Source organism: Populus trichocarpa, chromosome 10 (assembly GCF_000002775.5).
Source record: "Populus trichocarpa isolate Nisqually-1 chromosome 10, P.trichocarpa_v4.1, whole genome shotgun sequence".
NCBI lineage: Eukaryota > Viridiplantae > Streptophyta > Magnoliopsida > Malpighiales > Salicaceae > Populus > Populus trichocarpa.
Window position 1 is genome coordinate 1,563,526 of NC_037294.2, and position 61,547 is coordinate 1,625,072.

At 37.2% G+C, this 61,547-nt stretch overlaps 1 protein-coding gene and 2 long non-coding RNA genes across 3 annotated transcripts; all 3 read right to left on the reverse strand.

Annotated features, from left to right (window-relative positions):
• Nucleotides 1-27,031: 27,031 nt before the first annotated feature.
• LOC112325567 (uncharacterized) lies at nt 27,032-29,477 on the reverse strand. Its single transcript, XR_008060374.1, has 3 exons — nt 29,235-29,477; nt 28,283-28,342; nt 27,032-27,249 (listed from the first exon to the last, which is right to left on the reverse strand). It is a non-coding gene; the product is annotated as an uncharacterized LOC112325567 (long non-coding RNA).
• A 5,583-nt stretch (nt 29,478-35,060) lies between these two features.
• Nucleotides 35,061-37,502, reverse strand: LOC127905882 (uncharacterized). Its single transcript, XR_008060373.1, has 3 exons — nt 37,260-37,502; nt 36,308-36,367; nt 35,061-35,278 (listed from the first exon to the last, which is right to left on the reverse strand). It is a non-coding gene; the product is annotated as an uncharacterized LOC127905882 (long non-coding RNA).
• Nucleotides 37,503-47,737: 10,235 nt separating this feature from the next.
• On the reverse strand, nt 47,738-48,236 carry LOC127905880 (uncharacterized). Its single transcript, XM_052456579.1, has one exon. The coding sequence runs from the start codon at nt 48,143-48,145 to the stop codon at nt 47,921-47,923; it is 225 nt and encodes a 74-aa protein (XP_052312539.1). The 5' UTR covers nt 48,146-48,236; the 3' UTR covers nt 47,738-47,920.
• Between the last annotated feature and the right edge of the window lie 13,311 nt (nt 48,237-61,547).

Below are 61,547 nucleotides of genomic sequence, written 5' to 3' on the forward strand. Positions count from 1 at the left end.
ATACATCACCACTTTTCCGTATTGAACTTTTTTTATTACAAATAATAGAGATTGTATGGGAACTTGAAGAATGGGATATGGTATCAATCTAATCAATGATCATTTATTCATTAAATCGAAATTGAAAACCAAGTTCTGCTCATCACATGCTACCAGTTGTTGACGTCATTTTCTGCCACGCATTGTCGCAGCTGAGCAACTCGTCACAACTATCCCAATAGCTTCTCCATGTAACCAAAAACCCCACCATGAACACCAGGTCTCTTCAGAATGTTTAGAAATGGTAAAGAGAGCTGAAAGAGAGAAGAATAAAAGAGAAGAGGACTGGCCTTTGATCGAGCAGATCTCTACCTTTAGACATCCGTTTGTCTCATCGTCAGTCTAAGAGCAAAGAGAAGACTTGTTTCAGATCCGACAGCACACGCTCTTCCACCGGTAGTGGCGCGTGAATCCACGTGCCGGAAGTGGTGGTGTCATGTGGTACACACGCTGCCACTTATTCTAGTGATCTTCTAGTGTCTATTGCAATATACCTTGACATGTTAAACACCAAGAAATGTCGATTCATAACCTTAAAATATTTTTTTGGACAAATTGCTATAATGTTGTGAAATTTTGGGAAAAAATGCTTATTATTGTGTTTTTTTTTCGGATTGTTGGACACTTTTAATTTGGATTGATGTGTGTTATTGTTTTGAAATAATTTGAATATTTGTAGTGAATTATAAGTTTATTTTTAGATTTTTATTGTTTTTTGGACATTAAATATATATTGATGCATGAATTATGTTTGGGTTTATGTTGATTTGTTTGGATTAATATGCAATTTGAACAAAGTTTGTGAAATTAATAAGATTCATGTAGATTTTTGTTGTTGCTCGACTTCAAGTTAATGAATGATATTTTGTTTTGAATTAATATTATGGTAAAAATAGCCATGATAAAAATAATTTATTTGTGTTTAATTAAACAATGTCTTCGTCCATTTTCCAAATCCTTGAAAGATCATCTTGTAATTAATTTTGAGTTCGCCATATTTTCCTACCATTTTAATATTTGGAATTGTGACCTATATGCGAGGCGTTTTGAGTGTTTCAAACGAATCGTTTTACCTTTTACAAAAACAAAAAAAAATCTCTTCTTTCAAAAATACAATCTTATTTTAAATAGCATATAGCCAAATAAATAATCATATCTAGCTTAAAAAATAGAATACATGGTGTGTTTTAGTATTTTTATACAGAATTCAAAAAAAAATATTTGCATTCATTTTGGATTTAATAACTGGTTTATTGAATCCATGAGAACTATGTCAATATTTCAATAATCCATAAAAAATTTTAATTCATGAGAATTGATGGTCAATATTCTGGTATAAATGTTGGACCTACAAATAGGCTGGTATTTAAATATCAAGAGTTGACCAGAAAATTCTTATAACTATTTTAAATATTCAACAATTTTAATTGGAAGTATTTTTCATCACAATACACGAGTTGTGAAAAAACCCTTCTACCTTCGAAGATAGGTGAACCTTGTTAGGACACCTATATGGATATTTTTCATAAGAATTCATTTAGGCATATGAGCCCATAATAAATTAAAAAAAAAACTGATTTATTTACATGAATAAATCTTCATCTTAAGCCCTAGACATACCACTATTTAGGAACTTATCAAAGCCTTTAAACCACACAATGCAGCTTACCTCAGGTTTCGATTCCTGCAATCTATTTAAGCACAAGGCAATAGCAAAGCAAATATGCTTTTTATTGTAAACCCCGAGAAAAAATAATAAATAAATAAAAGTGTAGAAATTCATGTATATGATTAAATAAAAACAGAAATTCAGAAATTTTTTAATATAAATTTCCGGGCGAAATAATTCAAGACATTATAATAAACCCGGTACTGTTGAGGGTTAGATTTAATTGAAGAGAATAATGCACTTAAAGGAAAAAGGGGGTCTAAATATTAATAAGGGAAAATATAGAGTATAAATACTCTATCCTCACCAAAAAAAATCTGTAAGAACCATAAGGAGAGAAAATAGGAGTTTTATACCCATTCTCGAGAAATCAAGAGAGAAACACTAAAATTTTAAGAACCCATCCAAGATTAAGAGCTTAAAGATGGGATAAACACTTGAGAGCAAGGAATTACCAAGAAGAAAAGACAGGAGGGGAATTGAACAAGAAGAAAAGAAAAGAGGGAGTTGAGAATCTTCAACTGGTTGAAGATCAAAATCTTAATTTGTACCGGGTAAGGTATTCTAAACATGATCTTAAAAAAAAATTCATTTTTAAATTCGATAAAGAATTGATGCCTTGATATTGAATCATAGGTTAGGGTTCTTAGACATAAATTGGGGAAAAAGTACTTATTATTGAGATTAAGTTAATTCATGTGTGTGGTATGTAACTTATGAAAGTAATGTGTGAAGGGAAGGGGGAGACGAGTCTGGACAGACTGGTCTCCTAACTTTCGATGAGATGTCGGGTAGGAGGATGAGGGGATTAGGATCGGGTTCCTCATAGAAATTGTAGATTTGAATGTTAGCTAACCAAGGAAACTGGTCTTGCTCAATTTGGAAATGTAGAACTCCAGTTATGGGTTACCAACTGAGACTAAGTTGTGACTGATTTTGTAGGGCAGTAGGACTAATTAGTAAATGAAAAATTTTGACTATCTTGGAGGCAAAACTGGGTTCTCCTCCCTCAGAGAACTAGTAGCCTCGTGTCTTAGCTTTCCAACGAGATCAATCTCAGTTAAAATGGAGTTTTAGAACTTTAGATATAGTTAAAAATCTGATGAGTGTTCAGACAATAACAGTTGGAAATTGGACAGTAACAGTTCAAAGTTACACAGTAATAGTTGGAAATTGGACAGTAACAGTTCAAAGTCAGACAATAATGGTTGGAAAAGTCAGATAGTAACAGTTGGAAAAGTCAGACAGTAACGGTTGGAAAAGTCAGACAGTAACGGTTGGAAAAGTCAAATAGTAACAGTTTAAAGTCAAACAGTAACAGTTCAAAGTCAGACAGTAACAGTTCAAAATTGGACAGTAACAATTCAAAATTCGACAGTAACAGTTGGAAATTGGACAGTAAACAGTTCAAAGTTAGACAGTAACAGTAGACTTTCATGTGAATACTATAAATAAGAATATATAAGAATTGAGTCATACGAACACTTGTGTATTGAGATATTAACTCTGAAAATATACGTGATATATGTATGTATGTTATTATGAGGAAATGAACATGCATAGAAAGTAACATATGAGTAATGGATGAATATAAATTTTCTATAATATCGGCTTGAAAGAATCATAACAAAAAAAAAAACTTCCTTGTGATTTAGGAGGAGCAACCAGGATCGGATCTTCTGTTAGGGGAGGTCGTGAGACAGGCGAAGCAGGTGCGTGATTTTCCCTCCTATTTGCTCTTATACAATTTAGAATCCTTCTGGTGAATGCAATTATAATAAATATCGTGTCCAATGTAAATAAAGCCTAGTGTATTTACAAGATTAGCTTTGGCTAATGGCATCCATGATAGGATTGCCGGGAAATGATTTACACGATTAGCTTCGGCTAATGGCATCCGTGATGGGATTGCCGGGATATGATTTACACGATTAGCTTCGGCTAATGGCATCCGTGATGGGATTGCCGGGATATGATTTACACGATTAGCTTGCAAGGTCACATAGTTTATGCAAGTAAATAAGATTATTCAATTAAGAATATACAAATGGGTGTTAATTGGGTTTAAAAGATTTACAAGCAAAATATAAGTTCTTTGTTAGAATTCTCATGGATTCGATAGAAAGTTAATACTTCATTCGTATTCATTACATGAGCATACATATATTCTTTATCAACATAATGGTATGTTTATTTATGTAACAGGTCAATCAAACATCCAGGAAGATCATTAGTTTAGGACTCTACTTTGCGAAACTTATGTAAATATTTAACTTAAAACAAAAGGGAATTAACGTGTTTATTTAGTATACTTTTGTGCAAACCTTGGTGTATTTATAAAGGTTCAGCTTAGCATGTAGTATTTTAGTTATCTTGTAATTAACCCTTTTGAAATATTTAAGAACACTTCTTATATTGTAAATACTTTCTTTGCATGTTAGTATTCCTTTTCCTTTAAATTTTATGATATAATGTGTTGGACTATGTTCATATTGAACTTACTCGTAGGATATATATATATATTGTGTGGATTGTATGAGGTTTGATATAAGGTCCGGAATTAAGGGACCTTGTGATGATGGGTCGTTTGAGTAAACTGATAGTAGTCGATAACTTGGGATGTCCTAAATGAAAACAAAACTCTGCCGAATTTTTGGAAAAAAAAAATAATTACCCTCAAATAAAGAGGATATGTTGGAATCTTTTAACATTAATTGTGTCGGGACTATTACAGTTGGTATCAGAGCCCTGGTATAGGTTCTGGGAAGAAATCAAAAAAGGTTGTTGATGTTCATTAATTTATTGCAGGATGGTACGTACCCGTCAAGAGATTAGAACAGATCTATCCTCTGCAGGGAGGGGGAATAGAAATATAGACTTTTCCGAGGGGCAAGAAGAGAGCCCTTTGGAAGATACTGCTTCACATGCACCGGTAGTATCGACTCAAGCAAGGCATGAAGAATCGTCGGGGCCTCAAATTAGAGAGGCACCAAGGCAAACTGGGGATGTTCGGCCGACCATGTCAGCCCCGCGGGAAAGAGTAGAGGAGGCCCCTCAGACTACACCTGCAGGGCCATCTGTTTCTTATGTTGATCCAATGCTCTTGGCCCAGCTAGTCAAAGCAGTAATGGAAGGTATGGCTAATGCTGCCACTTCTATGCCAGCACCCCCACCTGCACCCATCATACCAACCATTTCAGAAGCAGCTACAGCTACTAATAACGTGGTACAACTAGTTCGTTTGGTGAAAAGTATGAGAGAAATGGGTTGTGAACCCTACTCAGGTGAACAGAATGCTGAAGTGGCGGGAAGGTGAATTAGAAAGGTGGAGAAAACCATGATTCAAATTAAGATACCACATGATCTGCGGGTAGATTGTGTTACTCAATTACTATCAGACGGTGCTATGACTTGGTGGGAGACAGTTCAGTTGAGGAGGGCTACAGAAACCCTATCCTGGGATGACTTCAAGATAGAGTTTGAGAATCAATATTACTCCAAATATCATCGGAAGATGAAGGAATAGGAATTCCTAGCTTTGAGACAGGAGGGAATGTCAGTACTTGAGTATGAGAGACGATTTCATCATCTCTCACTATTCGCACCACATTTTGTCCCATCAGAACAACACATGATAGAAAAGTTAAGGGATGGCTTCAGACAAGAATTGAAGCAGGGGTTGATTGCTTTGCAATTTAAGACAGTAAGGGAACTGATTGAAGCAACACAGGCCTTGGAGGCTTATATGGAAGAAGGCCAATAGAGTCATGGGGGTGCATGAAAACGAAAGGATATGGAATTTTTAGGTAGGCCACGACTTCCAAAGAAAGGTAGAGGCGAACAGTTCCTTCAATTCAAAAAGAAAGGGGGGACGTCAACTAGCTTCCGACAGGATATCGATGGGAGGTCGGGAAGTGGTCAGACCCGCTCCAGGGCTATAGCTGCAAGGGGGCATAATGATCAGAAGGAAATTGGCTACCCTCGATGTGCTCAGTGTGAACAAAGACACCCCGGGAGTTGTATGGTTTCTCCAGGACGATGCTATATATGTCGAGGAGAAGGTCATAAGTGGAAAACCTGTCAGTACTTAGGAAAAGGATGTCATCACTGTGGTGAGAAGGGTCACTTTAAAAGGGAATGCCCCCAGTTAAACACTGAACAGCCTCAGAGACATAGGCAGCAAAGTCAGAGTCATCAGCAGTCTATCACAGTAAACAGACCGGGAAGGTCAACTCAGTCAGGAGCTAACTCAAATAGGGGACGACCCAGAGTGCAAAATGAAAGGGGTCAAGGAAGGGTTTTCCATATAACCCAGGAGGATGTCAAAGCAGCATCAGATGTGGTGGCAGGTATGCTGCAAATGAATGACTATCAAATGCATGTTTTGTTTGATTCTGGTGCCACTCACTCCTTTATAACAAATAAAAATGTAACCAAATTGAGTAAGGAAACAAAAAGGGTAGAAAAAGGATTTATTATTGGGACACCTTTGGGTGAAACTGTGGAAACAAATGTTGTATTGAAAAGGGTGGGAATTAACATTAATGGGTGTGAACTAAAAGCAGATTTAATACCCCTAGAATTAAGTGATTTTGATATAATTCTAGGTATGAATTAGTTGGGAAAAAATAAGGCTCGTCTAGACTGCTTTACAAAAACAGTAACCTTCCAGGTGGCTAAGGGTGAAATAATGGTCTTTAAAGGGGAGATAACTTCCAACTTTTCAAATATGATCTCGGGCATGGTTGCGAGAAAACTACTAAAGAAAGGTTGTACAACATACCTTGCCTATGTGATAAATTTAGAAAAGGGTAAAATAGGACTGTCCGACATTCCAATTGTGAGGGAATTTCCGGATGTATTTCCGGAAGAATTGCCAGGACTACCCCCAGAAAGAGAAGTTGAAGTCACTCTAGATATATTGCCTGGGGTGTCTCCTATAGCCCAACCACCGTATAGAATGGCCCCAAAAGAATTGGATGAGTTGAAAATTCAATTGCAGGAGCTTTTAGACAAAGGGTTCATACGACCAAGCAACTCACCTTGGGGGGCACCTGTATTATTTGTGAAGAAGAAGGATGGAACGTTGAGGCTTTGCATAGATTACCGTCAGCTGAATAAAGTGACGGTAAAGAACAAATATCCACTTCCACGAATAGATGATTTGTTCGATTAGTTGAAGGGTGCCAAAGTATTCTCAAAGATTGATTTAAGATCAGGATACTACCAAATGCGAATCAAGGGGCAAGATGTGCCGAAAACTGCCTTCAGAACTCGCTACGAACACTTTGAGTTCTTAGTGCTACCCTTTGGATTAACTAATGCTCCAACACTTTTTATGGATTTAATGAACCGAGTATTCCAACCATACCTTGATAAGTTTGTTGTCGTATTCATCGATGACATCTTGGTTTATTCCAAATCCTATAAGGAGCATGAACAACACCTGAGACAGACACTACAGACTCCGAGGAGCCGCCAGTTGTATGCCAAGTTGGATAAATGTGACTTCTGGTTAAAAGAAGTTACCTTTTTGGGGCATGTAGTGTCTTCAAAAGGCATTTTTGTGGACCCTTAGAAGGTGGAAGCAGTTTTGAGATGGGAAAGGCCTACTACGGTAACTGAAATACGTAGTTTTCTCGGATTGGCAGGGTATTATAGAAGATTTATCGAAGGGTTTTCAACGATAGCAACTCCATTAACACGACTCACCAGGAAGAACATAAGATGGGAGTGGTCAAAGGAGTGCGATGAGAGCTTTCAAGAATTGAAGAGAAGGCTTACTACTGCCCCCGTACTAATCCTTCCATCCGGAATAGAAGGCTTTGTAGTCTACAGTGATGCCTCAAGAAAAGGACTGGGTTGTGTTCTAATGCAGCATGGAAAAGTAGTTGCCTATGCATCGAGACAACTGAAGACTCATGAAGTCAACTATCCAGTTCACGACTTAGAATTGGCAGCAGTAGTTTTTGCTTTACGAGTATAGAGGCACTACCTATACGGATCCCAGGTCCAAATTTTCACGGATCATAAGAGCCTTAAATATCTGATGTCGTAGAAGGAGTTGAATATGCGACAACGGAGATGGGTAGAATTAATTAAAGACTACGACTGTATTATAGATTATCATCCAGGAAAAGCGAATGTCGTCACGGATGCTTTCAGCCGTAAAGACAAAGTGATTAGGAGTGGACCAACGACTTGGAATGAGGAAACCATGATTGAGCTAAAGAGATTGGGGGCAATATTAGGTGTGAGTCCGGAAGGATCCTTAATGGCTCAACTAAGGGTGAAGTCAGGATATCAAGAGCAAATATTAGAGGCATAGCAACATGATGATGAGGTGTCAAAAGTGAGAATCAAACTGGAATCGGGGGGTGAAACTCTTTTTCCAATGGGTGATGATGGAATAGTGATGTTGGGGCGACGTATGTATGTGCCTGACAACCAAGCCCTTAAACAAAAGTTACTACGAGAAGCTCATGAGTCTAAGTTCACTATACATCCAGGTAGTACTAAGATGTACCAGGATATGAAGCAGCACTACTGGTGGCCAAATATAAGAAAAGAAGTGGTTGGTTACATGGCAAAGTGTAGAATTTGCCAACAAGTAAAAGTAGAACACCGAAAACCAGCAAGGCTGTTACAACCATTACCAATCCCTGAGTGGAAGTGGGAGATGATCACAATGGACTTTGTGTCGGGGCTACCCAGAGGAAAGAGGGGAAATGATGCAATCTGGGTCATTGTGGATCGACTAACTAAGTCTGCCCTTTTCCTACCAGTAAAGATGACAGATCCAGTCAACAAGTTGGCTAAGATTTATGTGAACGAAGTTGTAAGGCTTCATGGAGTCCCAATATCAATTGTTTCAGACCGAGACCCAAGATTTACTTCACGTCTCTGGCCGAGCATACAATGTGCCTTGGGGACAAATTTGAGTATCAGTACTGCCTTTCATCCGCAGACTGATGGCCAATCTGAGAGAGTTATTCAGATCTTAGAAGATTTACTTAGGGTATGTGCTTTGGAATTTGGTGGAAACTAGGAGGAGCACCTGTCACTAGTAGAATTCACGTATAACAACAGTTATCAGAAAACAATTGGAATGGCCCCATTTGAAGCTCTTTATGGCAGAAAGTGTAGGACACCCTTGTGTTGGGAAGAAGTTGGGGACAGAAAGCTGTATGGAGCGGAATTAATACAAATCACTACTGAAAAAGTGAGGATCATTAAGGATCGAATGAAAGTGGCTCATGATAGACAGAAGAAGTATGCAGATATTCGAAGAAGACCACTTGAATTTTGTCCTGGAGATAAAGTATTTCTGAAGGTAGCTCCATGGAAGCACATGCTGAGATTCGGCATGAAGGGGAAGTTAGCTCCGAGGTTCATTGGACCATTCGAAATCCAAAAACGTATCGAACCTATAGCTTATGAAATAAACTTGCCCTCACAGTTGGCCAAGGTTCACAATGTATTCCATGTTTCTTTGCTGCGAAAAGCCGATGTAGACCCTTCGAGAGTGTTACCTCAAGTGCCAGTGGAGGTAAAAGAAGACTTAACACTTGAGGTAAGACCGATAAAGATACTCGATTGGGGCGAGAAAGAACTTCGTAATAAGAAAGTTCCCATCATCAGAGTCTTATGGTGAAGCTCACAAATCGAGGAAGAAACATGGGAGAGAGAATCAGAAATGAGATGAAAATTCCCCGACTTGTTTATAAACTCAGGTACATCACTTAAATTTTGAGGATAAAATTTCTATTAGGAGGGGAGAATGTAAACCCCGGGAAAAAATAATAAATAAATAAAAGTGAAGAAATTCATGTATATGATTAAATAAAAATAGAAATTCAGAAATTTTTAAATATAAATTTCTGGGCGAAATAATTCGAGACATTATAATAAACCCGGTACTGTTGAGGTTTAGATTTAATTGAAGAGAATAATGCACTTAAAGGAAAAAGGGGGTCTAAATGTAAATAAAGGAAAATATAGAGTATAAATACTCTCTCCTAACCAAAAAAATCTGTAGGAACCATAAGGAGAGAAAATAGGGAGTTTTATACCCTTTCTCAAGAAATCAAGAGAGAAACACTAAAATTTTAAGAACTCATCCAAGATTAAGAGCTTAAAGATGGGATAAACACTTGAAGCAAAGGATTACCAAGAAATTGAACAAGAAGAAAAGACAGGAGGGGAATTGAACAAGAAGAAAAGAAAAGAGGGAGTTGAGAATCTTCAACTGGTTGAAGTTCAAAATCTTAATTTGTACCGAGTAAGGTATTCTAAACATGATCTTAAAAAAAATTCATTTTTAAATTCGATAAAGAATTAATGCCTTGATATTGAATCATAGGTTAGGGTTCTTAGACATAAATTGGGGAAAAAGTACTTATTATTGAGATTAAGTTAATTCATGTGTGTGGTATGTAGTTTATGAAAGTATTGTGTGAAGGGAAGGGGGAGACGAGTCTGGACAGACTTGTCTCCTAACTTTCGATGAGATGTCGTGTAGAAGGATGAGGGGATTAGGATCGGGTTCCTCATAGAAATTGTAGATTTGAATGTTAGCTAACAAGGAAACTGGTCTTGCTCAATTTGGAAAAGTAGAACTCCAGTTATGGGTTACCAACTAAGACTGAGTTGTGACTGATTTTGTAGGGCAGTAGGACTAATTAGTAAATGAACAATTTTGACTATCTTGGAGGCAAAATTGGGTTCTCCTCCCTCAGAGAACTAGTAGCCTCATGTCTTAGCTTTCCAACGAGATCAATCTCAGTTAAAATGGAGTTTTAGAACTTTAGATATAGTTAAAAATCTGATGAGTGTTCAGACAGTAACAGTTGGAAATTGGACAGTAACAGTTCAAAGTTATACAGTAACAGTTGGAAATTGGACAGTAACAGTTCAAAGTCAGACAGTAACAGTTCAAAGTCAAACAGTAACAGTTCAAAGTCAGACAGTAACGGTTGGAAAAGTCAGACAGTAACGGTTGGAAAAGTTAAACAGTAACAGTTCAAAGTCAGACAGTAATTGTTGGAAAAGTCAAACAGTAACAGTTCAAAGTCAAACAGTAACAGTTCAAAGTCAAACAGTAACAATTCAAAGTCAGACAATAACAGTTGAAAATTGGACAGTAACAGTTCAAAGTTAGACAGTAACAGTTGAAAATTGGACAGTAAACAGTTCAAAGTTAGACAGTAACAGTAGACTTTCATGTGAATACTATAAATAAGAATATAAAAGAATTGAGTCATACGAACACTTGTGTATTGAGATATTAACTCTGAAAATATACATGATATATGTATGTATGTTATTATGAGGAAATGAACATGCATAGAAAGTAACATATGTGTAATGGATGAATATAAATTTTCTATAATATCGGCTTGAAAGAATCATAACAAAAAAAAAAACTTCCTTGTGATTCAGGAGGAGCAACCAGGATCGGATCTTCTGTTAGGGGAGGTCGCGAGACAGGCGAAGCAGGTGCATGATTTTCCCTCCTATTTGCTCTTATACAATTTAGAATCCTTCTGGTGAATGCAATTATAATAAATATCGTGTTCAATGTAAATAAAGCCTAGTGTATTTACAAGATTAGCTTCGGCTAATGGCATCCATGATAGGATTGCCGGGAAATGATTTACACGATTAGCTTCGGCTAATGGCATCCGTGATGGGATTGCCGGGATATGATTTACACGATTAGCTTGCAAGGTCACCCAGTTTATGCAAGTAAATAAGATTATTCAATTAAGAATATACAAATGGGTGTTAATTGGGTTTAAAAGATTTACAAGCAAAATATAAGTTCTTTGTTAGAATTCTCATGGATTCGATAGAAAGTTAATACTTCATTCGTATTCATTACATGAGCATACATATATTCTTTATCAACATAATGGTATGTTTATTTATGTAACAGGTCAATCAAACATCCAGGAAGATCATTAGTTTAGGACTCTACTTTGCGAAACTTATGTAAATATTTAACTTAAAACAAAAGGGAATTAACGTGTTTATTTAGTATACTTTTGTGCAAACCTTGGTGTATTTATAAAGGTTCAGCTTAGCATGTAGTATTTTAGTTATCTTGTAATTAACCCTTTTGAAATATTTGAAATATTTAAGAACACTTCTTATATTGTAAATACTTTCTTTGCATGTTAGTATTCCTTTTCCTTTAAATTTTATGATATAATGTGTTGGACTATGTTCATATTGAACTTACTCGTAGGATATATATATATATATATATATATATATATGTATTGTGTGGATTGTATGAGGTTTGATATAAGGTCTGGAATTAAGGGACCTTGTGATGATGGGTCGTTTGAGTAAACTGATAGTAGTCGATAACTTGGGATGTCCTAAATGCAAACGAAACTCTGCCGAATTTTTGGAAAAAAAAAATAATAATTTACCCTCAAATAAAGAGGATATGTTGGAATCTTTTAACATTGATTGTGTCAGGACTATTACATTTACAGTCAAGTCATATACTCTTGCTTGCAGGACAACAACCTGAGAAGCTCCTAACGACTCATCATTTTATCCTTATGGCTTAGGACAATTTCAAAATGAGAAGATAATTCTAAACTCAAAATTATTTAGTGAAATCACACCTTAAAGAGCTTCAGAGCATTTGAACAACAAATTAATTATGTATTTGCCCTAAACAGAGTATATAGATGGTCTAACAAATATTTTCATGTACTAGTGAGACTTGTTTAGGCTCAATAGAAAGCATGGTCACGCAAAACCAGAGTAGTGGCCTAAAATGACGATAACAAGAGATCTACCCGTAGGATCGGGTGCAAATTTTTACAGGAGATTCTATAAGTTGTTTTCACATTAAAAACCACTCAGTATTTATCAGAGCATTGGATCTCCAAAAATCAAGCTCATAAGTTATTATTTGGGATAATTTTGTTATTTTTCCTTAATTTTCATAGATTTATTGTTTATTTTCATATTTTATGTTATTTCCTGTTATGTTTTGGGATTCTGATTTTGTTTCCAATCTTGGTTGATTTTTCTATTCTACAAAAGGGATTGTAAACCGCTTTAGGAGGTAGACTTCATCCAATTAATATTTTATAAATAAAATAAGGTTTTGGGATTCTTTGTGTTTTAACATAATTCTGATGCAACCATATTATTCGATAGTTTCACCCATATTTAACTAGTGTTTTGCCTATGTTTTATATATAAAATGTCTCGATATTCTTTGTTTTATATTTTGAAGGCACTTTTGGATGAAAGATGCAAAAAGGAGTAAATTAGAGGTAATTAGCAGATTAGACCTTCAGTCGATGTTTTGTTCAGTGCGTGAGCTATAGCGGTCGAAATGAAGTGATTCTAGTGGTATTAAAAAGATAACATACATACCTTTCTGGACCTATAAGGTAAGAAAATAAAATAAAAAAGAGCATGGAAATCGCAGCCTTCAAAGTCAAATCTTGCAATCTGCCAATGTTGACCTTCGGCCATTCAAACTTGAATATCTGGAGCTATAAAAGTTCAATTGATGCAAACTCAATTGTTTTCGATTCCTGACTAAAACAACTATCAACGCTCCAAATTTTAGCCAAAAAGGATGTCATATTAGGGAGATATGATTTTTAAAAGATGACAACTGAATTCTGCCAGCAAATAGGTTTCGTGAAGAAACGAGTCCAAATTACGTTCCAAAGCATCTAAATCGACATCCAAGTTTTTATTTCAGCAATTTATATCCTCTAAGTTAAAGCTTGAAGATTTCATGCAAGTCTATTTCTCCTTTTTTAGGAAAATAGTTACTGAAGTACTTAAATGTAAACTCTATACTTAAGGGAGGACTATTTTGTAAAATAGAGACTAGGGTTTCCTAAGATATAAAAAGAATGAGAGAAGAGAAGGGGGGTAGCCAGCCAAGAAGAGAAAAATGCCCTCTTCCTCTAAGAAACCTGAAATCATGCATTCGTCCTTCTTTTTGATTAGTTGTTCAACAAACATGCAAGGCTAAACTAGTTTTCTTAGTTGCAAGGACACGGAAACCTTCGGATTTCAAGAACTGTGAGATTTATTTTACCTTTTCTTTTCAGTTTATATGATGAATATATTTGTTCTCCTATGCTTATTTTTCCTATGATTGTTTATTTTAATTGCTAGAGCGGACTCTAAGTTATTATTGTAGGCAATCTATTTCTAAGTTTGATATCAAAACCGGAGTTGTGGTATATGAACTTGTGAAGCAACTGAGTTTATTAATTGTGGCGGATCTATGTTATTAATCTTAGGGAGATTATTCAATCAAATCAAACATAGACTGCGGACAATTACGTTTTCTTGATTAATCAACTTATCTAGTTCTTAAGGCTGCCATTGAATTAAATTGCTAGTGTGGACACTGTGGTTGTTTGATGGTTAGGGTTAGTTATATGGCGGATCCGTTAACTAACCAATGTTAAGAAGAGATAAATATTCAGAATATAAATTGATGTTTTGTTTCCATGATCAGTTTTGATTTCCGTAGGTGGATGTTTACTTGCAACCAAGGTTTGTTCTCTTGATGATTTTCTGAATTTATTTAATTTTGCTTGATAGTTTTCTATTTTCTTTTGCTTTAGTCTAGAGAACGTCCAAACCCCCTCAAATTGCATATCATCTAGCATAAAAATCTGACTTGAACCTTCCTCGTGGGATCGACCCCTTGCTTGCTCTATACTATCTTGTGTGCTATGTTTTAAGCTAGGGTCATTAATTTATGCGACCGCGACATCGCAACAAATTCCAGTCTATCTTTCTGTCTTTCTATGCTTGCAGCTATATTGTTGTGCTTCCACTTGCATTAATCTTTCAAAACCATTGTCGCACGTGGTGCGGTGTCGCAGCAATCGTCCTTCAGGAGTTGAGAATGGGATGGGGAAATGGATAGGACAATCTTGTCCTTTATTAGTGGAAAGAGAGAATGACAGTCGCCACCTAATATTTTGGTCATTGGGAACCCTAACTAGTCTGGTTACGTAGAGAGAAGGTATTAACACCCCTAAAATGCCTTACTTGAGGTAAGCTACATTATTTAATTGTCTGATATAACTAAAGTATTTTGTGTTTTCTAATTGTTGGTTTATCTAAGGTTTAAGAAAAGTCCTCATTGATAAAGATATCCTCATCATATCAGGTAAAAACCTAACCGTTCTAATGTCTATATAAAAAAAGAACAACCTTTTTATTTAATATAGGGAATATGTCTTACGTATAAGTTTATAATCTCAAATACTAAAAGAAAACAAAATAGTTTTTTTGTATTTTTGAAATATAGGCCTAGTTCTCATCGCTTTAATAAACTGGTTATTAAAGTTCAAAATGCATGCTAACACATACCTTTTTCTTGAAATTTTTGTATGAAAATATGATATGAATTTTTTACATTTTTTAGACACATGGTCGTATGCATGAAAACAAGATATTTTTTTTGTTTTCTATATTTTTTTTGCAACATTTCAGAGAAAATCAGGTGTTTTAATACTGGATTTGTATCTTTGCAGTGTAAAAATGCAAACCAATATAAAGCAAAATTGATAGAAAAATACGCGAGAAAATCAAAAAATTTTGAAAAGTTTTTTTTTTTGGAATTTCTTGTTTTTTTATTTCATATATAATAGTATATATTGTTATTATATTATTATAATATATAAATAAATACATTGGGTTGAGCCAGGCCGAATTATGTGGGTTGAGCCCAACATAGTTAGGCCAAGACTGACCTAGAAAAAAATAGGGTCGAGGTCGACCCAAAAGAGTTGGGCCGATATTGGCCCAAAATAGGGTCTTATCTAAGGGGACTAGGCTAGACCCGACCTAGTTAGTTTGGTCTGAGTCGGCATTGGTCCGGCCTAGGAACAGTGGGCTCTCCACCATTCACTAGCAGAATAGTAGAGATGGTGGCCAAAGAAGAAGAAGAAGAAGGGGAAGCTGACCTAGCCGTGGCGCATGACAGCATTCATCCCTACTGGAGCTGGAGCTGCTGGTTCTTCTTCAAACCGAGGTGGCTATGCATTGGGGGAGCTATTTCGCTGGTCGGTGGAGAAAGATTTAAAGGGAACTGGGAAGTTCCTCTTCCTTTCTAGGCAATACCAAAGGGTGTTCTTCTCCATTTTCTTTCCTTTTTTTCTCTCTGTTTTTCTTTTTCTTCCCTTCATTTTCCTCTCTTTGTTTTCCCCTGTTTTTTCTTTCTATTTTTTTCCTTTTGTTTCGTTTTTTTTCTTCCTTTTTTTCTCTTTTTTTCATCTCTATGATGTCGTCTCCCCTACTCCTGGTGAGGGGGGTATTTATAAGGGGAAGGGGGACAGAGAGCTATCCTACCCCTGTCTAGTCACGCTAAAGGGGTAGGGTGGTTGGGCGGCTACTATGCAACTACCCTAGGGCCGCCCACATGGCTTGTCCCCTCTGTTTTTTCATCTTGATGGTAGACCATAGGGGGTGTGGGTTGTGTCGGTGTTTTTGAGCAAGTGAGATAGGGAGAGAGAGAGAGAGAGAGACGCTGCAAAGGAGGGGAAAAAACCTTTTTCCCCTCCCTGCAGCGCATCCAAGGGAAGAAGAAGATGTATAGTGCAATCAAAATGGCATTGTTTTTTAGTTTTGTCATCTTTTTTTTTTTAATAACAGTGAATGAAACGACATCATTTTGTACAAAATGTGTCGTTACATTTAAATGAAAATGGCACCTAAGAAGTCCTTGTTTCCAAATCAGTCTTTAATTTTTTATTTATTCAATCAAGTCCTCAATTGAGATTTTGATTTTAAGAATCAATTCAATTGCATCCCTACCAAATTCAAATGCCATCCATAAAGTTGGCCGCCTTTTTCATTTTAATCATTGGTTTTGAATTTGTGCATTTTTACCCTCAATTGATCAACAAACTTTTAATTTCTTCAATTTGGCCCCTGATTCGGTCAATTTCAACCCCTATATTAACGTGCCTTTTCCAGTTTGGTCCTTGTCATAACCCATTTTTGGGTTATTCCCCGATTCACATTTTTTCTCTCTTCAAAAAATACAAAAAACAATTATCAAAAAAATATAACAGTGAAAAGAGGATGCCAGAACGCTTAGAAAATGGTCAAAAATTGGTTGAGGAGGTTCAAAAATACAAAAATTGAAATTTGACAATATATCGTTGACCGATGAGAGCCTTGTTGATGAAGAAAATTCAATTTGAGGAAGAAAAGTCCAAAATCAGATGTTTATGGACTCAATTAAATTTTATTAAAGGTTTAATTGAATTTATGAAGGGTTTGATTGCAAGAAAAATTGATTTTGTAGTTAATTTGGGCTTTAATTAGAAGCATTGAAAGTTTTGGGGTCAAATTATAATTTTTGAGAGTTAATTTGATCAAATCAGGGGCTTAATTGCATAAATATTGAAGTTTGATGGCCAATTAGGGACTTAATTGAAGAAATCTAAAACCAAGGACCAAAATGAAAAACGCGCATAAATAGAGGGGCTGCAATTAAACCGAATCAGGGGTGAAATTGAAGAAATTGAAGAAATCTGAAACCAAGAACCAAAGTGAAAAAGGCGGCCAACTTCAAGGCCGCTGTTTGATTTTTGGCAGGGATGCAATTGCATTGATTTTTAAATCAAAATTGCAATTGAGGTCTTGATTGAACAAATTACAAATTGAGGACCAATGTGAACTCTGACACGTTTTTGCCGCCTTTTCCTTTTAAATGAAACGGCGCGTTTTGTCCAAAACGTCATCGTTTCATACATTGTTCATTAAAAAAAAGACCCAAAACGGTGTCGTTTTGAACGACACCGTACGTCTTCTTCTTCCCTTGGACGTGCAGAAAACATGGGAAGGGAGCTTTTGTTCCCCTGCGTTTTCCACCGCCTTCCCCTTCAAAAAGACGCCGCCCAAAAACTTTATCTTGCTCAACTAGCCCATGGCCTCCCACGTGTTGGAGAAACGGAGGAGACGTGCCTCCTCGGGCAATCATGGGGCGGCAGCACAGCGGCCGCCCCACCCATGTCTCTCCCCTGTTTTCCTATAAATACAGGGGAGACGAAGAGACAAGGGGGGAGAAGAAGAAAAAAAGTGCAGAGCAGAAAGAGAAGAGAGAGAGCAGAAGAAAGGAGGAAGAGGAGAAAGAAAGAAAAAAACAGAGAGAGGAAGAGAGAAGAAATAAAAATGAGAAGAAAAACATAGAAAAAGGAAGAAGAACAAAACAAAGGAGGAGCTGCCACCAACACCATCGCCGCCTGGAACCACCGCCACCGCTGGCCATCACTGACGACCGAGGCTTCTCCAGAAAAACCCTAGTTATCTTTATTTCTTACTGTGGGGTTTTATTTTTTTGCTTTAACTGATCTTGATTCTCTTCGAAACTTGTTATCTTTATTTCTTACTCTAGTTAACTTCATGACATAATCAATGTGACGCAACCTGACCACCTCATCCAAACAAGAAATCCGAATAATCGAGAAAGTTTTGGGTCAAAATCCGAATAAACAAGTTGCTTGCATTAAACCCCACTATTGAAGGAATAATAGAGAATGGAATTTTGGTCAAAAAGTTGCCTCAGATTCTATTCTTTGACATAGACAAATTGACCATATAATAATCATAAATATAATTGTGTATGAAAATTAATAATAATAATAATAATAATAATAGATTGAGATTTTAGATTAACCGAGCTAAAGGTCACATTTTGGTTCGGGTTAAAGGAGGTCTCTTGATTGAGATTTCAGGTTAACCGAGCTAAAGGTCACATTTTGGTTCGGGTTAAAGGAGGTCTCTTGATTGAGATTTCAGGTTAACTAAGCTGAAGAAAACATTTTTGTTATGGTTAAAGGGAATCGTCTAGTTAAATGGCGTTACTAGATTAAGATTTCAGGTTAACCGAGTTGAAGGTAACATTTTGGTTCTGGTTAAAAGGAATCGCTAGATTGGGATTTCAGGTTAGCCAAGTTGTTTTTCAGATTTTTTTTCTAGTTAAAAGGGATCGCCTGATTGGGATTTTAGGTTGACCAAACTTTTGGCAATAATTTTGGTTCTGGATAAAGGGAATCACCAAATTAGGATTTCAGGATAACCAAGTTGTACACAATTTGACCGTAGTTCTGGTTGAAAGGGATTGCTGCGAAAATAAAGTTCTAGTTCAACCAAACAAAAAGCTTTGAGAAGATTAGTTTTGAAAGAACAATTTATTTGTCTTTACAAACTTACTACACCAAACACTTAACAAGTCTTTGCTCTGTAAGTATTGTAAAGAGAGGGCATTTGTTGCTACCCAATTTTTTACTCCATTTTGAATAAAACCCTAAAAAATGCATTCTTTAAGTATTTGCATTATTTTCAGCGTCTTTTCCAAAGAATTTAAAATAAAACAAATCTACTTTCAACTCATTCAGTTGTTAACGTGCTTATTAAGTCAACATTGATATTGATTTTTTTTTTCAAAAAAATCAAAATATAATAAAATAAGAAAAATTAAATTGAACAAAAGGAACAAATGTGAAAAGAAAGAAGTTGAGGGACCAGATTATTATTGGGTTAACTTGGTCACCAAGTTTGCTTGAGACCAAGCGATTGAAAATAACAAACTTGCTTTGTTTATAAATAGATGGTTGCACCAAAAAAAAAAACAGAGAGAGCATTAGCAAAATAAAATAAAATAAAGGAAGTGAATTATTTAAAGAGGCTAACAAAAAATAACTAGAAACAAACCTTCTCTCTCTAGAAAAAAAAAAACGTGATATCTACCCATTCCATCTTCCATACACTCATCATCTTCAATCTCCCCTACAGCTATCTCCTTCCTCACAATCCAAAAAAAAAAAAAAAACCTATCCCCATTATATTGAAACCTAGAAGCCAGCAAAGATTACCTTCTTCCTTGGACTCGCTGCCTTTTCTTCTTTCCTTTAGACTAGCACCAACCCAAACTAGTCTCACTCCCCAGCCTTTCTATCGATAACCTAGCAACCTCTATAACCACTGTTGCTACCCAATTTTTGACCCATGTTTTAATAATTTTCAAAAATAAAAAAATAAAAAAATAAAAAATAAGGGTTTACATGTGGCGACAACATAGAGCATCAGGGCTAATATTAAAGAAGCAATATGTCAAGGAGATAATTACTGAATCATATATAATTACTGCAATATAAAATACCATAGATATATGATTTGATTCGTGCTGGTTATGGAAAATAATCACTGCAATAAAAAAATACCATATATATAGGATTTGTTGGTGCTGGTTATAGAAGACAAGCTCTACAATAATTATTGCAATATTTCCTTAAATAAAACGTGTAGAGATTTTCTATATAAATGAACATCCAGCACGGGGAAGAAGGCAGAAAAAGGACAAATCTTTTTTAAAGAGAGAAATTTAGTGCAACCACCAAAAAAAAACCTAAACCTAATTTTTTCTCCCAGCCGAAACCAAGCCATCGCCCCCTCTCCCCTGATGTTTTTTTTGGGTTTGCAGTCTTTCCCCCAGCTATCTTCTTCTCCTCCCTCAGCTCCCACATGCACGACCTTCCCTTTTCAGCTGAACACAAACTCACGGTCTTCTTTCCCAACCAAGAGGCAGCCGGCGCCGCTCTCCCTCTCCACAACTACCGTCACTGCTCCTCCCCTTTTCTCAGAAGACTTTCCCTCTGCACACAAGCTTCTCTTCTCCCTTCGCCAGACCTCACTTCCCCAGCTTGCAACCACTGTGAACACCACTTACAAGCCTTCACTCTCTGTCAACACAACCCCAGGAAACGGCTCTCCACTCATCCCATCTCCCCCTCAGCTCAGCCCCGCCTGATAAACATTCAAAACCAGAAGCCACAGCCAGCCCTTCCCCCCGACAGTAACAGGGAAGCAACACCAGAACCTCAGACCGGCCTCCCTCGAAAAATCCCAGCAGCTAGCAGCACCACCTCTGCTGAACCATGGCCAGCACCAACAGCAACCAGGAACGAGCTGAGCCACCCGCCCAGCTGTAGCCTCCTCCGCAGCCATATCCTTCCTAAGCCGTAGTGATGGAACCAGCAGAAGCCACACCTTTCCTCGGCCACAGTAGCAGAATCAGCAGAAGCCATCCTTCCCTTCCAGCAACACGAGAACAGAGGGAGTTTCTTTCCTTCATCCTTTCGTTACTGTGAGAAAGGAAAACAGAACGGAGGAGAGGGAGAGAAGAGAAACGGAAGCAAAATAAACCGGAAAGAACAGAGACGCGAGAGAACAGCGGGCGAGCGCAGACAGTGAGGACGGAAGAAATCGGGTTCACCAGCAGACCAGGTAAGCTGTCTCTCTTTTCTTACCAGCTTTGCATGCATTCTTGGTTGCATTGTTACTGTTCAAGTGAAATTTAATTCACTTGAACAGTAACCAGCCAAGGCACGCGTGAGTTTCTGCCCAGCCGGGTCACTGGTTTGGGCCAGTGACCCGGCTATGCCTGCTGGGTTCAGCCCAGCCACTTGGGCCGCGCTGGACCCAGCCCCTAAAAAAAAATGAGTAATATCGTTGTTTTTTGTGTATTTTTTTTGTGGTTTTTTTTGTATTTTTATATTGTAAAAATACAAATCTTGTATTTAGAATACCCGGTTTTCGACGCAATGTGACAAATATACATATATATCAAAAAAAATATTTTCATGCATACGGCCAATACCCTAACATCTTTTTGAATTTCCTTTTAAAAAAAAAACATATATTTGAAGTTTCAAAAATGTGTTTTCGCATGGATTTCTTAAACACAACAAAAAATTATTTTCTTGCATTTCTGGATTTTACAACATGTTTGTAAAACTCCAAAGGGTATTGGCCAATATTTCAAAAAATATAAAAATCTTATTTTTTGGGGGAATTCATCTATTATTCACCGTTAATGTTTGGATAAAGAAATCCCAAAGGGATGAATATCCAAAATATTATTGGGAATAATTTATCCATTATTCACCGTTAATGTTTGGATAAAGAAATCCCAAAGGGATGAATATCCAAAATATTATTGGGAATAATTTGTTATTATTCGCTGTTAATGTTTGGATAAAGAAACCCCAAGTGGTTAATATCCAAAATATTTTTCTAGGAATAATAAGTCATCACACATCCTTGAAAGAAGCCTTAATTATAATTGAGGACATTTCAATTTTTGACTCCACAGTTTACGAGCCGTGAGAGTATGAAATACTAAGGGAAAAATGAGCTTTTAAAGCACATGGAATCTCCTTGGATTTCTATCTTAATAAATTTAATTTGAATCAAACACAGATTTCAAGAGATCTGCATTGGTTCTCCTTGGTACTTTGTAGATATATCTAAGGGTGTGATCCACATTGACCAAGGGTTCTTTCTTTTTAGACTTTCAAGTCCAAGTTTGTTCATCATAGCAAAACGTATCCTAGGAAAACACCAACACCATAGTAATTATAAGACAAACCAAACACCAAGCAGCTTACCTTAGGTAGGACGTACTAGGGGTGCTAATACCTTCCCTTTACGCAACCAGTCTCATGCCTTAGAATCTCTGAAAGACCAGTTAGGTTTCCTAGTGACCATAATACTAGGTGGCGACTCCTTTATTCACAAAAACAAATAAACCTGAAATCAAACAAAAAATCGCCATCAGATGCCGCGCGGGGGACGTGCGACAGAATGGCGACTCCACTGGGGACCCTTGGACTAAGCTTGGTAATTGTTTTTTTTATGCTATGTGTTGTTGTTTTTTTTCTCTGAATGATACTTGGTTTAAAAGCTTTAGCATGCATCTTTACATTCTGTCATACATGGTATTATTCATCCATCACTTTATTATTATTTTCTTTTTGAGAGCACACATATTAAATTTTAAGTTAAGTGGGGGACTAGCAGCTTGCCTTATGACTTGAGTCAAGGTTTAAGTTTGTGTAAACCCCAACTCTTTGCTGAGTGTTTAGACTGATAGTGATTGGTACATGTACCATCCCACTATCTGCTGAACCCCCATATTGCCTTTACGAGGGTGATCACTAGGACAGCAAGAGACCCTTTTTAGAGACCAAGTAGTAAACCTACCCTATGTCTCACATAAAGGAATTAGAACCTATCATTAGGATGTATGCTCCATAATATCGTTTTGCATCTAAACAAGCCTAAGCTCAAAGCATCTTGAATCTTAAGACCTTCATTCAAAAGCTAGCCAAGGGAGAGATGTTCCAGAGTTGGGAGACCCAAGAAGCTCCATAGGTGTTCAAATTTAATCAACAACGCTTGTTTGATCATGATATTGTGCTGTTTGCCTTTTTCACTTTTTTAAATCGAGGTTCCAAATGTCAATGGAATTTTATCCTTGTTTTTTTTTTTAGCCAAACTTTTCCTTTTAATGAGATCATGCATTTTCAAAAGTTCATCTTTATGTTTTTACTATGCATTTACACATCACTTTCCGCTTTTAAAAACCCTAAAAGCAGATCTTCCATAACAAAACTTGCACTTCACACTGAGAATGAATGGCCGAACTTTAAAGAATACATATTAGTTGAAGAAGAAGAAGAATAAGAGAAAAATAACATTTGGGGATTCACAAAATTAATAAAGCAGCATGGACAAGCTTGGAAACCTGCTAGAGAGGAAACTTGAAACCATAGATGTGGGCAATGAAGATTAAGAGAAAAACTAAGGATAGGGATTATGATCACCCCTAAAGAAAGAGAAGAGTTGATTGCACTACTCCAAGATTATGTAGATTTTTTTTTCCTGGTCCTACAAGGATATGTCTGGTTTGTATAGGGTACCACTAGTAGAAGGATGCAAATCGGTTAAGCAAAGGTTGAGAAGGACCAATCTGAATGTCTTGATCAAGGTAAAGACATAAATTGAAAAGTAGTGGAATGCTGGTTTTCTAGAAATAGTCAAGTATCCATAATGTGTGTCCAACATAGGGGGAGTACCCGAAGAGGAAGATAAAATCAGAGTTTGTGTGGACTTTAGGGACTTAAACCGGACTAGCCCTAAAAATATTTTTTCTCTACCACACCTAGATATGTTGGTTGACAATGCATCACGTAGCTACACATATTCCTTTATGGATGGATTTTTTGGGCTACAATCAGATAAAAATGACAAGAGGATAAGAAGAAGAAACCTTTGTAACACCATGAGGAACCTTTTGCTACAAAGTCATGCATTGGGTTAAAGAACGTTGGGGCCACCTATCAAAGGGCTATGGTGACTTTGTTTCACGACATGATGCACAAAGAGATTGAAGTATACGTTGATGACATGATTGCTAAATTTAGAGAGGGAGAGAATCATGTCCAAATATTGAAGAAATTATTTGAAAGACTAAGGAAATATAAGTTGAGGCTTAAACCAACGAGGTGTTCATTCGGGGTGAAATCTGGGAAGTTGTTAGAATTTATGGTGAGTGACAAAGGGATAAAAGTGGATCCTAACAAAGTAAAGGCTATTCAATCTATGTCACCTCCCAAGACTGAGAAGGATGTAATAAGGTTCTTAGGAAGTTTGAATTACATTGCTCGGTTTATATCCCAATTAACCATGACTTGTGACCCAATCTTCGATTGTTAAGGAAGAAGAATCTTGGAATTTGGAATAATAGTGTGAAGAAGTTTCGAAAAAATCAAGCAGTACCTACTAAATCCACCCCTATCTATCAAGTCGAATTGCAAAATGACAAGTTCTACTGGCTGAGTACAACATAGTATATATGACAAGGAAAGCCATGAAAGGGAATGTCATCGCCGATCACCTACCTGACCATGCTATGAAAGATTATGAGCTGTTAAACTTTGATTTTTTCTGATAAAGATGTGCTTTCAGTCGAGGAAGGGAAAACAGATTGGTGGATTATGTACTTTGATGTTGATGTGGTAACGGAGTGGGGGCAGTGCTAATCTCTCCTGATAAGAAACAATATCCGGCTTAGTTGAAAGAGAAATAGATGGAAACCCTTGGTACTATGATATCAAGAATTTCATCTAAAACCAGACATATCCCATGGGGGCATCCAAAATCAACAATAAGACTTTGAGGAGGTTGGCAATGGATTTCTATTTTGATGGGGAAACTTTGTATAAGAAATCATCTGACAGAACTTTGTTGAGATGTTTGGATGACGTGGAGGCAAAAAGTGGTGAAGAAATTATGGAAAGAGATTTGATTTGTCGTTATGGTCCACTAGAAAAAATTATAACTAATAATACCCAGAACTTCAATGGCAGATGATAATAGAACTCTGCCCTAAATGGAAAATCAAGCATTCCAATTCCTCGCTGTATAGGCCAAAGATGAATGGTGCGGTAGAAGCTGCTAACAAAAATGCCAAAAATATTATTTAGAAGATAGTGGTCACCTATAAGGATTGGCATAACATGTTGTCATTTGCTCTTCATGTGTACCGCACTGCGGTCCGAACTTCAACAGGAGCCACCCCGTACACTTTGGTATATGGAATGAAGGTGTTGATGCTTTTAGAGGTAGAAATCCCCTCATTAAGAGTATTGGTAGACTTTAAGTTAGAAGAGGTGGAAAGGGTAAAAGTTAGATATGAACAACTGAATTTGATCAATAAAAAGAGGATAGCTGCAATCTGCCATCATCAATAATACCAAAGAAGGATGGCCAAATCATAGGACAAGAAGGTCCGACCTCGAGAATTTCATGAAAGAGATCTTGTACTGAAGAAAATATTGCCTTTACCAGGAAAAGATCAGATGGGTGCCAAACAATGAGAGCCCTTACGTGGTAAAGGAAGCGTTCTCGGGAGGAGCTTTATTGTTATCCAGAATGGATGGAGAAAATCTAGTTAGACCTGTGAATTCTAACTCCATAAAGAAATACTATGCTTCCCAATCAATAATAATAATAATAAAAAAAGTCCGGTCATGAATTCTCTATGTAAAGAACCCTTTCTTTATAAAGCGCATGATCTCTTAGCATTCAAAATCTTTTACTGTTTTTACGCATGACTAAGAAGATGACTCCATCAATTCTCAAATTGGAGGGATCCAGACCAGATTTAAACCTGGTAGGTATTGCACACCACACTAGGGGGCAAAAAGTGCACATAGGGGTCTATAGTGAACCAAAGCCCAAAAAGGGTATCATCATAGAACTTCTGAAACACCTTTTATGAGAGTTGCTTAAAAAACAAAATATGATGATTGCATTGAAAGTTTTAGTTTTCATGAACAAGCCCAAATTTTTTAGTTTTCCTTTTAAAAATAATTTCTCAAAAAAATGGAAAAGACAATTAAAACATCGGCAAAAGTATAATACAAAGCAACGTTCAATGGAGCAAGAAAGGGCCCCATAAGGAACTAGAGATCTTTTCACCAAGCATAAAAAGGATAGGAAATATAGCGCATGGAGCATATTCCAGTTTAAGAGGATAGGCCGGGCAAACAAATGGAAACAGGAACTCGAAGAAGTCTACTACGGAAAGAGGGGACCTACGTTTCCAAGATAGGTAACAAAAACATGCATGCTATATTGTCATAACACTAACTTGGCAGGAAAGGTGTGACGAAAGCCACAATATTTCCAAGTTTTTGGGAAAACCGTTGAGGTACAAAATCTCAGGTCAACGAAACTACGAAAAAGGATAGGAATTGTGAACCAGCACTGTTTCACTCCTCCAGGTAAGATGATTTCTTTTGAAGTTCAAAACGGGCAGGTCACCCGATATTAAGACCATTTTTTTTGAAAAAAAAAACATGAGTTTTTCTTATAAAATAAATAAAATGGGCAGGTCTCAAAATATTGAGACCCCTTTCTAAAATCCTTTTCTCTTACGTCTGGGTAGGTCACCAATCATAATGAGACTATCATTTTTTTCTGGGTAGATCACCCATTAGAATGAAATTTCTCTATCTTTTTTTTACCTGGGTAGGTCACCCATTATAATGAGGCCATTCTTCCCCCTGGGTAGGTCACCCATAAGAATGAGACCACTTGTAACAACCCCAATTTTTCTATTAGTTTATCCGTTAATCTTCCCCCCTATAAAGGGTAGATGGAGCAAATTTTTTTTTTTTTTTTTTTTTTTTTACTCGCCGAAATTTCTAACGAAATTTCGGCAGAGTCTCCTCTATACCGGGAGATCCCAAGTTATCGACAATGTACCCTGCACACATTTAGAATTACATCTCATCCACAATCACATCCATGTTTAGCACAATCAATTGCATAATTCATTCCAGATTATGCTCAGGACCATATTCATTCCCAAACTCCATCTTACATCACATGCATAAGTTAATAATTAAAATAGCCAAATTCGAGCACGAAGATTGCATATATATAACACAACACAGTTTAATATTCTAACATAGTCTAGTACATTCTAATATCCCAAGCATAGGTGGATACATTTAATATTTCAGAAACAAAATATTACGAATATAATATTCTATACAGGTTACATGTTTACTGCATGACAAAATTACACCACAAATCCCTAAGTTCTTAACTTATACAAAAAGGGATCAAAGAACTTAAAATCTATTCCTGACGTGAATGGGAGGGACCTGCAAAAATATAAATTTTCCATATAATTAAAAATAAATGATTAAAATACAAGCAATTTACGGAAGAAAAATTAAACAGCATATCTATCTACTTAAATCATAAACCCCTTTTTATGGTTATATAAGAATTCTCTCTTTTTTTTTTTTTTTTTCTGTTGACTACTTCTCCCCCCCCCCTCCACATCAGAAAGACTATTGCCAACACCATTGACCTCCATTAGTGTCTTTAGTTGCCCGTCCTGGAACAACTAATCAGTTTCATGAAAATGCCAACACGAACGTAACCGTTTGTGTCATTAACTATTTTTTTAAAAAAAACTAAAATAGTTAATCATTGTTCCATATTACCTTGGGAGGTTCTCAGGTATGCCGATGTCAAAAATTCTTGACATCATTAGCTTCCACCTCGGAAAGTTAATCAAGTCTATAAATTTTGCCGATATCGACGTCACCCGCCGATATCATTAACTATTCTGAAACCGAATAGTTAATCATGTTTATAAATTTTGCCGATATCGACGTCACCCGCCGATATCATTAACTATTTTGAAACCGAATAGTTAATCAAGTTTATAAATTTTGCCGATATCGACGTCACCCGCCGATATCATTAACTATTCTGAAACCGAATAGTTAATCAAGTTTATAAATTTTGCCGATATCGACGTCACCCGCCGATATCATTAACTATTCTGAAACCGAATAGTTAATCAAGTTTATATTTCTCCTTTCACGTACCGGTAATGCCGATGTTATCCAGCTTGGTTAACATCATCAGCCTCCCATATCAGAAACAAACAAATCAAATTTGAGAAACAGTCATTACCAAAATTCGTTGTTACTCCAAAAGAACCCATAAATTAAATCTAGTCCTCCGTTTCATTTTATTTTATTTTTCGTCATTTAACCTTTCCTTCCTCCCCCCCCCCCCCCCTCCTTTTCTTTTCCTCATCAATAAGCACCAAAATTTTATAGTTCAAAAGTTAGTGAAAATAATTATTAACTAGAGGAGATATAGGTACCAAGTACCTACCTGCTGTAGACGCTCGACTTGCGTTCCCCTGTGGTTGCTGTACTCCTCCCGCGGTTCCTCCTGAAACCACAAACACCCATCATTATTCCATATTAGTCCACATATCAAACGCAACAGCAACAATGGAAATAATATTCATTTCTCTTTTACCAAATCTTTTCTTTCTCACTTACATTCCTCATTATTATCCTTTAACTTTTCAGCTCATTTGTAGTCTAAGTGAACATCATAAATTCAATTTTGATTACCGTTTATTCTTTTTGAAGATCAAGACACACTTTATGAAGGGCAAGAAAACAAATTCTACCCTTAATATGGCTAAATTTCGCCGTTTTATCAACTTGGCCGAATCTGCCAACAGGGGTGGCAGCTTGACCTCTCCTCAGTTTTTTATTTGTATCTGGAGTTCTAGGACTCCAAATTAGGCGGGGTCGGATTCGTTGGAAAGCTAACACTTCCGGCTACAACTTCTATGAGGGGACCCTCCCTGAATTCTGTAGTTTTCAGGTCCAAAATCCCCCCAGAAGACAGGGCAGCGAACCTGCCCTGTTTTGCTAATGGAGAAAGTATCTCCATTTCGTCTTAAATCCCTGCTTCTTCATCAGTCACAGCCCCTTCCCTTTATTCATGGCATTCCCGTCTCATTTTATGTCCTCTTAAGGTCACTTGTACCAAATTAATTAATTAAGCATATCATACGTTCTCATTCCCCTCTGCAGTATCCAGCAGAGAACGTGCCCAAAGGAACCAAAAGTTCCCTTCCTCTCTTTTATGCACTCATTTGTTCTTCTTCTTTAAGGCACTTAGATTATTCTAATCCATTAAACCTCACTCATTTCTGCATTTTCCCAACATTTTATGTTAAAGAACCCTAATTCCCAATTCAAGAAAAGCATAAACTTCTAATCAAATTGAAGTTGATTTCATAGAAATTGGAATTAGAACTCCTTACTTGGATGGAAATCTAAACTTTACTTCACAAATTTTTAGAAGAATCTTAGCCTTCTTCTCCTTGTATGTAGTCAGCCACTCTTCCCCCTCTTTTCTTCACCAACTCTTCACTTTTCTTCTTGTTAATTCTTCCACCCGATTGTGTTCCTCCACTTAATAATTCCAAGGCTTATTTGGGTTTACTAATTTTAAGTGTTTACTCCTAGTTTTGATGAAGGAAAAATATGAAATTCTCCTCCCCTCCTTATTCTTATTATCAGCCGGCCATGGATGAGAAAAGGGATGGGTATTTATAGTCCCATCTCTTGTTAATTCCATTTTGGCCCCATCTTTCACCCTTTTTTTTTTTTTGCTTTATTTTATATTATAACAACATTTTGAATTATTATAAACCCCCCCTCTTTGTATATTTTATTCTCGGGCTTCACATTCTTCCCTCCTAATAAAAAATTTCGTCCCCGAAATTTAAACTGCATACCTGACTCAAGGAATAGGTGGGGGTATTTTTCCTTAATCTCTGATTCTCTCTCCCACGTTTCTTCCTCAATTTGTGAGTTCCTCCACAACACTCTGACTAGTGATACTCTCTTATTCCTCAATGTTTTTTCACTCCGATCCATGATCTTGACTGGCCTGGTTTCGAGTGTCAAGTCTTCTTTTACTTCCATAGGAACTGGAGGTAACACTCGGGAAGGATCCACTTCCGCCTTCCGTAATAATGATACATGAAATACATTGTGAATCTTCTCTAGGTGTGCCGGTAGCTTCAAGCGGTAAGCAACCAGCCCTATCCTAGCTATCACCTCAAATGGGCCAATGTACCTCGGAGCAAGCTTTCCTTTCATTCCAAACCGAATGATGCCCTTCCACGGTGCCACCTTTAAGAATACTCTATCCCCTATTTGGAATTCTAAAGGTCTCCTCCGGTTATCTGAATAACTCTTCTGTCTATCTTGGGCTTCCTTTATTCTTTGCCTAATAACCCTTACTTTATCAGTTGTTATTTGTACCATTTCAGGACCCAGGAGTTTCCTTTCTCCAATTTCATCCCAACATATCGGAGTGCGACATTTTCTCCCATAAAGGGCTTCATATGGAGCCATCCCGATAGTAGCTTGGTAACTATTATTATACGTGAACTCTACCAACGGTAACAAGTCTTCCCAGTTTCCCCCAAACTCTAGCACACATGACCTTAGAAGGTCTTCAAGTGTTTGGATAGTTCTTTCAGATTGGCCATCTGTCTGGGGGTGGAATGCCGTGCTCAGGTTCACCTCGGTTCCCAAAGCTCGTTGTAAGCATGGCCATAACCTCGAGGTAAATCTCGGGTCTCGATCTGACACCATTGATATGGGCACTCCGTGTAGTCTAATCACTTCGTTCACGTATAATTTGGCTAACTTGTCTACGGGGTCCGTCATTTTGATGGGCAAGAACAGAGCCGACTTTGTCAGTCGATCTACCACTACCCATATAGCATCATTGCCTTTTTTCCCCTTTGGCAATCCGGTTACGAAGTCCATGGCTATATTTTCCCATTTCCATTCTGGAATTGGTAGTGGTTGTAATTCTCCTGCCGGCCTTTGATGTTCTATCTTCACCTGTTGACATATCCCACATCTTGACACATATTCCGCTATCTCCTTCTTCATATTTGGCCACCAGTAATACTCCCTGAGATCCCTATACATCTTGGTGCTCCCAGGATGGGTTGCAAACCGAGATTCATGAGCTTCCTTCAATATCTCACCCTTTAAGGTCTTATTCTCAGGCACGTAAACTCGTTTTCCCATCGCCACCAACCCTCCTGGCAACACTTGAAGGAATAACTCTTTGCCTTGCTTTATCTTTTCCTTGATTTTCCTTACACCCTCATCCGCCAACTGAACTTCTAGAACTTTATCCCGTAACACCGATCTGATCTTCATATGAGCTAGTAGTGACCCTTGAGGACCCACACTTAATTGTATTCCCATCCTTTTTAATTCCCTCACATTCCCTTGTTCTGAAGTTTCTGTATCACCCATCACTGCTTTCCCTTTTTGACTTAATGCATCCGCCACTACATTGGCTTTGCCAGGATGGTAATCAATTATGCAATCATAGTCCTTTATCAATTCCACCCACCTCCTCTGCCGCATGTTTAATTCCTTTTGCGACATTAAATACTTCAAACTTTTATGGTCGGTGAAAATCTGCACTTGTGTTCCATACAAGTAATGTCTCCATACTCGTAAGGCAAATACTACTGCTGCAAGTTCCAAGTCATGGACCGGATAATTCACTTCATGCGGCTTTAGCTGTCTGGAAGCATATGCGATCACCTTTCCATGCTGCATCAATACGCATCCCAAACCCCTGCTTGAGGCATCACTGTAAACAATGAACCCTTCTGTTCCAGAAGGAAGGGCCAAAACGGGGGCTGATGTAAGCCTTCTTTTCAACTCCTAGAAACTCTCCTCACATTCCTTTGACCAATTAAACCTTACCTCTTTACGAGTCAACTTGGTCAGAGGCGATGCTATTGTAGAAAATCCTTCAATAAACCTCCTATAATACCCTGCGAGGCCCAATAAACTTTGAATTTCGGTCACATTTGTGGGCTTCTCCCACTTTAGAACTGCCTCTACTTTTCCTGGATCCACACATATTCCTTCAGCTGAGATAACATGTCCCAAAAATATCACCTCTTTGAGCCAGAACTCACATTTATCCAATTTCGCATACAATTTATTTTCTCTCAATATTTCTAACACCTTCCTCAAGTGCTTCTCGTGCTCCAGATAAGAGCTCGAATATACCAGTATATCATCAATAAAAACTACCACACATTTATCCAAATAAAACCGGAACACTCGATTCATTAGATCCATAAATACTGCAGGGGCATTAGTTAACCCAAATGGCATTACTAAGAATTCATAATGGCCATAGCGAGTTCTAAAGGCAGTCTTTTGTATGTCATGTTCTCTGATTCTTAATTGATGATACCCCGATCTCAGATCTATCTTTGAGAATACTCTCGCACCCTTCAACTGATCAAACAGGTCATCTATCCGTGGTAGCGGATACTTGTTCTTTACCGTCACTTTGTTCAGTTGACGATAATCGATACATAACCTGAATGTACCATCCTTCTTCTTTACAAATAACACCGGGGCTCCCCAAGGTGAAGTGCTCGGCCGTATGAATCCTTTGTCCAACAACTCCTGAAGCTGGATCTTCAATTCGGCTAGTTCTATAGGGGCCATTCTATAAGGGGACTGTGCTATAGGGTTGACTCCTGGAAGAGTCTCAATGGAAACCTCAATTTCCCTGATTGGAGGTAGTCCTGGTAATTCCTCTGGAAACACGTCTGGAAATTCTTTTACAATAGGGATATTTGTTAATTCTATGCTTCCCTTCTTTAATTTTCTCACATGAGACAACCAGGCAGGGCATCCCTTTCTAATCAGTTTTTTCGGCCGTCATGACCGAGATTATGGAGTTTGGAATTACCCTCCTCTCTCCCCTGAATACTACCCTTTTTCCACTCACATCTTGGAGGTTTACAGTCTTTGTGAAACAATCTACTCGTGCTCTATGTCTACTCAACCAATCCATTCCCAGTATCAAGTCAAAATCATCTAATGCTAAAGGCATGAGATCTGCCCTTAGCTCTGCCCCCTCAATGTTTAGTGTCACTCCCTTGTATACCTCATCAATGTTTATATTTTTCCCTAAAGGTGTACTAACTACCATTCCCACATTCAATCTACTTGGTAACACATTTAAATTTCTAGTAATTCGGTGGGACACAAACGAATGACTGGCCCCAGGATCAATTAAAGCATAAACTTGTATTAAACTTAATTGTAGTGTACCTGCTACGACATCTGGCATTGCCCCCATATCTTCCTGGGTCATGTGGTATATCCTGCCCCGAGTCCTTTCCTCCTGGAATCTAGGTCGGCCTTTGTTAGCACTTGTCCCTGACTGAGTAGGTCGTACAGGCCGATCAACTGTCACTGACTGTTGCTGGCTTTGGGTGGCCATCCCCTGTCCCTGTACTCCTTCAGTGACTCTATGTGGACATTCTTTCTTTCTATGACCCGTTTCCCCACAATGGAAACAACCTCTTCCCAAATACTGGCAGTCCCTCCATCGATGCCCTTCCCCTCTACAAATATAGCATCTTCCTGGTGTGGCTGAACAATCCCCGGGGTGTTTCTGATTACATCTCATGCATATCGGGTAGATAGGTCCTCTATGCTCCATGGAACCCCCTATAACACTTGCCCCTTGGCGAGTCTGACCTCCCATGGATCCCCCAACATTAACTCGTCTAACTCCTCCTGAACTCCCACCATGAACAAAACTCCCCCCTTTTTTCGGTAATGGCCCGAATGATGACCCACTCTTTCCTTTCTTCGGAGGAGGATTCCTCCCTATAGGAAGTGTGAAATCCCTTCTTTTGAATCCTGTGGTCTGACTCTGTTCACTTGTTGGCCTTGGTGTGTCATTCATTACTCTTTCTATACCCTGAGCAGCTCGCACTAACTCTCGAATCGACTGAAACTGCATAGCCACCAAAATTAATTTCAGCTCCTGCCTGAGTCCATCCCGAAACCGTTCCACTCGATGATGCTCAGTGGAAAGATGGGTGGTGGCAAAGATAGATAAATCCTGGAACCTCCTTTCATACTCCAAGACAGTCATATTCCCCTGTTTCAGATCCAGGAACTCCTGCTCTTTTTCTTTTCGGTGCTGCCAGGAGTAATACCGTTCCTCGAATTCTTCTCGAAAGTTTCTCCACCTCAAATCTTCTCCTGCCCTTCTTCCTCTAATGGTCTCCCACCAGGAGTGGGCACTCTCCGTTAACAGCTGGGTCACACAATCTACTCGGGTTTCCTCTGGCACCTGCATCTGATCTATAACCCTTTCTACCTTCCTCAACCAATGCCCTGCTACTTCGGCGTCTTCTTCCCCTGAATAGGTCGTGCAACCCATTTCTCGCATGCCTTTCACCCATTAAACCAGGGTGATTACTCTTTCCGCCCGAGGAGTAGAATTGGATGCACCTGCAGCCATCCCTGCTGCTACTGCCTTGACCAATTTCTCGAGAAATGTGGGGTCCGAATAGGGATTCGGGGTGACCGTTGATGTCACTGGCGGTGGCCTGTCTTCTGATCCTGGGCCACCCAGTGTTTCAGCCGGCGACACTTCTATCCGAGAAGTGACAGGGTCATCCTGATGTCCCCCTGAATCTTCACTCTCTGAATGGGCCGACGCCACAGATTGATGGGAGGCAGTGCCCATTAATAGGTCCCTTTCGGTTTCATCCCCAGAAAGTGAGTCATACTCTCTTCCTTGTACAGGGGACGGAACAGCCCTTGCGGCTTGCCGTGTACGAGCCATCCTGCAACATTTTTTTCCAAAATCACATTAGTATTTCAATCCCTGAAACTGCAACCAAATGCTCTGATACCAACTGTAACAACCCCAATTTTTCTATTAGTTTATCCGTTAATCTTCCCCCCTATAAAGGGTAGATGGAGCAAATTTTTTTTTTTTTTTTTTTTTTTTTACTCGCCGAAATTTCTAACGAAATTTCGGCAGAGTCTCCTCTATACCGGGAGATCCCAAGTTATCGACAATGTACCCTGCACACATTTAGAATTACATCTCATCCACAATCACATCCATGTTTAGCACAATCAATTGCATAATTCATTCCAGATTATGCTCAGGACCATATTCATTCCCAAACTCCATCTTACATCACATGCATAAGTTAATAATTAAAATAGCCAAATTCGAGCACGAAGATTGCATATATATAACACAACACAGTTTAATATTCTAACATAGTCTAGTACATTCTAATATCCCAAGCATAGGTGGATACATTTAATATTTCAGAAACAAAATATTACGAATATAATATTCTATACAGGTTACATGTTTACTGCATGACAAAATTACACCACAAATCCCTAAGTTCTTAACTTATACAAAAAGGGATCAAAGAACTTAAAATCTATTCCTGACGTGAATGGGAGGGACCTGCAAAAATATAAATTTTCCATATAATTAAAAATAAATGATTAAAATACAAGCAATTTACGGAAGAAAAATTAAACAGCATATCTATCTACTTAAATCATAAACCCCTTTTTATGGTTATATAAGAATTCTCTCTTTTTTTTTTTTTTTCTGTTGACTACTTCTCCCCCCCCCCTCCACATCAGAAAGACTATTGCCAACACCATTGACCTCCATTAGTGTCTTTAGTTGCCCGTCCTGGAACAACTAATCAGTTTCATGAAAATGCCAACACGAACGTAACCGTTTGTGTCATTAACTATTTTTTTAAAAAAAACTAAAATAGTTAATCATTGTTCCATATTACCTTGGGAGGTTCTCAGGTATGCCGATGTCAAAAATTCTTGACATCATTAGCTTCCACCTCGGAAAGTTAATCAAGTCTATAAATTTTGCCGATATCGACGTCACCCGCCGATATCATTAACTATTCTGAAACCGAATAGTTAATCATGTTTATAAATTTTGCCGATATCGACGTCACCCGCCGATATCATTAACTATTTTGAAACTGAATAGTTAATCAAGTTTATAAATTTTGCCGATATCGACGTCACCCGCCGATATCATTAACTATTCTGAAACCGAATAGTTAATCAAGTTTATAAATTTTGCCGATATCGACGTCACCCGCCGATATCATTAACTATTCTGAAACCGAATAGTTAATCAAGTTTATATTTCTCCTTTCACGTACCGGTAATGCCGATGTTATCCAGCTTGGTTAACATCATCAGCCTCCCATATCAGAAACAAACAAATCAAATTTGAGAAACAGTCATTACCAAAATTCGTTGTTACTCCAAAAGAACCCATAAATTAAATCTAGTCCTCCGTTTCATTTTATTTTATTTTTCGTCATTTAACCTTTCCTTCCTCCCCCCCCCCCCCTCCTTTTCTTTTCCTCATCAATAAGCACCAAAATTTTATAGTTCAAAAGTTAGTGAAAATAATTATTAACTAGAGGAGATATAGGTACCAAGTACCTACCTGCTGTAGACGCTCGACTTGCGTTCCCCTGTGGTTGCTGTACTCCTCCCGCGGTTCCTCCTGAAACCACAAACACCCATCATTATTCCATATTAGTCCACATATCAAACGCAACAGCAACAATGGAAATAATATTCATTTCTCTTTTACCAAATCTTTTCTTTCTCACTTACATTCCTCATTATTATCCTTTAACTTTTCAGCTCATTTGTAGTCTAAGTGAACATCATAAATTCAATTTTGATTACCGTTTATTCTTTTTGAAGATCAAGACACACTTTATGAAGGGCAAGAAAACAAATTCTACCCTTAATATGGCTAAATTTCGCCGTTTTATCAACTTGGCCGAATCTGCCAACAGGGGTGGCAGCTTGACCTCTCCTCAGTTTTTTATTTGTATCTGGAGTTCTAGGACTCCAAATTAGGCGGGGTCGGATTCGTTGGAAAGCTAACACTTCCGGCTACAACTTCTATGAGGGGACCCTCCCTGAATTCTGTAGTTTTCAGGTCCAAAATCCCCCCAGAAGACAGGGCAGCGAACCTGCCCTGTTTTGCTAATGGAGAAAGTATCTCCATTTCGTCTTAAATCCCTGCTTCTTCATCAGTCACAGCCCCTTCCCTTTATTCATGGAATTCCCGTCTCATTTTATGTCCTCTTAAGGTCACTTGTACCAAATTAATTAATTAAGCATATCATACGTTCTCATTCCCCTCTGCAGTATCCAGCAGAGAACGTGCCCAAAGGAACCAAAAGTTCCCTTCCTCTCTTTTATGCACTCATTTGTTCTTCTTCTTTAAGGCACTTAGATTATTCTAATCCATTAAACCTCACTCATTTCTGCATTTTCCCAACATTTTATGTTAAAGAACCCTAATTCCCAATTCAAGAAAAGCATAAACTTCTAATCAAATTGAAGTTGATTTCATAGAAATTGGAATTAGAACTCCTTACTTGGATGGAAATCTAAACTTTACTTCACAAATTTTTAGAAGAATCTTAGCCTTCTTCTCCTTGTATGTAGTCAGCCACTCTTCCCCCTCTTTTCTTCACCAACTCTTCACTTTTCTTCTTGTTAATTCTTCCACCCGATTGTGTTCCTCCACTTAATAATTCCAAGGCTTATTTGGGTTTACTAATTTTAAGTGTTTACTCCTAGTTTTGATGAAGGAAAAATATGAAATTCTCCTCCCCTCCTTATTCTTATTATCAGCCGGCCATGGATGAGAAAAGGGATGGGTATTTATAGTCCCATCTCTTGTTAATTCCATTTTGGCCCCATCTTTCACCCTTTTTTTTTTTTTGCTTTATTTTATATTATAACAACATTTTGAATTATTATAAACCCCCCCTCTTTGTATATTTTATTCTCGGGCTTCACACCACTCTTCCCCCTTTCCACTTGGGTAGGTCACCCATCATAATGAGACCATTTTTTCTGGGTAGGTCACCCATTAGAATGAGACCATTCTCCATCTTTTTTTACCTGGGTAGGTCACCCATTATAATGAGGCCATTCTTCCCCCTGGGTAGGTCACCCATAAGAATGAGACCACTCTTCCCCCTTTCCACTTGGGTAGGTCACCCATCATAATGAGACCATTTTTTCTGGGTAGGTCACCCGTTAAAATGAGACCATTCTCCATCTTTTTTTTTTTACCTGGGTAGGTCACCCATTATAATGAGGCCATTCTTCCCCCTAGGTAGGTCACCCATAAGAATGAGACCACTCTTCCCCTTTTCCACTTGGGTAGGTCACCCATCATAATGAGACCATTTTTTGGGTAGGTCACCCATTAGAATGAGACCATTCTCCATCTTTTTTTTTACCTGGGTAGGTCACCCATTATAATGAGGCCATTCTTCCCCCTGGGTAGGTCACCCATAAGAATGAGACCACTCTTCCCCTTTTCCACTTGGGTAGGTCACCCATCACAATGAGACCATTTTTTGGGTAGGTCACCCATTAGAATGAGACCATTCTCCATCTTTTTTTACCTGGGTAGGTCACCCATTATAATGAGGTCATTCTTCCCCTGGGTAGGTCACCCATAAGAATGAGACCACTCTTCCCTTCTCTCCACTTGGGTAGGTCACCCATCACAATGAGACCATCTTGCATCTGGGTAGGTCACCCGTCAAAATGAGACCATCTTTCATTTGGGTAGGTCACCCGTCATAATAAGACCACACACACATTTTTGTATTGGTTTTGGTTAAAGGAGATCGCCAGATGGGATCTCAAGTTAAGTCAACCACACACAGAGTTTAGCTTTGGTTAAAGGGAATCGCCAGATGGGATTTCAGGTTAATCGAGCTACACACCAACTTTGCTTCGGATTAAAGGAGATCGCCAGATGGGATCTCAAATTTACCTAACCACACACAGAGTTTAACTTTGGTTAAAAGGAATCACCAGATGGGATTTCAGGTTGACCGAGTTACACACTGACTTTGCTTCGGGTTCAAGGAGATCGCCAGATGGGATCTTAGGTTAACCCACTCAAAAGGGCAGGTCGCCCGTGAAAATAGACCAGCGTGAGTATGTGGGTAGGTCGCCCCTGAAAATAGACCATGTTTGAGTGTGTGTGGGCAGGTCGCCCGTGAAAATAAACCAATTTTCTTTAAAAAAACAAAAAAAAGGTCAGTTCACCCATGATAACGAGACTATTTTCTTTTAAAAATTAAAGTCCTTGGATGAGTGGATCACTCAGCAAGCAAGGAAGACTTTTTTTCTTTACAAGCTTACTATGCAAAACATTGAGGAGTTTTGCTTCGTAAGCATTGTAAAGAGGGGGCATCTGTTGCTACCCAATTTTTGACCCATGTTTTAATAATTTTCAAAAATAAAAAAATAAAAAAATAAAAAATAAGGGTTTACATGTGGCGACAACATAGAGCATCAGGGCTAATATTAAAGAAGCAATATGTCAAGGAGATAATTACTGAATCATATATAATTACTGCAATATAAAATACCATAGATATATGATTTGATTCGTGCTGGTTATGGAAAATAATCACTGCAATAAAAAAATACCATATATATAGGATTTGTTGGTGCTGGTTATAGAAGACAATCTCTACAATAATTATTACAATATTTCCTTAAATAAAACGTGTAGAGATTTTCTATATAAATGAACATCCAGCACGGGGAAGAAGGCAGAAAAAGGACAAATCTTTTTTAAAGAGAGAAATTTAGTGCAACCACCAAAAAAAAACCTAAACCTAATTTTTTCTCCCAGCCGAAACCAAGCCATCGCCCCCTCTCCCCTGATGTTTTTTTTGGGTTTGCAGTCTTTCCCCCAGCTATCTTCTTCTCCTCCCTCAGCTCCCACATGCACGACCTTCCCTTTTCAGCTGAACACAAACTCACGGTCTTCTTTCCCAACCAAGAGGCAGCCGGCGCCGCTCTCCCTCTCCACAACTGCCGTCACTGCTCCTCCCCTTTTCTCAGAAGACTTTCCCTCTGCACACAAGCTTCTCTTCTCCCTTCGCCAGACCTCACTTCCCCAGCTTGCAACCACTGTGAACACCACTTACAAGCCTTCACTCTCTGTCAACACAACCCCAGGAAACGGCTCTCCACTCATCCCATCTCCCCCTCAGCTCAGCCCCGCCTGATAAACATTCAAAACCAGAAGCCACAGCCAGCCCTTCCCCCCGACAGTAACAGGGAAGCAACACCAGAACCTCAGACCGGCCTCCCTCGAAAAATCCCAGCAGCTAGCAGCACCACCTCTGCTGAACCATGGCCAGCACCAACAGCAACCAGGAACGAGCTGAGCCACCCGCCCAGCTGTAGCCTCCTCCGCAGCCATATCCTTCCTAAGCCGTAGTGATGGAACCAGCAGAAGCCACACCTTTCCTCGGCCACAGTAGCAGAATCAGCAGAAGCCATCCTTCCCTTCCAGCAACACGAGAACAGAGGGAGTTTCTTTCCTTCATCCTTTCGTTACTGTGAGAAAGGAAAACAGAACGGAGGAGAGGGAGAGAAGAGAAACGGAAGCAAAATAAACCGGAAAGAACAGAGACGCGAGAGAACAGCGGGCGAGCGCAGACAGTGAGGACGGAAGAAATCGGGTTCACCAGCAGACCAGGTAAGCTGTCTCTCTTTTCTTACCAGCTTTGCATGCATTCTTGGTTGCATTGTTACTGTTCAAGTGAAATTTAATTCACTTGAACAGTAACCAGCCAAGGCACGCGTGAGTTTCTGCCCAGCCGGGTCACTGGTTTGGGCCAGTGACCCGGCTATGCCTGCTGGGTTCAGCCCAGCCACTTGGGCCGCGCTGGACCCAGCCCCTAAAAAAAAAAACGAGTAATATCGTTGTTTTTTGTGTATTTTTTTTGTGGTTTTTTTTGTATTTTTATATTGTAAAAATACAAATCTTGTATTTAGAATACCCGGTTTTCGACGCAATGTGACAAATATACATATATATCAAAAAAAAAATTTTCATGCATACGGCCAATACCCTAACATCTTTTTGAATTTCCTTTTAAAAAAAAAACATATATTTGAAGTTTCAAAAATGTGTTTTCGCATGGATTTCTTAAACACAACAAAAAATTATTTTCTTGCATTTCTGGATTTTACAACATGTTTGTAAAACTCCAAAGGGTATTGGCCAATATTTCAAAAAATATAAAAATCTTATTTTTTGGGGGAATTCATCTATTATTCACCGTTAATGTTTGGATAAAGAAATCCCAAAGGGATGAATATCCAAAATATTATTGGGAATAATTTATCCATTATTCACCGTTAATGTTTGGATAAAGAAATCCCAAAGGGATGAATATCCAAAATATTATTGGGAATAATTTGTTATTATTCGCTGTTAATGTTTGGATAAAGAAACCCCAAGTGGTTAATATCCAAAATATTTTTCTAGGAATAATAAGTCATCACACATCCTTGAAAGAAGCCTTAATTATAATTGAGGACATTTCAATTTTTGACTCCACAGTTTACGAGCCGTGAGAGTATGAAATACTAAGGGAAAAATGAGCTTTTAAAGCACATGGAATCTCCTTGGATTTCTATCTTAATAAATTTAATTTGAATCAAACACAGATTTCAAGAGATCTGCATTGGTTCTCCTTGGTACTTTGTAGATATATCTAAGGGTGTGATCCACATTGACCAAGGGTTCTTTCTTTTTAGACTTTCAAGTCCAAGTTTGTTCATCATAGCAAAACGTATCCTAGGAAAACACCAACACCATAGTAATTATAAGACAAACCAAACACCAAGCAGCTTACCTTAGGTAGGACGTACTAGGGGTGCTAATACCTTCCCTTTACGCAACCAGTCTCATGCCTTAGAATCTCTGAAAGACCAGTTAGGTTTCCTAGTGACCATAATACTAGGTGGCGACTCCTTTATTCACAAAAACAAATAAACCTGAAATCAAACAAAAAATCGCCATCAGATGCCGCGCGGGGGACGTGCGACAACCACCATAAACCTGGACACCAACCAACCCCTATTTCCCTCACTCTTTTGAATCCCTTATCTCTTCTCAAAAACACAAACCCATCGCCTATTTCACTGTCATCACCAAATGGTCACCATCAATGCTGGCAGCGACAACCCTGTCATCACTAGTAGCTTCAATCACCCACGATGTCTCCAGTAGTCACCACAAGCTAAAATTTGTGTTTTTTTTTCACTAACCACCAAGTTGAAAATAATTAGGAGGCTTAACCTATTGGTTAGCCAACCTTTTCTATATATATGTATAGGGCAATATACAATAGTAATGGTGATTACAACATGAGAGTATACCTATAATATTTCCTATATAGATAAATTCTATAATATACCCCCTCAATCTGAAGGTGGAGGATCAACCTGAAGCTTGAATCGAAAAGTAGTAAACGGAGCAGTAGGAAGCGGCTTAGTAAAAACATATGCAAGATGATCATGAGAGGAGATAAAGAGAATTTGAATCTCTTTCTTGATCATGAGTGTATACCAGGGGAAGAAAGAAAACAGTACCGTTCAAAACAACACTGTTTCGGGTTTCTCTTTTTTTTTTTCTCTTTTTTATTTAAAGAAAAGGAAATGAATTTGGGAATAACCTAAAAATGGATTATGACAATACCAATAGTTTGAAAGAAATTGTTTAACTTACAATATTCACCACCCCAATCATTTTGAACAGATTTAATTTTGTGGGAAAACTGACGCTCAACAAACACTTAAAAACGTTGAAATATAGAAAACACATCGGATTGGGCAACAAGAGGATAATACCGTAAATATTTTGTATGCGCATCGATAAAGATAACAAAGTAACGAAAACCATCAGAGGAAAACATAGAAGCAGAGCCCCAAACATCAATGAATATTAAATCAAGTGGAGCAGTAGTTTTATTACCCGTAGGTCACAATGATAAACACAAAGATTTGTCAAGCGGACAAGCTTCACATTTAACAAGAGAGCGTCTAGAAGTACACGTTATTTTATTTTTGAAAACTAACAAATTAAAAATACAGGAAGTAGGATGACCCAATCGATGATGTCAGAGATCAGCAGTCGCAAAGATGCAAGGAGACCAATAAGCTTGAGGAATAGTGGTGGCAGAAGACTTAGAGAGAACATATAGACCATCATTGCTTTGACTAGAAAGGAGCACTGCTTTGGTGGTGAGATCCTTTACATAAAACACAGAGCCGTGAAATTCAAAATAAACATTATTATCACGATAAATTTTTTGAACAAATAGCAATAGTTTGGTAATACGAGGAACATGGAGAATGTAAAGGTGTGTTTAGGGGAATGTAACATGATATGCCTAATATGGGATATGGAATGACCCTTACCGTCACCAACATGCAAGTGATCATTACCAAGATAGGGTGCAAAATCGGTTAGAGTTGCAAAATCAGGTGTAACATGTTGGTTCACACCAGTATCCGGGAACCAAATAGGGGCAGAAACAGAGCCAACAGCAAGAGGAGTAGAGGGCTGGTGGCCACTGCTGTGAAACTAAGCACATTGTGGGACGGTATGTCTAAAGGAGAAGCACATTATGGGGCGGTATGTCCAAAGGAGAAGCACATCTGACACTTGATGTTCTGCTCAAAAGGTCGGTGAGGAGGCCACTACCCAAAACTAGCAGAGGAGTGAAAACCATGAAAATCAGACCTGTGCTGGCTGCTATATCGGCTGCTCTTGGGGTGCTAGTTGCCGAGAGAACGACCTCTGTTGCGATTGAAATTAGGGTTGTGCTAATGCTGGGCAAGATGAACAGAGGGCAGAAGAGATGGTGTGGGCAATAGAGGTGGATTTGCAGCCATGGATGGAAGGGAAGTCTTATGCAGAAACTCATGAGTAAAAAGATGACTATGAAGGTCAAGTATGATAGCAGTTCTGCCTTGGTCACAATACTAGTTACCAAGTCTTTAAACTTACCACGAAGACCATGAAATATGTAGAGGTTGAAGTCTTCAAGAGAAAGGGGTCAACTAAAAGCAACCAGTTCATCAAATAATGACTTGGCGTGCTGCATATATTGAGCAACTAAGGCATCGCCTTGCCAAAGATCTTGAAAAGACCCATGGAGTTGTATGATACAAGAATTCAACGAAGAAGCGAGCACTTTCTCAAGAGTGCACCAAACACAAAAAGAAGTCTAACATTTTACCATAAGGTGCAGTATATCCATGGAGAGAGAGGGGGTAACACACTTAAAATAAGCTAATCCTATTGCTTCCAACAAAGAAAGGAGGGGTTGATTGCCAAAGAGGAACCATCAAAACTATAAAAAACATAAGAGGGATGACACAACATTGAGCCATCGACAAAGTGGAAAACACCTTGACCAAAGATATGGCTTTATCTACATTCGCCAATAGAGATAATTGGTGTTTGTAAGCTTCAATGAAACCACTTGCTGAGTGTTGGATAATGCAATGATAGAAGGAGTTGATGTCCCCATGATGTGAAGAGGGAAAACAGAAACATGGGAGAAGGAACCATGGTGCTGCTCTGCAAGTGAGGGCTGCTACTGGTGTGAGAAAGAACCATCAGCAACAACTTTTGATTGGCTGGCTGGCTTGGCTGCACCGCTAGTATGGTGGGGGGAGAGGGTGGCAGCAGGAGTAGAGTCTATAAGGAGAGGGAAAAAATAGTTCTGATTGTAGAAGGCTCTGATACCAAGTTGAGAATAATTAGGAGGCTTAACCTATTGGTTAGCTAGCCTTTTCTATATATATGTGTACGGCAATATACAATAGTAATGGTGGAGATTACAATTTAAAAGTATACCAATAATATTTCCTATATAGGTACATTCTATAATACACAACTAGACCATTATCCCTTAAACCCTACTCCTCTTAACCCATCTCAACCACCACCACCCATTAAATAAAAAAAACAACCAACCATCATTTTCTCTTTACCAAATTAAAGAAATAGACCCATTTCCTCATATCTCTCGGTCTCCACGCTACCAGCCATCACGAACACTAGCAGCTCCAACCAATAACAACCACTTCCAAGACTCCCCGTCCACCATAACACCACCGTCAAAATCCAACACTAGCAGCCTTTAACCTCTTATTCATTTTGTTTTTCTCTAACACAAGTACAGCCGAAACCACCAAAAAAGGTATTAACTCCTTATGGCAACACCCAACGTCTTTCATCTATGATAGCAGCAGCAACCACCTGAAGAAGTAAAGAAAAGGCAAACTGAGATGAAGAAAGAATGAGAGAATGAGATCTAAAAAAAGAAATAAAAGTAAAAGTTATTGTTTGTGTGTTTTTTTTCTTTGTCTTGCAGGTCAGGTGACACTCACTGTTGGCACAAGATGAAAGAGAAGAAGATTATGCTTCAGATCCACCTTGTTTTCCATCTCTCCAGCAGCAGCAGCGCGTGGTTCCATGCGTTGTTAGTGGAAATGGCACCTCGATACAAGTGTCGCCACTATTCCTCCAACCCTAAAATCTTCTAGCACTATTCCCGAACTCCAACTTCTCCAAATTATTTTTGACCTTTGGAAGGCCTACTTTGCAATTTTTTTAAATTATTGTTAGAAATTTAAATTTTTTGTGTTTTGTAAACATGTGTAATTTTTAGATGTGCAAGTAAGATATAGTAAAAAAGAGAATGTATGTGTGTGTTGCATTTGTTTTATTAGTTATTTTCATTTTGTCATAGAAAAGATAAAAAGATAAAAAAGAATTCATTTTTCCAAATGTTTTAATTGCATATGAACAAGTCCCTCAAAAATACAAAAATCATGTTTTTGCTTAAAAAGTATATATATATGTGTGTGTGTGTGTGTGTGTTTTAACAAGTTTTTACAAAATATATATTTCCGAGCATTTTGAATTTAATAACTAGTTTACTAAATTCATGAGAATTTGGCCAATATTTCAATAACCTTTAAAATTTTAATTCATGAGAATTAATGGTCAATATTGTGGTATAAATGTTGGACCCACAAGTAGACTGATAATTAATATCAAGAATTGACTAGAAAATTCTCAGAATTATTCTAAATATTCATCAATTTTAATTGGAAGTATTTTTCACCACAACGCACGAATTATGGAAAACCCTTCCGCTTTTTAGGATAGATGAACCCTGTTAGGGCACTTACACGAATCATTTCTATAAGAATTCATTTGGGCACACGAGCCCATAATAAATTCGAAACGCCAGATTTATTCACATGAATAAACCCTATCCTAAAACATAGACAAGATAACGGTTAGGAACCCATCAAAACCTTTAAACCATATTTAAACCACACAATGCAACTTACCTCAGGTAGGGTGCCCGAGGGGTGCTAATGCCTTCCTTAGCCACTACCAATCCCTTACACTTAGAATCTCTTATAAGGCCAGTATACTCGGGTTTTCTAGCGACCCTAAACCAAACTACTAGGTTGCAATTCCTTGACCCCGACACAATCATAGCACAGAGACTTAGTTGTGGCTTTCCCTTTAGTTAATAACAATAGGAAAATAGGTTTTGATCCCACTTCATGGCTACACTTGATGAGATTAAGATTTATCGTTTTTATGATCTTGGGACGATATATATCTCATATTATATGCCTCAGATTCCTCAGGACTTTCTATGAAAGACCATTTTCTTTCAGGGGTACCCTAAAGAGGACTTAAAGATTTCAGTTGTATATATCCGATAGCAGAGCAGAAAAACAAAAGTCTCTCGGATAGCACCCAATTTGTGGCAGTTTCATGTCATCAAAAGTTCACCGAAAGGCGATGCTTGCAATCGTTATGTTTCAGAAGCAATAATATTCTTGTCTATCCTTCTAGGCTAAGATGAAATATGGTGGAGGTTAAAGCACATCTCCTGTTTGATGGGTCCCATTTATAATGAAGGTTTGGGAAAGATCAAGAAAAGGTATATACTCAGAGCATTTCCCATTGTTTCCCTTTTTCTGTAAAAGATATGTGTAAATCAATGCTTCGAAGGGAGGCGTCCCCTTCTCATTTTCATAGGAGATAAGATATTTATACTAGATACACTTGTTCACATATGTAGCTCGGATTGGGAATCATGCTTTTCCTTAACTCTTCATCGACTATCAGCTTAGTTAAAGATTTGTGAAGGAAATTTTGGTTATAGAATTCACAAATGATCCAATCATGGTCATGATCGCTGATGTTCTTAGATATATTGTAAATTTCTACTTTTTTTCCTAAGCTATTGTTTTACCTTGAACTCCGTTTATTCTTTCTTAATCCAAGACGCTCCCCATGGCTCATCATTTTATCCCTGTGCTCAGGACAATTCCAAAATGAGGTGATAATTCTAAACTCAAAATTATTCAGTGAAATCACACCTTGAAGAGCTTAAAAGCATTTGAACAGCAAATTAATTATGTATTTTCCGTAAACAGACTATATATATGGCCTACCACATATTTTCATGTACTAGTAAGACATGTTTTGGCCCAAGAAAAAGCATGATCACGCAAGACCAGAGTAGTAATTCTACATGTTGTTTTCCAATTAAAAACCACTCAGTAGTTATTGGAGCATTGGATCTCCAAAAATTAGGCTCATGAGTTATTATTTGGGTTAATTTTGTTATTTTTTCTTAATTTTGCAGATTTTATGTTATTTCCCGTTATGTTTTGGGATTTTGATTTTGTTTCCAATCTTGGTCCATTTTTCTAGCCTATAATAGGGATTGTAAACCTCTCTAGGAGGTAGACTTGATCACATAATATTTTAGAAATAAAATAAGGTTTTGGGATTCTTTTGTGTTTTAACATATTTCAGTTTATCTTCTGTCTTTGCATGCTTGCAGCTATATTGTTGTGCTTCCCACTGCATTAATCTTTCAATATTTCATGCTAAGTAATAGGTGAATAAAGTGATAATCAGGGAAGCAGAGAGATATTTATGACAATGCATGCTTGACCAGCCAAATAGAAAATTATGATATATAAATCACAGAAATTTTATTTGAAGTAAGAAAAAGCTCCTGACTCGAGTTCTAGCAACCTCTCCTCGTCTACGTTTAGCAGAGGGAGAATATCGTACAGGACTAAAGGTAACACAACTGGAGGAGGTTATGCATACAAGAAAGCTAACTGATTAATCGCTAGGTCTTTAAAACGGAACTGGTTTCCCCTTAGGATAATCGACATAAACCCTCCCCTTGTAGCGTTGAGCTGCCTCGTTGCTGTCGATAACTTCTGTTGCATAGTAATATGTGGGATGAGTATAGGGAACCTTCATAACTGGTGGCCGCCTCTTGGCCCGGCCGAAGTGCTCATCAATGGCTGCAAAACCCTCCTGTCCAATCTTAACAAGACGATCTGCCTGACGTGCCATGTTAACTACAATTAATCAACACACAAAGACAAGTAGATGTATATAGGTTTTCTTGGTTTTCTTGCTTTGACTAATATGTAGGAGGCCAAGCCAACCTTTATATAGAAAGGAAAGGTTTGGTTGACAACAGCTGTGAAATGAATAATGTTAGACAGTACTCCTTTTTGTAATAAAAGCACCCAACATTTGTGTACGATAATACTAACCATTGCAGAGAGAAAAATCAATAGATTTTCTTCATCTTATCACTACTGACGATAAAACCACAATAAAATGAAAAAAAAAATCATCAAAAGTTTATCAATATCATAAAATACAAAAAAAAATAAAACTATTATATTTGGATGTTTAATTTTCAATACTTAATAAATTTTATATATAAGAAAATTTTACTGGTTTTTTTTGTCGTCCGATGACCATCGAGGACAAAACCATCACCAAGAGTTTATTATTATCGACTTTGGATTAGAATTGAATGTTCTAAATACTTTGTAAATTGAAAAATAAGGAACGCAAACATTGCTTATGAACAACTGTTGTCAGCCAATCATTAGAGCCACTTTTATGAATTTGTGCTGGGCATGTGATCATGTGATTAAAGAAAACAAAAGCTTCCCTTCTTTTGGACTAATGCTGTTTCTACCGGTCAGGAATCAAGTCAGGTCCAAAAGTAGGAGCAGTAAAAACACTAAATCTTCGCAAAAGCCAATTATGAAAGAAGATTCCTTCTGCTCTCTAATCAGAATAATCTCATTTTAATTATGTGACGATATTGCAGTTTCTTTTTTTTGATAATCATCGAGAGTATATTGAGAAGGCCATAAAGCAAATAGCCAAAAAGAAATACAAGAGATAAAAAAAAAAAAAAAAAAACTGATCTACTACAGCAAACAACAAGAAAACTACCTAAGATTTCTTATTACACCATAATTTGATGCCATCAGAAGATCTTAAGAGGTCATTTCCTGTATAATTGAAGTTTGAATCTTGAGAATGCAACCAAATAGCAACCCGATGAAGGATGGTGGAGAAACAATCAAACAAGTTTATAGTTCCCTCCTCAAAAACAATTTTGTTCCTCAGCAACCATATACCCCAAATAGTACTACTTGAAATTAATCTCCAAGCTGATCTTTGGAATTTGCCATGTACCATTTCGGGCCACTGCAGAAGCAGCAAGTCAATTGTTCTCGGTAAACAACATTGGATACCCCACCAATCCAAAACTTTCATCCAAACACTCCTAGAAAAGTTACAATGTATAAAAAGATGCTCTGAGGTTTCCAAATTTGAGCTGCAAAAGACACATGAAGCTTGTGTGGCCGACAAAACAGTCCGTTGATGGAGAAAAGCTCTTGTACTAACTTTGTCATGTACTGCCAACCAGAGAAACACCTGAACTTTTGGAGGGGCCCCTTTAATCCAAACATTGGCTTCGAAGACTCTATCAGTCGCAGAGGAAGTATTGTCAATTAGGGTGCAACACGATTTAACTGAGAAGCTTCCATCAGAATTGCATGACCATATAAGTTTGTCATCTTTTCCTTGTCGAATTATCATTGGCTCCAGCATTGAGAGCAAATGATGGTATTGTTGCTCTTCATAAGATAAGAGCTTCCTACGCCAAACCAAATTCCATCGCTATTGATCATTCATCCATTGACCCATCTCATTAACCAAACCATTCCGAAAAGTAGAAATTTGGTAAAGCTTAGGGAAAATGCTACGTAAAGCATTTGATCCTATCCACACGTCAGACCAGAAAAGGATGGAGGATCCATCTCCAATCTTGAATTTAATGTTTTCACGCAATACTAAGCCGATGACACTGTTTGGATCCAAGATTGACAAAACGTCTTTCCAAAATGGGGAAATATGACCATGCAATTTTGGGATTCCATTCTCGAAAGTTGGGGAGTAAAAATGGGTTGTTACCTGTTTCCATAAGGCATGGTCTGGTAAGTTTAGCCTCCATATCCATTTGAAAAGCATGGATATATTTTTTGACATTAAAGAACCCAACCCGAGGCCTCCTTCTTTTCTAGCTTTCACAACAATACGCCACTGTACCTTGCAGATTTTCTTTTGCTTTGCCACTCCAGACCATAAGAATCTTCGTTGGATAGATGTTAGTAAATTACAGACACCTTTCGGCATAAGAAAAGAAGACATATAATATACTGGCAATGAACTCAAGACACTTTTGATTAGGCAGATACGTCCTGCCATACTAAGCATACGACCTCTCCACATGCTCAACTTTCGTCTGAAATTCTCAATAATAGGCTTCCATGTAGACAATCTTTTAGGATTGGATCCTAAAGGCATGCCTAGATAAGAGCAAGGCAAGAAATCAAATCTGCAAAAGACTGAATATGCCATACTAGCACAAGTATCTTCCCCAACATTTATGCCAATTAAAGAGCTTTTATGGAAGTTAATGTGCAAACCTGAACAAATAGCGAACCACAACAGGATCCTTTTAACTGTTTTGACCATATGAAGATTAGCAGGCATGAAGATTAAAGTGTCGTCTGCATATTGTAGGTGCCTGAGGCAAAAGCTATCTCCAAAAGGGATACCTTTGAAAAGATCATTTGAAGCTGCTCTTTGAAACAAAACAGATAATCCCTCTGCTGCTATTAGAAAAAGGAATGGAGAAAGGGGGTCACCTTGGCGAATCCCACGGCCCATCAAGAATTCCTTAGAAGGAGATCCATTAATCAGCACTGATAATTTTGCGGTGGAGATGCAAGTGTTGATCCAATTAATCCATTTTTCACCAAAACCCATATGCCTCATAACCTGCTCTAAATAATCCCACTGCACACTATCGAAAGCTTTGTGAAAATCCACCTTAAAGATAAGGCTCGGCACTCTGTGTCTTTTCAAGGAATGAACTGCTTCATTGGCAACCAAAAACCCATCAATTATTTGCCTCCCTGCCAAGAAAGCTGTTTGATTCTCACTGATAAGGTCATGCATAACCGCTTTCAGACGGCTAGAAAGAACCTTAGCCATTATCTTGTAAATGCCATGAATCAAACTAAGAGGCCTGAAGTCTTTGAAGCCAACTGGGGAAGCTATCTTCGGAATTAGATGAACATAAGCATGATTGACTCCTTTTGGAAGCCTACCTGTTTTGAAGAAATTCTTGGCCAGGTCTAACAGATCATCTGCAATGAAATTCCAAGCAAGCCTGTAGAATTTGAAATTGAAACCATCTGGACCCGGACTCTTGCTCTTGCAGTTTCTAATTAATGGCAATAAGCACAATCGTACGCTAGTATTATCTGACCTTGATCTCGGCATTGGATAACCTCCAAGCAATGTTTGTTCAAGAACAGCAAGCAACTGTTGTCTCGGAACCTCATATGTAAACAAAAGGGAAACTTAAACCAAATGAAAGTCCTTAACAGAATTACCGAATCCCAGTCCAATTACAGGTGAAAAAAATTAAAAGGCAATTTGTAGGAAAAACTCAATGATCTCTGAGCCAAGCCCCCGCACGGTATTCCAAGCTTATTTTACAGAATATTAACTCACCCTAGTTTTTTTTTTCTTCCAAAAAACTATAAAAGAATAGAATTATGGTCTTAATGAGCACAAATGGCAAACAAATGGCCTTCAGTACATTTGAATAACGATTCAGTACTTAGTGGCACAGAGGTTCTCTCTAGTGCCAAGTTCTATTATTGTAAAATTGATTCCTTCCAACTTGTTTCCTAGAATCGATGAGACTTAAATTTCTTTGTGAATCTGATTCCTTATAACTAAACTTTTCCTTTCCAATTTATTTTCATAATCTTTTTTTTTTCCTTTAACTGATCTTGATTCTCTCCGAAACTTTATATCTTTATTTCTTACTCTAGTTAACTTCATGACATAATCAATGTGACGCAACCTGACCACCTCATCCCAACAAAAAATCTATTTACATCTCAAATCCGAGTAACCAAGTTGCTTGCATTAAACATTTTGGTTTAATAGAGAGTGGAATTTTGGTCAAAAAGTTGCCTCAGATTCTATTCTTTGACATAGACAAATTGACCATATAATAATCATAAATATAACTGTGTATGAAAAATAATAATAATAATAATAACAAAAACAATAACAATAATAATAATTTTAGGAAGTATTTTTTCAACCAACAAAACTTAAACAAAAAAGAATCTAGTGCACTAAGTCCACACAAGTCTAAGCCTAGGAAGGATATGAGAGAAGTAGTTTATATACTGAAAATAAAAATCTAGAGGGATAGATCTAGAAAGTTGCTTTAATTGTTTCAATCTACGTATATAGAAAAAATATTGAAACAATTTAGCAGCTTTATCTTTTTGTGGGTTGTTGTTACTATCTTGCTCGGGGTTTTAGCTAGAACTAGGTGTTGTTGTTGATGATTTCAAGATTGTTATGTGGTGGTTTTGTTTTTAGGTGTTGAAGATTGATTTCTAAGGAGCCTATGGCTAGTTCTAGCCAATGGTAAAGACCAGTCTAGGTCTCCATCATATCATTCATTCTCTTCCATTTTTTTGGCAAATCAAAGTAGGACTAAGAAGTGGGTGATGTTTCAAGATTGAGATTTTAGATTAACCGAGTTTAAGGCAATATTTTGGTTCTTTTGGTAAATGGGATCGCCAGATTGGGATCTCAAGTTGACCAAGCTAAAGACAAAGACCAAGGTTCTGGTTAAATGGAGTCTCTAAATTGAGATTTTAGGTTAACCGAGGTGAAGGCAACATTTTGATTTTGGTTAAAGGGAATTGCTTGATTAAAAGGAGTCACTAGATTGAGATTTCAGGTTAACCAAACTGAAGGAAACATTTTGGTTCTCGTTAAATAGGATTGCCGGATTGGGATCTCAGGTTGATTGAGCTAAAGACAAAGACCAAGGTTTTAGTTAAAAGGGGTCTCTAGATTGAGATTTTAGGTTAACCGAGCTTAAGGCAATATTTTGGTTATGATTAACAAGAATTGTTAGATTAGGATTTCAAGTTGGTTGAGCTGAAGACAAAGACCAAGGTTCTGGTTAGAGGGGGTTTCTAGATTAATTAAGATTCCAGGTTAACCAAGTTGAAGATGATATTTTGATTCTAGTTAAAGGGAATCGCCACATTGGGATTTTAGGTTGGTCGAGCTAAAGAAAAAGACTAAGGTTGTGGTTAAAAGGGGTCTTTTGATTGAGATTTCAATTTAACCAAGTTGAAGGTGACATTTTGGTTCTAGTTAAAGGGAATGGCCAGATTGGGATCTCAAGTTGACCGAGCTAAAGACAGAGACCACAGATCCACGTTTTATCCACACCGTCAGCCACAGCAGCCAGCACACGGCAGCCCACAGATCCACGCCATTTCCTTCAGCCACCAATTGTAGCGGCCAAAGCAACAACTTGAATCCAGCGTCGTCGCCGCCTAACTGCCGGCCACCTGAAGCAAAGGAGAAGAAGATGTAAACCAAAGAAAGATCTGCGGTGAAGCAGATCTGAAAAGGAGAAGACCGAAACAAATCCGAAAAAGAAAGAAAAATTAAAATCAACTGGTTTGGGTGTTTTATTATTTTGCAGGTGATGAAGACCCTAACCGCTGGCAGGGAAGTGAAGAGGGGAGGAAGACGCAGCAGCGCCCCCTGCTGCCTGGAATTTCTCCAATTAATTAATTTACTCAATATCTTAGTCATATATTAATTATTATACTCTTAACCTCTAAAATTTTATACTTCTAACTTCATTCAATTAATTTACATAATCTTTTCAAAACTTAAATATCCAGCTAACTCATCTCGATTGCCAATAATTCTAACACTTTCATATAATTACCCACAAATTTGGTTATCCTTCCTCAGTTACCAATAAATTCGGTAATTCCATCTGAATTACCCATCATCCGGCTTGTCGCACCCTCGTAGTGGAGCGCGGTGTCGCAACGACCCTCGATTGATTTCAGTTTTTTGTTTTATTGTGAAAAGGAGTCGCCACATAGTATTTTGGTCACTAGGAACCCTAACTGGTCTTTCAGAGATTCTAAGGCAAGGGACTAGTTGCGTAAAGGGAAGGTATTAGCACCCCTAGTACGCCCTACCTAAGGTAAGCTGTTTGGTGTTTGGTTTGCCTTATAATTGCTATGGTGTTTGTGTTTTCTAATCCCATCAGTTTTCCTAGGATAAGTTTGCTATGATGAACAAACTTGGACTCAAAGTCTTAAAAGAAAGAACCCTTGGTCAATCTGGATCACACTCTTAGATATGTCTACAAAGTGCCAAGGAGAACCAATGCAAATCTATTGAAATCTGTATTTGATTCAAACTAAATTTATAACCTATGATTTATGAGATAGGTAAGATAGAAATCTAAGGAGTTTCAATGTGCTTAAGAGCTTATTTTTCCCTTAGTATTTCAAGTGTTTGCGACTCGTAAATTGCAAGGAAAAGGAACAAAGATTTAGAAATCTAAGGAAATTCAGAGTGCTTTAAAAGCCTCCTTTTGCCTTAGTGTTTCATACTTTCACGGCTCGTAAACCGTGGAGTCAAAAATTGAAATGTCCTCAATTATAATCAAGGCTTCTTTCAAGGATGTGTGATGACTTATTATTCCTAGAAAAATATTTTGGATATGCCTATACTTTCTGAACCTTTTGTCCAGTGGCGGAGCCAGAATTTTTTTAATGAGGGGGCAAATTATTAACAAATAATATATTATATAGATATACATTAGAAATCAATTCGAAACATATATACTAATTCATATCAAGTAAAATTAATTTAAAAATACTTTTAAACTGAAAAAACTTACATTATAATTGTTCTCTTCGAGTTTTCATATTTTGAAACCGCTTCATAATAGCTTCATTATCAATCTTATCGAAGATATCTTTCTCAATGTATACAACCAAACTATCATTCATCCACTTATCTCCCATCCTATTTCGCAATCTACTCTTGACAATATGCATAGCAGAAAAAACTCTTTCCACTGTAGCAGTTGCAACTGGTAGAAGTAATGACAATTTGATAAGCATATATACTAATGGAAATATCAAATTCTTCTTTGTTTTTACCATTTTCTTTGCAAGACTAGCAATACCTTCAATATCAGAGAACTCATCATCACCACGTAGATCAATAATATACGTATCCAGTTGGTCACCAAGTATCATAAGGTCCACTATAGAGAATTCACTAGGATAAAAAAGAGCAAGGCGAAGAAGCTTTTCTTTGTTGAAAGCAGAGAAAGAGTCACTTGGGTTTAAACATGCCACACAAAGAAGTAACTCTGTACTCGTCTCAGTAAAACGATCATCCAACTCAGTAAGTTGCATGTCAATGATATTGTTAAATAATTCATAACGGAAATGGTGTAGGTTTGTAATCCCTTGAGATTTTCGCCTTGAACGTCCACGAAGCTTGTACTCATCATCCATGTTTAGAATATCAATATCATGTTTGATGCAAAAAGATGACACTTCTTCCAGTAAAGATTCCCAATCATTCTCTCTCATCATTTTGAATCGTTCCTTTGATGTGTTCAATAAACTCATAGCATTTTCTATGTCTTGATCTTTTCTTTGTAATGCTTGTGAGAACTCATTAGTAACTGCTAGTATCCTTCTCAAACAATGAAGCATGAATACAAAATTAAATGATTCCATAATATCTGTTAAAATGACTGCTTCTGTTCTCTGTTCTGAGTTCATCCCATCCTCCCTTATAATCTCAAGCACATCAAGAACTGATGAAAACATTGCAAGTAAACGAATAATTGTAACATAGTGGGAGCCCCAACGAGTATCACCATACCTTCTAAGAGAAGTTTCTTGATTCAAGCCTCGTCCACTAGAAATTTCTCCATTTTCAAGTCCTTCAATAATTCTAGCATATTGTTTTTCTCTAATCACCTCCATCCTTTTACATGATGCTCCAACTATATTTATAATGCTAGAAATAAAATTGAAGACATCTCCAACTTCATTATGCTTCTTTGTAACAGCCACAAGAGTCAATTGAAGTCTGTGAGCAAAACAATGTACATAATATGCACTTGGATTGCTATTTAGAATAAGTGCTTTCAAGCCATTGAATTCACCTTGCATGTTACTAGCTCCATCATATCCCTGACCACGCAATCTTGATATACTTAGCCCATGTTTAGAAAACAAAGCTTCAATAGCTGCCTTGAGTGAACTAGCAGTTGTATCTCGCACATGTTGAATGCCAAGAAAACGTTCAATTATATGTCCATTGTTGTCTACATATCGTAGAACAACAGCCATTTGTTCCTTGATTGATATGTCACGTGACTCATCAATTAAAATTGAAAATAATGAGTCACCTAGATCTTTGATAATCACATTTGTAATCTCCTCTGCAGCAGCTTGAGTAATGTCTTTTTGAATATCTGGAGAAGTCAATTTGTTATGTCTAGGAGCTTCGCTGAAAGTAACTCTTTTAATAGCTTCATTATTTCTGGAAAGAAAATGCAAGAGCTCTAGATAATTTCCTTGGTGGCTTGAACATTCACATTCATCATGGCCACGAAATGGAAGTCCTTGGTGCAATAAAAAACGAGCACACTCTATTGAAGCATTCAATCGAGTTCGATAATCACTTTGACTCTTTACTGTCTGCTCAGATAACAAAGTCATGATACTTTGTTTTTCATTCATCAAATTCTCACATTTTATCCGAGCTACATTGTGACAACTATTAGACTTTCCAATATGAAGATCAAATCTTTCCTTTTTTTTCCAATTTGAAAACCCTTCACCCACAAACGAATCAACACCCCCTTTTGACTTGAAGAGATAACAATACAAGCAAAAGGCAGCATCTTTGGCTATGCTGTACTCTAACCATGTTGGGTATGCACCAAACCAAGCCGGATTAAAGCGTCGTAGTGTTGATATATTCCCAAATTGTTTTTGAGGAAAATCACAGTGTGAAGGTTGACAAGGACCTTTTTGTAGATAAGCTCTTCGGATTGCATCCCTATCATTTATATGGTATTCATAAATTGGTCTTCTTAAACCAGGGTCAGCAAGGAGAGTGTCGGGGTTGATTTCAATATGACTTTTCTTTGAACTTGATTGAGTTACATGACTTGAAGCTTTGATTGACTCTTCATCCTCAAGGGATTTACGCTTGAAATACTTGTCTAGTGACATGTTAATTTAATATGAACCTGCTAGATTTTTTTATCATCATTAGTGTCTACATAATAATTAACACAACTACACAATAATTCACTGTTAAATAAAAACCAGTTGAGTTACACAATAATTCTAAATCTTCTATATGAAATTCATAGCAAAATACACATCAGTTCATCAAAATCAAAACCTATTTCAATTCATATCTATATGCATATAATAAGTATATTGATTAAATTATACTTAATCATTTCTAGATATTTAATTGAGGAGCAATGCCTCGTGTATGTGCAAGAGGAACAATTTTTGAAAACAAGATTTCTACTTGATATTTTACTTACAAACAAGTCATGTGAAAATATTAAATTTCAATAAACTACTCTACCAATGCAAGATATATCAATAATAGTAGTTTTGCATGAATATTAATTTATTCCTTTATAATAAGAAAACAAACATTTAATTGATTAAATTAGTAGATTTAAATATTTATTTTGAACATATTGGAACATATTCATATCAAAACCCCTAAATTATCATAAACCCTAATATTTTTAATAACTAATTATAAAATAATAAAATTAAAATTAAACAATTAAATAAATAAAAAAAATAAAGAAAATTTAGCTAAAATATAAAACAAAAAACAAAAAAAATTAATTATACTTTATGAGAAATTTACATACCAGAGAGGCAGAGAACAGCAGCTAATGAAAAGAGTAAAGCAAACACAGCAGCTCAAGAAAAGATAGGCAGGAACAAAAAATACTCTGTTAGTCAGGGATTCTATATTTTTAAGCCGGTACTAATAATTTAATATAGAAACAAAAAGGAAAAAGGAAGAACTTCCGTGGAATAAGCTATGTATATATATTATATTATATTATATTAATATATAAGTCAACAATTATAAACAATATGAACTTTCCTTTTTCCTTCCCTGCAGTAACAATTAATTCCCTAAACTAATATATTAATATTTTAATAATAATAAAAAAAAGTTAAGGGGGCAATTGCCCCCTTTTGTCCCTCTGTGGCTCCGCCACTGCTTTTGTCTCTAGCAATAATTTGTTTTTGGCTCTTAAATTGAAACCACAATTTTTTTAAAACATAGAATTAATTTTCTATTAGTCACAAAATCCTAACTCTTTTATTTTAAAACGTTTTTAACATTTACAATTCTTTAACTTCCTAACAGCTCTTTTATTTTTTTGAATTGTTGTAAAAACTCTTTAATTTTCTAATTTATTTTCTGCCTAGTTGTTCCATTTTAACAACCTATATATGCCATGCACTCTTACAATCATAGTGTGCTGAAAAAACCATAGTATTTTTCTGTGTTTGCAAAACTTGCTGGCATTTCCTTTCGATCTTGGTCTAGCTGTTTCCATAACCCTTGTTTTAGAAAAAATCTTGTTGAAATCTGGAATATAACCTTGTGTTGAGAAAATATATTTAAGGACAATGTTTGTGCGTGCCTCAAGTTTTATTTTGTATCCAGCACATCCTTAAGTAAATAAAGAAAGCTAGAATAAAGTGGCCTCATTGATTATTTAGCATTATTAAGTAGGCCAAGTACTCTTCACTGCTTATTTCCTATTAGTTCTGTATTGTGGAATTGCACTTACAAATAAAGAACTTGTTCTTGATATTTTCGTACAGAATTTCTCTCTCGAATAGTCGGTCAATAAAGTCACTTCGTTTATTCGGATTTGAGGCCGGCCATGAGATGGAGAGGTTGTGTCACATTAATTATGTCATGTTACTTAGGTTAACTAGAATAAGAAATAAAGATATAGGTTTTGGAAAGAATAAAGATCAGTTAAAGAAGGAAAAAAAAAAGAATAGAAAAAAAGATTATCAAAAAAAGAATCAGATTCACCATTAAACTAAAGAGTCTCATCGATTCTACGAAACTTGTCGGAAGGAATCATTTGTTCAATAATTGAATGCGATTTTTGCTTTATATATATTTTAGGAACTTTGCACTAGAAAGGGAACATTTGTGCCACCAAGTACTAACACTAGAAAGGGAACCTTTTTTTCCCAGTGTTAATAGATACTTTTTTATATATATTTTTGACATTTCTCTTCTTGAATTTTTTTATTAAAGCATGTTTGTTTTTGCATTTCAAAAATGCTTTGAAAACAGTTTGAAAATTTTTAATCGTTTTCTTTACTTCAAATTTTAGGGGAGACTTTTGATAATATTTTCAGCATTGTAGCCGACTTTTGGTTGCTCAATCTTGGTTCTTGATTGAACTTTCAACTCTTCAAAGAATTGACCATTCTTTGTTGTGAATTTATACTTCTTTTGCTCGTCTCCAGGTGTAGGCGTTGTGATCGAGTTGGTTTATAGTCTTGTTGCCTTGGATCAAGTCTTCCATTGTGATAAGCTCATTCAAATCTCAACAAACTTGGGTTAGATTGATCTTGGGGTCGCGAATACCATTAAATTCCGCTAGGGTTTGCATCACTAGACCTTCTCTTGGATCTAGACTTGTCATACTAGTCTATAAATATATATGTTAGAACATCCATATAATCTGTCTAGAGCAGATACTCATCTAATTGTGGCAGACCCACATATGACAGTTCAGAATCACCTGTTATCGCAAGCCCAACTACATCATTAATGGTTTTTCAAGGTAAGTCATGAGGAATTTGAAGCATATAAAACGATATAACTTGTCCCAATATCATAAAAATGTTAAAAAAATGTGAGTATATGAACCCATGAAGCGGGATCAGAATCTGTTTTCCTATTGTTATTAACAATACGGAAAGCCATAACTAACTGTTTGTACTATAATATTGGGAGTGAGACGTACAATGTCCAGAATGCTTCTAAGGATAACCATATCCATAAGTTCTCAATGGATTGCCCCTTACTACAGAATCTAGCACATCCTTAAGTAAATAAAGAAAGCTAGAATAAAGTGCCTTCACTGATTATTTAGCATTATTGAGCAGGCCAAGTCTTCACTGCTTATTTCCTATTAGTTCTGTATTGTGGAATTGCACTTACAAATAAAGAACTTGTTCTTGATATTTTCGTACAGAATTTCTCTCTCGATTAGTCGGTCAATAAAGTAACTTCGTTTATTCGGATTAATTTGAGGCCGGCCATGAGATGGAGAGGTTTTGTTATATGGAATCAGATTCACCATTAAACTAAAGAGTCGGAATTAAGGAATCATTTGTTCAATAATTGAATGCGATTTTTGTCTTATATATATTTTAGGAACTTTGCACTCGAAAGGGAACATTTGTGCCACCAAGTACTAACAATAACTGTCCATAGTTTTGCATGCATAGACCCTTTTTTCCCGGTGTTAATAGATATTTTCGGACGAACTTGAAAGCAATTATTAGAGATATCAATTCAATCTGAATTCAATATGCATACATATATATTACTTTTTTTTATTTTATATTAAATAATAAATAATGTTTAGGAAATAAAAATCTAAATGGATCGATGAATATAATATTAGTTCTAAATGATACAACATAGCTAGAAGAAACTGGAGGTTATGATTGGTTAGAAGAGACTTGATATAGCTAAATGAGGGTCAAACCACCAACAAATTACGTAGATGACTTAACATTTACTTTTATGGTTCAAGAAAAGATATATTCATGTCAAACTAATAAAGTATCTAAAACAAGTCATAGCTTTTTATCCGACCATCAGATAAATCTCAAATTTTTACTTAGATTCCCTATGCCCATCTCTATGGAGGAGCTCTTTGGCAATCCATCCTCTAAATGGATTTCCTCAAATTAAAATGAGAAGATCCGGCTCAAGCCAATTTTGTTGTTGTTTTTTTTTTCTTCAAAATTTTATGTTTTATTTCGGATTTTCCATTATTTTTCAAATTAAAGAAACCGAGATAAAATACCCTGAATCTTCTTTCATAATTTGCTTTCGATAAGGTGTAGTGTTTTTGCTACTTTTACTTTTGGACCTGACTTGTTTCCTGACCGGTAGAAATAGCATTAGTCCAAAAGCACTAGTCCAAAAGCAGGGAAGCTTTTGTTTTCTTTAATCACATGATCCGATATTCTCATTTATGCCCAACACAAATTCATAGAAGTGGCTCTAATGATTGGCTGACAACAGTTGTTAATGAGCAGTGTTTGCGTCCCTTATTTTTCAGTTTACTAAGTATTTAGAACATTCAATTCCAATCCAAAGTCGATAATAATAAACTCTTGGTGATCGGTTTTGTCATCGATGGTGATCGGACGACAAA

Excerpts from the sequence above, each read along its gene's own strand:
- LOC127905880 (XM_052456579.1), bottom strand. The coding sequence starts at position 48,145 with ATGGCACGTCAGGCAGATCGTCTTGTTAAGATTGGACAGGAGGGTTTT.